Consider the following 72,089-nt stretch of genomic DNA (forward strand, 5'->3'; position numbering starts at 1 on the left):
TGCAAATCTCAGTCAGGCAGATTAAAGGGTAATTGTGATTATTGGAATAAATAATAAAAAGGAATAATAAAAGGGATAGAATACTTATGCAGATTCATTGGTGGGAATTTCAGATAAGCGGATGGAGATGCTGTAGAGCTCAAGGACGCCTGCTCTCCTACTGCTTCTACTCAATCCTTCTTACTCCTTTCCATGGCAAGCTTTGTTTAGGGGTTCACCATCAACTGTGGCTACTTTCAATCCTCTCGGGGAAATATCCTATGCGGCTGTCACTCGCACAGCTAACCAGTCTGGAGGCATCACCCATGGCTGATGGCTACATCCCATCCTCGCAGTGAAAACTAATGCTCACGCACTCTGTCACAGTACGGCTAATCACCGGTTGGTTCCCTCCCCTACTGGAATAGAATCCCTCTTTTGCGTCTGTCACTAACGCCCAGCAGGTTACAGGTTTGAAGCACGTCACAGTCATTCATTAACGGAATCCTACTCGGAATACCACAGACAAGGTTAGACTTTCCGGATTCCCAGGATCCTACTCGGAATACCACAGACAAGGTGAGACTTTCCGGATCCTCATAAATGCCGCCATCTATCTAGCTTATACCACGAAGATTCTGTTGGGGAATCTAAGAGATACACGTTCAAGCTCTGTTTCATGTAGAACGGAAGTGGTTGTCAATCACGCGCGTTCATAAGTGAGAATGATAATGAGGGTAATCTAACTCATTACATTCATCATGTTCTTGGGTACGAATGAATATCTTGGAATAAGAATAAGAGAGATTTGAATAAAAGATAATAGAATTTCATTAATACTTGAGGGTAATCTATGGTGTGCAGAAACTCCACTGTTGAAAACACATAAGCAAAAGGTTCAGGCATGGCCGAATGGCCAGCCCCCCTAACGTGATCACAGGATTCAAAATACAATCCAGGATGTCTAATACAATAGATAAATGTCCTATATATACTAGACTAGCTACTAGGGTTTACATGAGTAAGTAATTGATGCATAAATCCACTTCCGGGGCCCACTTGGTGTATGCTTGGGCTGAGCTTTGATCAATCCACGAGTAGAGGCATTTCTTGGCATCAAACTCCAGGTTATGACGTGTTTTGGGCGTTCAACTCCGGATCATGACGTTTTTCTGGCGTTTAACTCCAGACAGCAGCATGAACTTGGCGTTTAACGCCAAGTTACGTCGTCATTCTTCGAATAAAGTATGGACTATTATATATTGCTGGAAAGCCCTGGATGTCTACTTTCCAACGCCGTTGCGAGCGTGCCAATTGGAGTTCTGTAGCTCCAGAAAATCCATTTCGAGTGTAGGGAGGTCAGATTCCAACAGCATCAGCAGTCCTTTTGTCAGCCTTCTTCAGAGTTTTGCTCAAATCCCTCAATTTCAGTCAGAATTTACCTGAAATCACAGAAAAACACACAAACTCATAGTAAAGTCCAGAAATGTGAATTTATCATAAAAACTAATGAAAACATCCCTAAAAGTAGCTTAAACTTACTAAAAACTATATAAAAACAATGCCAAAAAGCGTATAAATTATCCGCTCATCACAACACCAAACTTAAATTGTTGCTTGTCCCCAAGCAACTGAAAATCAAATAGGATAAAAAGAAGAGAATATACTATAAAGTCCAAAATATCAATGAATATTAATTTAATTACATGAGCGGGACTTGTAGCTTTTTGTTTCTGAACAGTTTTGGCATCTCACTTTCTCCTTTGTAGTTTAGAGTGATTGGCATCTCTAGGAACTTAGAATTTTGGATAGTGTTATTGACTTTCCTAGTTAAGCATGTTGATTCTTGAACACAGCTACTTATGAGTCTTGGCTGTGGCCCTAAGCACTTTGTCTTCCAGTATTACCACCGAATACACAAATGCCACAGACACATAACTGGGTGAACCTTTTCAGATTGTGACTCAGCTTTGCTAAAGTCCCCAGTTAGTGGTGTCCAGAGCTCTTAAGCACACTCTTTTGCTTTGGATCATGACTTTAACCATTCAGTCTCAAGCTTTTCACTTGGACCTTCATGACACAAGCACATGGTTAGGGACAGCTTGATTTAGCCGCTTAGGCCTGGATTTTAATTTCCTTGGGCCCTCCTATCCATTAATGCTCAAAGCCTTGGATCCTTGCTTTAAAATTTTCGCCACTTTTTTTTTTCACTGCTTTTTCTTGCTTCAAGAATCAATTTCATGATGTTTTTCAGATCATCAATAACATTTCTCTTTGTTCATCATTCTTTCAAGCACCAACAATTTTAACACTCATAAACAACAAGATCAAAAATATGCACTGTTCAAGCATTCATTCAGAAAACAAAAATTATTGCCACCACATCAATATAATTAAATTAAATTCACTAATAATTTCGAAAATTATGTACTTCTTGTTCTTTTGAATTAAAACATTTTTCATTTAAGAGAGGTGAAAGACTAATGGATTTTATTCATAGCTTTAAGGCATGGTTACACACTAATGATCATGAAGTAGAGACACAAAACATAGATAAACATAATACTTAAAAACCGAAAACAGAAAGAAAATAAAGAACAAGGAATGAATCCACCTCTAGTGGCGTCTTCTTCTTGAAGGACCAATGATGTTCTTCAACTCTTCTATGTCCCTTCCTTGCCTTTGTTGCTCCTCCCTCATTGCTCTTTGATCTTCTCTTATTTCTTGGAGATTGAGGGCGTGTTCATGGTGTTCCACCCTTAGTTGTTCAACATTATGGCTCAAGTCTTCCAAAGAGGTACTAAGTTGCTCCCAATAGTTGTTGGGAGGAAAGTGCATTCCTTGAGGCATTTGTTGATGATGAACTTCCTCATGTTCTTCTTGAGGGCCGTGAGGAACTTCTCTTGTTTGCTCCATCCTTTTCTTGGTGATGGACTTGTCTTCTTCAATGGAGACATCTCCATCTATGATAACTCCGGCTGAATAACATAGATGGCATATGAGGTGGGGGAAGGCTAGCCGTGCCATGTATGAAGGCTTGTCAGCTATTTTGTAGAGTTCATTGGATATGACTTCATGAACTTCCACTTCCTCTCCAATCATGATGCTATGAATCATGATGGCCCGATCCACAGTAACTTCAGATCGGTTGCTTGTAGGGATGATGGATCTTTGGATGAACTCCAACCATCCTCTAGCTACAGGCTTGAGGTCCAGTCTTCTTAGTTGGACTGGTTTGCCTTTGGAGTCTACTCTCCATTGGGCGCCTTCCACACAAATGTCCATTAGGACTTGGTCCAACCTTTGATTAAAGTTGACCCTTCTTGTGTAGGGGCGTTCATCACCTTGCATCATGGGTAGATGGAATGCCAACCTCACATTTTCCAGACTGAAATCTAAATATTTCCCCCGAACCATTGTGATATAGTTCTTTGGATTCGGGTTCATACTTTGATCATGGTTCCTAGTGATCCATGCATTGGCATAGAACTCTTGAACCATCAATATTCCGACTTGTTGCATGGGGTTGGTTATGACTTCCCACCCTCTTCTTTGGATCTCATGTCGGATTTCCGGATACTCATTCTTTTTGAGCTTGAAAGGGACCTCGGGGATCACCTTCTTCTTTGCCACAACATCATAGAGGTGGTCTTGGTGGCTCTTGGAGATGAATCTCTCCTTCTCCCATGACTCGGAAGTAGAAGCTTTTGCCTTCCCTTTTCCTTTTCTTGAGGAAACTCCGGTCTTGGGTGCCATTGATGGTGAATGAAAAATAAAAAGCTTAGGCTTTTTACCACACCAAACTTAAAATTTGCTCGTCCTCGAGCAAAAAAAAGAGAAAAGAAGAGTAGAAGAAGAAGAAGAGAATTTTGGTAGAGAAGGAGAGGAGGGGGTTCGGCTATATGAGAGAAGAAGGGGTTGGTGTTGTGTGAAAATGAAGAAGAAAGGAGAGGTATTTATAGGGAGAGGGAGGGTGGGAGTTCGGCCATTTTGGGTGGGAAAGGGTGGGAAATTGAATTTGAATGTAATGGAGGTAGGTGAGATTTATGGGGAAGAGGAGGTTGATGTGAATGGTGCATGGGGTAATTGGGAAGAGGACTTGAGGTGATTGGTGAAGAATATTGGGAATTGTGACATGGGGTATTCAAATCACAAAAATAGGATTAAGAGGTAAGGTGGGAATATGGTAGGTGGGGATCCTGTGGGGTCCACAGATCCTGAGGTGGGGATCCTGTGGGGTCCACAGATCCTGAGGTGAAAAGAAATACCATTCCTTCACCCTATAGGCGTGTAAATTGCCTTCATGCACCATTCTGGCGTTCAAACGCCCATTGGTGCATGTTCTGGGCGTTAAACGCCCATGTAATGCATGTTTCTGGCGTTGAACGCCAGTTTCATGCTTGTTTCTGGCGTTCAGCGCCAGATTGTCCTCTGTGTGCACATCCTGGCGTTAAACGCCAGGTTGTTGCTTGTTTTGGGCGTTCAGCGCCAGAAATTGCTTGTTTTGGGCGTTCAGCGCCAGAAAGATGCTCTGTTCTGGCGTTGAACGCCAGCCAGATGCATCTTACTGGCGTTGAACGCCAGTCTGCGCTGCCTCCAGGGTGAAAAATTTTTTTCTTCTATTTTTGACTCTGTTTTTAATTTTTTTTTATTTTTTTCGTGATTCCTCATGATCATGTACCTAATTAAACACAAAAATAACAAAGAAACAAAATAAAATAAAATTAGATAAATAAAATTGGGTTGCCTCCCAACAAGCGCTTCTTTAATGTCAATAGCTTGACAGTGGCTCTCATGGAGCCACAAGGTGATCAGGTCAATATTGTATAGTTGCCAACACCAAACTTAGAGTTTGGATATGGGGTCTTAACACCAAACTTAGAGTTTGGTTGTGGCCTCACAACACCAAACTTAGAATTTGACTGTGTGGGCTCTTCTTGACTCTGAACTGTGAGAAGCTCTTCATGCTTACTCTCTTTTGTCACAGAGGGATGGCCATGTGCCTTAAACACAAGGTATTCCCCATTTAATTGAAGGACTAACTCTCCTCTATTGACATCTATCACAGCTTCTGCTGTGGCTAGGAAAGGTCTCCCTAGGATGATGCATTCATCATCTTCCTTCCTAGTGTCTAGGATTATGAAATCAGCAGGGATGTAAAGGCCTTCAACCTTTACTAGCACGTCCTCAACTATTCCATAAGCTTGTCTCACTGACTTGTTTGCCAATTGTAATGAGAACAATGCAGATTGTACCTCAATGATCCCTAGCTTCTCCATTACAGAGAGTGGCATCAGATTTATCCCTGACCCAAGATCACATAGAGCTTTTTCAAAGCTCATGGTGCCAATGGTGCAAGGTATTAAGAACTTGCCAGGATCTTGTTTCTTTTGAGGTAGAGTTTTCTGAATCCAAGTATCTAATTCACTAATGAGCAAGGGAGGTTCACTTTCCCAAGTCTCATTACCAAACAGCTTGGCATTCAGCTTCATGATAGCTCCTAAATATTGAGCAACTTGCTCTCCAGTGACATCTTCATTCTCTTCAGAGGATGAATATTCTTCAGAGCTCATGAATGGCAGAAGGAGGTTTAGAGGAATCTCTATGGTCTCTGTATGAGCCTCAGATTCCTCAGGATCCTTGATAGGAAACTCCTTCTTGCTTGAAGGATGTCCCAGGAGGTCTTCCTCACTAGGATTTTCGTCCTTCTCCTCCTTGATGCATTCGGCCATGTTGACTAAGTCAATGGCTTTGCACTCTCCTTTTGGATTCTCTTCTGTATTACTTGGGAGAATACTGGGAGGAGTTTCAATAACTTTCTTACTCAGCTGACCCACTTGTGCCTCCAAATTTCTAATGGAGGATCTGGTTTCATTCATGAAACTGAAAGTGGTCTTTGACAGATCAGAGACTATATTGGCTAAATTAGAATTATTTTGATCAGAGTTCTCTGTCTGTTGCTGAGAAGATGATGGATATGGCTTACTATTACTCAGCCTATTGCGTCCACCATTGTTAAAGCCTTGTTGAGGCTTTTGTTGATCCTTCCAGGAGAAATTTGGGTGATTTCTCCATGATGGGTTATAAGTGTTTCCATAAGGTTCACCCATGTAATTAACCTCTGCCATGGCAGGGTTTTCAGGATCATAAGCTTCTTCAGAAGCTGCCTCTCTAGTACTGTTTGATGCATGTTGCAATCCATTCAGATTTTGAGAGATTATGTTGACCTGTTGAGTCAACATTTTGTTCTGAGCCAATATGGCATTCAGAGCATCAATTTCAAGAACTCCTTTCTTCTGAGGGACCCCATTATTCACGGAATTCCTCTCAGAGGTGTACATGAACTGGTTGTTTGCAACCATGTCAATGAGTTCTTGAGCCTCTTCAGGCGTTTTCTTCAGGTGAATAGATCCACCTGCAGAATGGTCCAATGACATTTTCGAAAATTCAGAGAGACCATAATAGAATATATCTAATAGGGTCCATTCTGAAAACATGTCAGATGGACATCTTTTGGTCAACTGCTTGTATCTTTCCCAAGCTTCATAGAGGGATTCACCATCTTTTTGCTTGAAGGTTTGAACATCTACTCTCAGCTTGCTCAGCTTTTGAGGAGGAAAGAATTTATCTAAGAAAGCAGTGACCAGCTTATCCCAGGAGTCCAGGCTATCCTTAGGTTGCGAATCCAACCATATTCTAGCTCTGTCTCTTACAGCAAAAGGGAAAAGCATGAGTCTATAGACTTCAGGATCCACTCCATTCGTCTTTACAGTCTCACAGATCTGCAAGAACTCAGTTAAAAACTGATAAGGATCTTCAGATGGAAGTCCATAAAACTTGCAGTTTTGTTGCATTAAAGCAACTAGTTGAGGCTTAAGCTCAAAGTTATTGGCTCCAATGGCAGGAATGGAGATGCTTCTTCCATCAAACTTGGATGTTGGCTTTGTGAAGTCACCAAGCATTCTCCTTGCATTATTATTATTATTATTTTCGGCTGCCATCTCCTTCTCCTGTTCGAAAATTTCTGAAAGGTTATTTCTGGATTGTTGTAATTTAGCTTCTCTTAATTTTCTCTTCAGAGTCCTTTCAGGTTCTGGATCAACTTCAACAAGAGTGCCTTTTTCCCTGTTCCTGCTCATATGAAAGAGAAGAAAACAAGAAAAGAAAAAGGAATCCTCTATGTCACAGTATAGAGATTCCTTTATGTTAGTAGAAGAAGATAGGGGTATAAGAAAGAAGAGGGATGGATTCGGATTTTTAGATGAAGGGAGGTGAAGAGAAGTGTTAGTAATTAATTAATTAAATAGAATAAGAGAAGAGAAAGAAATTTTCGAAAATAATTTTGAAAAAGGGGTTAGTAATTTTCGAAAATTAGAGATGAGATAAGTTTAAAATTAAAATTTAAAAAAAAAGAATTTTTGAAAAAGAGAGGGAGAATTTTCGAAAATTAGAGAGGGAAAAGTAGTTAGGTGGTTTTGAAAAAGATAAGAAACAAACAAAAAGTTAGTTAGTTGATTGAAAAAGATTTGAAATCACATTTTGAAAAAGATAAGAAGATAAGACAAAGATAAGATATTTTGAAATCAAATTTTGAAAAAGATTTAATTTTAAAATTGACTTAACTAACAAGAAATTACAAGATAAGATTCTAGAACTTAAAGATTGAACCTTTCTTAACAAGAAAGTAACAAACTTCAAATTTTTGAACCAATCACATTAATTGTTAGCTAATTTTCGAAAATTAGATAAAAAGATAAAAAAAAGATTTTGAAAATATTTTGAAAAATAATTTTGAAATTTTCGAAAATTATATAAAAAAAATGAAAAATATATGATTTTTGAAAAAGATTTTGAAAAGATAAGATTTTTAAAATTGAAATTTTGACTTGACTTGTAAGAAACAACTAATTTTAAAAATTTTTGACCAAGTCAACCCAAAATTTCGAAAATTTGGAGGGAAATAAGGAAAAGATATTTTTTATTTTTAAATTTTTAAAGAAAAACACAAAAATGACCCAAAACATGAAAATTTTGGATCAAGACACAAGATGCATGCAAGAATGCTATGAATGTCAAGATGAACACCAAGAACACTATGAAGATCATGATGAACATCAAGAACATAATTTTGAAAAATTTTGATGCAAAGAAAACATGCAAGACACCAAACTTAGAAATCTTTAATGCATGAAAAATATGAATGCAAAAATGCACATGAAAAACAACAACCAACACAAAACAAGAAAACATCAAGATCAAACAAGAGGACTTGTCAAGAACAACTTGAAGATCATGAAGAACACTATGAATGCATGAGATTTTCGAAAAAAATGCAAGAAAAATGTTTAAAGCATGCAATTGACACCAAACTTAAAAATTAACACAAGACTCAAACAAGAAACACAAAATATTTTTGATTTTTATAGTTTTCTAATTTTTTTGTATTTTTATTAATTTTTTTCGAAAATATAGTTTGGAAAAACGAAAAATAAAAAGAAAAATTTTTGAAAAAGATTTTTGAAAAGAAAATTACCTAATCTGAGCAACAAGATGAACCGTCAGTTGTCCATACTCGAACAATCCCCGGCAACGGCGCCAAAAACTTGGTGGACGAAATTGTGATTCCTATTTTGTGCCTTTTGGTATCATTGTAAAATTATGGAATTTAAGAAATTGGCATGAGTGGACACAACTCCGTTCAACTAACCAGCAAGTGTACTGGGTCGTCCAAGTAATAAACCTTACGTGAGTAAAGGTCGATCCCACAGAGATTGTTGGTATGAAGCAAGCTATGGTCACCTTGCAAATCTCAGTCAGGCAGATTAAAGGGTAATTGTGATTATTGGAATAAATAATAAAAAGGAATAATAAAAGGGATAGAATACTTATGCAGATTCATTGGTGGGAATTTCAGATAAGCGGATGGAGATGCTGTAGAGCTCAAGGACGCCTGCTCTCCTACTGCTTCTACTCAATCCTTCTTACTCCTTTCCATGGCAAGCTTTGTTTAGGGGTTCACCATCAACTGTGGCTACTTTCAATCCTCTCGGGGAAATATCCTATGCGGCTGTCACTCGCACAGCTAACCAGTCTGGAGGCATCACCCATGGCTGATGGCTACATCCCATCCTCGCAGTGAAAACTAATGCTCACGCACTCTGTCACAGTACGGCTAATCACCGGTTGGTTCCCTCCCCTACTGGAATAGAATCCCTCTTTTGCGTCTGTCACTAACGCCCAGCAGGTTACAGGTTTGAAGCACGTCACAGTCATTCATTAACGGAATCCTACTCGGAATACCACAGACAAGGTTAGACTTTCCGGATTCCCAGGATCCTACTCGGAATACCACAGACAAGGTGAGACTTTCCGGATCCTCATAAATGCCTCCATCTATCTAGCTTATACCACGAAGATTCTGTTGGGGAATCTAAGAGATACACGTTCAAGCTCTGTTTCATGTAGAACGGAAGTGGTTGTCAATCACGCGCGTTCATAAGTGAGAATGATAATGAGGGTAATCTAACTCATTACATTCATCATGTTCTTGGGTACGAATGAATATCTTGGAATAAGAATAAGAGAGATTTGAATAAAAGATAATAGAATTTCATTAATACTTGAGGTACAGCAGAGCTCCACACCCTTAATCTATGGTGTGCAGAAACTCCACTGTTGAAAACACATAAGCAAAAGGTTCAGGCATGGCCGAATGGCCAGCCCCCCTAACGTGATCACAGGATTCAAAATACAATCCAGGATGTCTAATACAATAGATAAATGTCCTATATATACTAGACTAGCTACTAGGGTTTACATGAGTAAGTAATTGATGCATAAATCCACTTCCGGGGCCCACTTGGTGTATGCTTGGGCTGAGCTTTGATCAATCCACGAGTAGAGGCATTTCTTGGCGTCAAACTCCAGGTTATGACGTGTTTTGGGCGTTCAACTCCGGATCATGACGTTTTTCTGGCGTTTAACTCCAGACAGCAGCATGAACTTGGCGTTTAACGCCAAGTTACGTCGTCATTCTTCGAATAAAGTATGGACTATTATATATTGCTGGAAAGCCTTGGAAGTCTACTTTCCAACGCCGTTGAGAGCGCGCCAATTGGAGTTCTGTAGCTCCAGAAAATCCATTTCGAGTGCGGGGAGGTCAGATTCCAACAGCATCAGCAGTCCTTTTGTCAGCCTTCTTCAGAGTTTTGCTCAAATCCCTCAATTTCAGTCAGAATTTACCTGAAATCACAGAAAAACACACAAACTCATAGTAAAGTCCAGAAATGTGAATTTATCATAAAAACTAATGAAAACATCCCTAAAAGTAGCTTAAACTTACTAAAAACTATATAAAAACAATGCCAAAAAGCGTATAAATTATCCGCTCATCAGATGTCAACAGAGGTGAGTTAGTCCTTCAACTGAATGGGGACTACCTTGTGTTTAAGGCACATGGCCATCCCTCTGTGACAAAAGAGAGTAAGCATGAAGAGCTTCTCTCAGTTCAAGGTCAAGAAGAGCCCACACAGTCAAACTCTAAGTTTGGTGTTGTGAGGCCACAACCAAACTCTAAGTTTGGTGTTAAGACACCATATCCAAACTCTAAGTTTGGTGTTGGCAACTATACAACATTGACCTGATCACCTTGTGGCTCCATGAGGGCCACTGTCAAGCTATTGACATTAAAGAAGCGCTTGTTGGGAGGCAACCCAATTTTATTTATCTAATTTTATTTTATTTTGTTTTAGTGTTATTTTTGTGTTTAATTAGGTACATGATCATGAGAAGTCACGAAAAAAATCAAAGAAATTAAAAATAGAGTCAAAAACAGAAGAAAAAAATTTTTCACCCTGGAGGACGCACGGGCTGGCGTTCAACGCCAGTAAGATGCATCTGGCTGGCGTTCAACGCCAGAACAGAGCACCATTCTGGCGCTGAACGCCAGAAACAAGCAAAAACCTGGCGCTGAACGCCAGGAATGTGCACAGAGAGGACAAACTGGCGCTGAACGCCAGTAACAAGCATGAAACTGGCGTTCAACGCCAGAAACATGCTTTACATGGGCGTTGAACGCCCAGGACATGCACCAATGGGCGTTTGAATGCCAGAATGATGCACGAAGGCATGTTACATGCCTAATTGGTGAAGGAATGGTATTTCTTTATACCTCAGGATCTGTGGACCTCACAGGATCCCCACATACCTCGCCATCTCTCTTTCCATTCATGGTCATCCCTTCTGTTTTTCATTCACCACCTACATCTACCCACTCTCCCCCATACACCCCACCTACCTTTACAAATTCAACTTCTCTTTCCCACCCAATCCCACCCATATAGCCGAATCCATCTCCCCTCACTCACCTCCATTTTCTTCTTCTTCTTCTTCTTCTCTTCTTTCTTCTCTTGCTCGAGGGCGAGCAATATTTTAAGTTTGGTGTGGTAAAAGCATAGCTTTTTTGCTTTTCCATTACCATTAATGGCACCTAAGGCCAGAGAAACCTCAAAGGGAAGACAAAAGCTTCCACATCTGAGTCTTGGGAGATGGAAAGACTCATATAAGCCGTCATAGCTCAGTGGTATAACATGTGGCTGCAAATCAAGAGATCCCTGAGATACCGCAGGGGATAAGTTGTCCTCCACACAAATATTGGAAGCAACTAAGGGTAGAAACACCAAAATTACTAGGAATCATTCAACAGAAGCAAGGAAGAGACATAGAGGAGCTCAAAAAGCACCATTGGACCTTCAAGAAGGCGCCACCCTCACTCAGGTGGATTCATTCCTTGTTCTTTATTTCTCTCTGTTTTCGGTTTTTAATGTGGTGTTTATTTATGTTTTGTGTCTTTACTTCATGATCATTAGTATGTAACCATGCCTTAAAGCTATGAATAAATCCATTAGTCCTTCACCTCTCTTAAATGAAAAATGTTTTAATTCAAAAGAACAAGAAGTACATAAATTTCGAATTTATCATTGAATTTAATTTAATTATATTGATGTGGTGACAATACTTTTTATTTTCTGAATGAATGATTGAACAGTGCATATGTCTTTTGATATTGTTGTTTATGAGTGTTAAAATTGTTGGCTCTTGAAAGAATGATGAACAAAGAGAAATGTTATTGATGATCTGAAAAAAAAAATCATGGAATTGATTCTTGAAGCAAGAAAAAGCAGTGAAAAAGCAAAAAGCTTGTGAAAAAAAATGGCGAAAAAAAAAATAGAAAGAAAAAGAGAGAAGCAAGCAGAAAAAGCCAATAGCCCTTAAAACCAAAAGGCAAGGGTAGCAAGGATCCAAGGCTTTGAGCATCAATGGATAGGAGGGCCCAAGGAAATAAAATCCAGGCCTAAGCGGCTAAATCAAGCTGTCCCTAACCATGTGCTTGTGTCATGAAGGTCCAAGTGAAAAGCTTGAGACTGAGTGGTTAAAGTCGTGATCCAAAGCAAAAGAGTGTGCTTAAGAGCTCTGGACACCACTAACTGGGGACTCTAGCAAAGCTGAGTCACAATCTGAAAAGGTTCACCCAGTTATGTGTCTGTGGCATTTGTGTATCCGGTGGTAATACTGGAAAACAAAGTGCTTAGGGCCACGGCCAAGACTCATAAGTAGCTGTGTTCAAGAATCAACATGCTTAACTAGGAAAGTCAATAACACTATCCCAAATTCTAAGTTCCTAAGAGACGCCAATCACTCTAAACTACAAAGGAAAAAGTGAGATGCCAAAACTGTTCAGAAGCAAAAAGCTACAAGTCCCGCTCATCTAATTAAATTAATATTCATTGATATTTTAGAATTTATAGTATATTCTCTTCTTTTTATCCTAATTGATTTTCAGTTGCTTGGGGACAAGCAACAATTTAAGTTTGGTGTTGTGATGAGCGGATAATTTATACGCTTTTTGGCATTGTTTTTAGATAGTTTTTAGTAAGTTCAAGCTACTTTTAGGGATGTTTTCATTAGTTTTTATGTTAAATTCACATTTCTGGACTTTACTATGAGTTTGTGTGTTTTTCTGTGATTTCAGGTAAATTCTGGCTGAAATTGAGGGACTTGAGCAAAACTCTGAAAAAGGCTGACAAAAGGACTGCTGATGCTGTTGGAATCTGACCTCCCTGCACTCGAAATGGATTTTCTGGAGCCACAGAACTCCAATTGGTGCGCTCTCAATGGCGTTGGAAAGTAGACATCCAGAGCTTTCCAGCAATATATAATAGTCCATACTTTATTCGAAGAATGACGACGTAACATGGCGTTGAACGCCAAGTACATGCTGCTGTCTGGAGTTAAACGCCAGAAAAACGTCATGATCCGGAGTTGAACGCCCAAAACACGTCATAACTCAGAGTTCAACTCCAAGAGAAGCCTCAGCTCGTGAATTCATCAAGCTCAGCCCAAACATACACCAAGTGGGCCCCGAAAGTGGATTTATGCATCTATTACTTACTCATGTAAACCTTAGGAGCTAGTTTATTATAAATAGAACATTTAACTATTGTATTAAATATCCTGGATTGTATTTGGAATCCTGTGATCACGTTTTGGGGGGCTGGCCTCTCGGCCATGCCTGAACCTTTTACTTATGTATTTTCAACGGTGGAGTTTCTGCACACCATAGATTAAGGGTGTGGAGCTCTGCTGTACCTCAAGTACTAATGCAATTCTATTTTCTTTTATTCAAATCTCTCTTATTCTTATTCCAAGATATTCATTCGTACCCAAGAACATGATGAATGTGATGATAAGTAACCCTCATTATCATTCTCACTTATGAACGCACGTGATTGACAACCACTTCCGTTCTACATGCAACAGAGCTTGAATGCTTATCTCTTAGATTCCCCAACAGAATCTTCGTGGTATAAGCTAGATAGATGGCGGCATTTATGAGGATCCGGAAAGTCTCACCTTGTCTGTGGTATTCCGAGTAGGATCCTGGGAATCCGGAAAGTCTAACCTTGTTTGTGGTATTCTGAGTAGGATTCCGGTAATGAATGACTGTGACGTACTTCAAACTCGCAAGTGCTGGGCGTTAGTGACAGACGCAAAAGAATCAAGGGATTCTATTCCAGTAGGAGCGGGAACCAACCAGTGATTAGCCGTGCTGTGACAGAGTGCGTGAGCGTAGTTTTCACTGCGAGGATGGGATGTAGCCATCAACCATGGGTGATGCCTCCAGACGATTAGCCATGCGAGTGACAGCCGCATAGGATCATTTTCCCGAGAGGATTGAAAGTAGCCACCGCTGATGGTGAACCCCTATACACAGCTTGCCATGGAAAGGAGTAAGAAGGATTGAGTTGAAGCAGTAGGAGAGCAGGCGTCCTTGAGCCATACAGTATCTCCATTCGCTTATCTGAAATTCCCACCAATGAATCTGCATAAGTATTCTATCCCTTTTATTATTTCTATTTTCTTATTTCTATTTTCAAAAACCCATAAACCAATTTAATATGCCTAACTGAGATTTACAAGGTGACCATAGCTTGTTTCATACCAACAATCTCTGTGGGATCGACCCTTACTCACGTAAGGTTTATTACTTGGACGACCCAGTACACTTGCTGGTTAGTTGAACGGAGTTGTGTCCACTCGTGCCAATTTCGAATTCCATAATTTTACAATTACGTGCAACTACAGCACCAAGTTGATGAATGCAACTCAAAGAATAGTGATCACAATTTCGTCCACCACTAAGTCAGAGTGGCTCTGCTTAGAATTCTCTGTCTGTTGCTGAGAAGATGATGGAAAAGGCTTGCCATTGCTAAACCTATTTCTTCCACCATTATTGTTGTTGAAACCTTGTTGAGGTCTCTGTTGATCCTTCCATGAGAGATTTGGATGATTTCTCCATGAAGGATTATAGGTGTTTCCATAGGGTTCTCCCATGTAATTCACCTCTTCCATTGATGGGTTCTCAGGATCATAAGCTTCTTCTTCAGATGAAGCGTCCTTAGTACTGCCTGGTGCAGCTTGCATTCCAGACAGGCTTTGAGAAATCATATTGACTTCCTGAGTCAATATTTTATTCTGAGCCAGTATGGCATTCAGAATATCAATCTCAAGAACTCCTTTCTTCTGATTCGTCCCATTGTTCACAGGATTCCTTTCTGAAGTGTACATGAATTGGTTATTTGTAACCATTTCAATGAGTTCCTGAGCTTCTGCAGGTGTCTTCTTCAGATGAAGAGATCGTCCAGCAGAGCTATCCAATGACATCTTGGACAGTTCAGACAGACCATCATAGAAGATACCTATGATGCTCCATTCAGAAATCATGTCAGAAGGACACTTTCTGATCAATTGTTTGTATCTTTCCCAAGCTTCATAGAGGGATTCACCTTCCTTCTGTCTGAAGGTTTGGACTTCCACTCTAAGCTTACTCAATTTTTGAGGTGGAAAGAACTTTACCAAGAAGGCATTGACTAGCTTTTCCCAAGAGTTCAGGCTTTCTTTAAGTTGTGAGTCCAACCATATCCTAGCTCTATCTCTTACAACAAAAGGGAATAGCATAAGTCTGTAGATTTCAGGGTCAACCCCATTGGTCTTAACAGTGTCACAGATTTGCAAGAATTCAGCCAAAAACTGATGAGGATCTTCCAATGGAAGTCCATGGAACTTGCAATTCTGTTGCATTAGAGAAACTAATTGAGGTTTAAACTCAAAGTTGTTTGCTCCAATGGTAGGGATAGAGATGCTTCTCCCATAGAAGTCGGGAGTAGGTGCAGTAAAGTCACCCAGCACCTTCCTTGCATTGTTGGCATTGTTGTTGTTTTCGGCTGCCATGTCTTCTTCTTGTTTGAAGATTTTTGTTAGGTCCTCTACAGAGAGTAGTGCTTTAGCTTCTCTTAGCTTTCGCTTCAAGGTCCTTTCAGGTTTAGGGTCAGCCTCAACAAGAATGCTTTTGTCTTTGCTCCTGCTCATATGAAAGAGAAGAAAGCAAGAAAATATGAAATCCTCTTTGTCACAGTATAGAGATTCCTTGAGGTGTCAGAGGAAAAGAAAAATAGAAGGAAGAGGTAGAAGAATTCGAACTTAGAAAGATAAAGTTCGAATTATGCATTGAGGAGGAGTGTTAGTCCATAAATAGAAGGATGTGATAAGTAGGGAAGAAATTTTCGAAAATAAATTAAAAAGATTTTAAAAACATTTTGAAAAATTGAAGAATGATTTTCGAAAAATATGATTGAGAAAGCAATAAAGTGATTTTTGAAAAATATTTTGAAATTAGAAATCAAAAAGATATGATTGAAAACTATTTTGAAAAAGATGTGATTAAAAAGATATGATTGAAAAGTTATGGTCTTAAAAAGATTTGATTGAAAAGATATGATTGAAAAATAATTTAAAAAGATTTGATTTTTAAAATCAATGACTTGGATAACAAGAAAAGATATGATTCAAACATTAAACCTTTCTCAACAGAAAAGACAACATACTTGAAATGTTGAATCAAATCATTAATTGTTAGCAAGTATTTTTGAAAAATGGAAAGAAATTGATTTTGAAAATATATGATTGAAAAGATATGATTTTGAAAAATTTTGAAAACTTGAAAAAAAATTTGCATTAAAAATAAAATCTTCCCTCTTGTGCCATCCTGGCGTTAAACGCCCAGAATGGTATCCATTCTGGCGTTTAACGCCCAAAATGCTACCCTTTTGGGCGTTAAACGCCAGTTTTCCTTCCTCACTGGGCATTTTGAACGCCCAGCTTTTTCTGTGTAATTCCTCTGCTGTATGTTCTGAATCTTCAATTCTCTATATTATTGACTTGAAAAGACACAAATTAAATTTTTTTTGGATTTTTAATGATGAGGAATAATCAAAATGCAACTAAAATCAAATAAACAATGCATGCAAGACACCAAACTTAGAAGTTTGTATACTACTGACACTAACAAATTGAGAATCCATATGAGAAACAACAAAACACACAAGACAAGAGAATTTAAAGATCAGAGCAAGTAAATCATCAAGAACAACTTGAAGATCAATGAAGACACATGAAAAATGCAAGAAGAACAGAAACATGCAATTGACACCAAACTTAAAATGAGACACTAGACTCAAACAAGAAACATAAAATATTTTTTTGATTTTTATGACTTTGTAATTTTTTTGGATTTTTTTTCGAAAATTATATGGAGAAGAAAATAAAAAGATTCAAAATTTTTAATAAGAATTCCAGGAATCATGCAATGCTAGTCTAAAGCTTCAGTCTAAAGAAATTAGACATGGCTAGCCAAGCTTCAGCAAGACATTGCATTCAAGAGCTAAATTTATGAGAATCAATCAGCTTTGGTGATGATGAAAACATCACCTTGAAACACTAGAATTCATTCTTAAAAATTCTGAAAAATACCTAATCTAAGCAACAAGATGAACCGTCAGTTGTCCAAACTCAAACAATCCCCGGCAACGGTGCCGAGAGCTTGGTGCACGAAATTGTGATCATCAATGGCGCCATCAACATGGTACGCTCAATTGCAATCTCAACTCTTTATCACAACTTCGCACAACTAACCAGCAAGTGCACTGGGTCGTCCAAGTAATAAACCTTACGCGAGTAAGGGTCGATCCCACGGAGATTGTTAGTATGAAGCAAGCTATGGTCATCTTGTAAATCTCAGTCAGGCAGATTCAAATGGTTATGGATGATTTATGAATAAAGCATAAAATAAAGATAGAGATACTTATGTAATTCATTGGTGAGAATTTCAGATAAGCGTATGGAGATGCTTTTTCCCTTCTGTCTCTCTGCTTTCCTACTGTCTTCATCCAATCCTTCTTACTCCTTTCCATGGCAAGCTGTATGTTGGGCATCACCATTTTCAATGGCTACAGTCCCGTCCTCTCAGTGAAAATGTTCAACGCGCTCTGTCACAGCACGACTATTCAGCTGTCGGTTCTCGATCATGTCAGAATAGAATCCAGTGATTCTTTTGCGTCTGTCACTAACGCCTCACAATCGCGAGTTTGAAGCTTGTCACAGTCATTCAATCCTTGAATCCTACTCAGAATACCACAGACAAGGTTTAGACCTTCCGGATTCTCTTGAATGCCGCCATCAATTCTAGCTTATACCACGAAGATTCCGATTAAGGGATCCAAGAGATATCCACTCAATCTAAGGTAGAACGGAGGTGGTTGTCAGGCACACGTTCATACGTGAGAATGATGATGAGTGTCACGGATCATCACATTCATCAAGTTGAGGAACAAGTGATATCTTAGAACAAGAATAAGCTGAATTGAATAGAAGAACAATAGTAATTGCATTAATACTCGAGTTTCTATGGTGTGTAGAAACTCCACCGTTGAAAATACATAAGAACAAGGTCTAGGCATGGCCGAGAGGCCAGCCCCCATGATCTAAGAACTAGACGTCCAAAGATGATCTAAAGATCTAAAGTGATTAAAAGATGAAAATACAATAGCAAAAGGTCCTATTTGTAGAGAACTAGTAGCTTAGGGTTTACAAAGATGAGTAAATGACATAAAAATCCACTTCTGGGCTCACTTGGTGTGTGCTTGGGCTGAGCATTGAAGCTTTCATGTGTAGAGACTTTTCTTGGAGTTAAACGCCAGCTTTTGTGCCAGTTTGGGCTTTTAACTCCCATACTTGTGCCAGTTCCGGCGTTTAACGCTGGGCAGTCTTGAGCTGATTTAGAATGCCGGTTTGGGCCATCAAATCTCGGGCAAAGTATGGACTATTATATATTGCTGGAAAGCCCAGAATGTCTACTTTCTAACGCAGTTAAGAGCGTGCCAATTGGGCTTCTGTAGCTCCAGAAAATCCACTTCAAGTGCAGGGAGGTCAGAATCCAACAGCATCTGCAGTCCTTTTCAGCCTCTAAATCAGATTTTTGCTCAGGTCCCTCAATTTCAGCCAGAAAATACCTGAAATCATAGAAAAACACACAAACTCATAGTAAAGTCCAGAAAAGTGAATTTTAACTAAAAACTAATAGAAATATAATAAAAACTAACTAAAATATACTAAAAACATACTAAAAACAATGCCAAAAAGCGTATAAATTATCCGCTCATCAAGCGTTGTGCTTTTAAGTTTGCGATTTTGTTTTACCTATCCTTTAAGGCTCCTCAAATATTATATTCTTTCAAGTATTATACGTATATGTATTTTATTTTAGAGGTCGTATTACCACATCACTTCTTCTTTACAACTTAATCGTAAAGCTCTGTGTGGTAGGGTGTTACATTATGGTATCAAAGGAGTTTGTTCCTATAGAGCCTAAGGGATGGACTGACTATGCTTCTTTGCATTCTTAGTGTGTGTATCTATGTGCCATTAGGATATCTAACTGATATATATGGCATAAATGTTCATGAGCATGCATTTGGGACTTTAAGCACTAGACTTGCGATATTGAGACTGATCAACTTGGTATAACTTGTTTGGTGTGTATAGGAAACAAATGGTGCCTCGTGGATACGGTTGCGGGCAAGGCAGAGGTAGATTAGGCAATACAAGACATGAACAGCAGGGAACAACCCTGTAGACTTTATGGCTTCCCTGGGAAACATGGCCACAACTATGCAGGTCGTAGCAGAGGCGTTGGGAAATCAGATGAACAACAGGAATAATGGGAACAATGGTGAAGAGGGGCCAATGACGCTTGCCTCTTTTCTAAAGGTGCACCCTCCGACCTTCAGGGGCACCACAAACCCCACTAAAGCAGATAATTAGCTTCAGGCGATGGAACGGGCTTTGTAGGCTCAGCAGGTTCCCAAGGAACAGTGGGGCGAATTCGGGACCTATCAGTTATACGGTGAAGCGCAGTACTGGTGGCAGGGAACACGATGTATCCTGCAGCTTGCTTGTGTTGTGATACCTTAGGAGGTGTTTTGAATGGAGTTTTACAGGAAGTACTTTTCCAGTTCGGTTAGAAACGCAAAGGTGCTTGAGTTACTGTAGTTAAAACAAGGTCAGATGACTCTTACTGAGTACATGAACAAGTTTGAAGAACTGTGCCAGTTTTTCCAAATTTGTCAAGGTGCCCCAGAGGATTTTTCTGAATGAAAGTGCATAAAGTATGAGGGAGGACTCCAAACTGATATTCTGAGCTTCGTTGGGTCGATGGAAATTAAAGTATTTTCCGAACTTGTAAACAAAATCCTGGTGGCTAAGGAGTGTCTGAGGAAGGCAGTAGTGGAGAAAGGAAGTCAGATGACTCAAGAAAGGAACTTTGCACCGAGGGGTAAAAACTTTAAGCATAGAGGTTTTGTTCCACAGAACAATCAGGGTCAAAGCAACTTCAGAAGACCGAATAACAATGCTAATCAAGGAAGAAGGTATGGAAAGCAGCCACAGACTGATTTAAGTTGTCAGAAGTGTAGAAAGTATCATCCTTGACACCTGGCCTGAGAAGTATGAGACCAGTAGAGTACAATAATCGAGAAGAGTGTTCATGACTTCTGCAGGAGGTGCCGAGGGATCTGAGACATTGATTAGAGGCTACTGTGAAGTAGCTGGTAAACTTTTAAATGCTTTGTTTGATTTGGGAGCAACATATTTATTTATAGTATTTGACAAGGCTAGTGAACTAGGATTGAAAATTGTGGTCTTAGGGTTATGATCTGAAGGTGCATAATGCCACTTCTGAAGCCGTTGAGACTAGGTTAGGCTGTCCAGTGTCCATAAGTGTCATTCCGAGTTAAACAACGTGATTTTCTTTATGAATTAATTTGTCTGCCGATGACTAGCCTTGATCTCATCTTGGGATTGGACTGGTTGTCTAAGAACCACGTGTTGTTAAATTGTTCTGAAAGGACATTGCACTTTATGATGGAAGGGTCGGAAGGGCCGGTTGTGGTGAAGGATTATTATCTGAACTCTGTAGTTGTGAACTGCAGTAGGTGTGAATGCGAGAGTGTTGTTTTGTTGGCGGCAAATGTGACAGGTGAGGAACAAAGCTTAGAGCAAATTCCAGTTGTATGTGAATTTCCTGAAGTATTTAAGGACGACATTCCTAAATTCCCTCTTGCTCGAGAGATCGAGTTTGTGATTAAGTTGGTACCTGGAGTCGGGCCAATCTCAATTGCTCCTTATCGAATGTCACCATTAGAATTGACTGAACTCAAATCTCAGTTAAAAGAACTAATGAGTAATATTTTCATCCGGATGAGTGTTTCTCCGTGGGGAGCGCCAGTGCTACTGGTAAAGAAGAAAGATGGGAGTATGTGTCTGTGTGTGGATTACCGGAAACTAAACAAAGTCACTGTGAAGAATAAATATTCGTTATTAAGGATTGACGATCTAATGGACCAACTACAGGGAGCCATAGTATTTTCCAAGATTGACTAGCGATCCAGTTAATGGTGTAGGATTTTGAATTCCCACAACTTAACTGGCAAGTGCACCAAGTCATCCAAGTAATACCTCAGGTAAGTGAGGGTCGATTCAACGAGGATTGTTGGATTAAGAAACAATGGTTATCCAATTGGCTTAGTTAGGCGAACAAAAAAGGGGTTTTGATGGTTAAAAATGCATAAGACAATAAATATGAGAGTAAGAAAGCAATTAAATGGTTTAGTGCAAACAGTGAAAAAAAAAACAGTTAAGGCTTTGGAGATGTTTATTTTTTTGGACTAAAAGTTCTTACCAACTATTTTAACAATGCATGATTCATCTCATGGCAAACTGTAAATGACTAAACCCTAATATCTTAGTGATTCAGTCTCCTCTAACCTTCATTAACCTCCATTCTCATGGTCACTTAATTCCGATCAGAGGGTTAATTTCAAAAACTAGTTTATGGCCACGAAAACCCTAATTACCCAAAGCTAATAGGATTATATGTCACATATCCCAATTAGTTCATGTAAATAGCAATTTAGGAGAAATTTGTTTTCAAGCTGTTGTTCAAGCGAGATAACTCTCTCGATAATCACAAGAACTCAAGTAGAATAAGGGTCATAGTCTCGTTCCACAAAGATTCATAAGATTAAGAATAAAAACAATCCTTGAAATTGAATCAGTACATTAAATAAAATAGAAAAGCAATTGTTCAAATCCAAAGAAATAAACAGAGCTCTGAACCTTAACCAAGAGGTTTAATTGCTCATAATATACAAAGAAACTAAGGTTCTAGTAAATGTTCAGCAGTCTGATCCCCCAGAAAGGGTGGATCTTATTCCTTTTATACTAACCTAATTTAATTTGGAAATAAAAATAAAAAAATAAATCTTAAGACTAAAAGATATTGTTTGTAAATAAAAATTACAAAAAGAAAATAAAATATAACTAATAGGTGCTAAATCCATTTGGAAATCCTAAAGAGAGGGAATCCGGGCCAAGCTTGTTAGCGCTAAACACTGGCTAGGCATTTAGCGCCCTAGAGGGTGCAGTGGCATTGTTGTATTGTGTCCCTTGCTGGCATTAAATGCCAGTTGTACCAGCTTTTCCTTTTCAGCTCAAAAGTCTGCCATATTGCTCTAAATTTTACCGAAAATCATAAAAGCACCAAAACAACTCAAAGCAGCATCCAAAGGGGATTTTTTGCAGTAAAATCAAATAAAAATAAATGGAATCTGGCTAAAAACAATTAGAAAATGATAAGAAAAAGGGTACATGATTCTCACATATCACAACGCCAAACTTAAGCTATTGCTTGTCCTCAAGTAACCAAAAATAGTGTAGGACCAAGAAGAGACAATGTCTTAGACTTGAGTTGTCAATTAATCACAGGTCTAGTTACTGAATGGGGCTAATAACACTTTAATTCTAAATAGTTTTGGCATCTCACTATTTGTTGAAGCTCAAGAATATTAGTATCCTTCAGAACTAGAACTCGGATGATATTATAGATTCTCTTCTTTAGTCTCTAATTTATTCTTGAACACAGCTTTTTCTTTTCTTTTCTTGGTGCTTTGCACCTTGAGATTAGCCGTGACTTTAAGTGTTTTGCCTTCAAGCTTAACTTGAAACAAGAACACCATAAGCACTTAACTGGGGAACTCCTTGAGTTCTAATTTTTTTCATTTTACTTTTCCTAGACAGTCGTGCTCAGAGCTTTAGGCATACTCTATAACAATAATGGGTCACAACTTTAGGTGTTCAGTTTCAAGGGTTACTTGACACTCTCACACCACAAGCACAAGGTTAGTGAAAACCACTTTTTTGAGCTTTTAGGTCGATCTTTGACCTTCCTAACCATTGATGCTCAAAGCCTTAGACTGTTTCCTTTGATTTTATTTATTTATTTTTGCTGTTTGTTTTGCTTCAAGAATCAATATTTTTCTTATTTTAGAGAATCAATAATACTTCTCTAAGTTCCTGTTCCTCAAGAATCAGTATTCTTAGCTCCAATATCAAACATGCACAGTTAATTCATACATTCAAAAATAGAGATAGTACCACAACATCAAAGTAAATAGAATAAATCATAATATATATAACTCAAAGCTTATGCATTTTACTACTTTTTTTTTTCTTTTGATTTTTCTTTAAGATTCGTGAGCAATATATGAGACTTCTTTCAAAATAAACATAAAATAACAAAATAAGAAACTAAACTAGAAAGCAAGGAAATCCTATTGATGATCATGCAACTCAGAATAGAAAATAGAAAATAGAATGAAATACTGAAAACAGAAATAAGATAAAGGAAGGGAGACTGAAACTCAACCACCTTAGTCATGGTGGCTGCTGCTCCAATCGGGAAATCCTCTTTGGCACTTCAGCTCTTCTATGTTGTGCCTCTGTCTCCTCTACTCCTCCATCACCTGGTGGAAGAGGGTAGAGTGATCCTGATGGTCTATCCTCAACTAATCAACAAATGATATCAGCTCCCCTATGGATATAGTCAACTGATCCTAGTAGTCACGGAAGGGAAATAAATTCCATGAGGCATCTTCGGAAAACCCTGTGAAGGCAGTGGAACTGGTTCCTGTTGTTGTTCATGCCCGAGCTCTCTAGCATGAACGTGCTCCATACCCTTCTTTGTGATCGGTCTCTCATCGTCGATCAGGGTATCTCCATCAATATGAGCTTCAGCTGCTACACATAGGCAGTAAATGAGGTGAGGGAAATCCAGTCTCGTAGTGGTGGAGAACTTGTCAGCTATCATGTAAAACTCCTAAGGGATCACCTCATGTACCTCCACCTCATTGTCGAGCATGATATAGTGAATCATCACTGCTTGCTCGACCGTAACCTTAGAACGGTTACTCTTAGGGATGATGGAGCGTTGGTTGAATTCCTACCATCCTCAAACAACTGGCTTGAGGTCATGCCTACCCAGTTGGTACGACTGACCTCTAGAATTCCTCCTCCACTAAGCTCCGATGAGGTAAATGTCAGCAAGAATCTGATTTAACCTCTAGTCAGTGTTGACCTTTCGAGTGTATGAATGATGGTTCTCTTCGAATGGTGGTAACTGCAGTGCCACCCTCACACTCTCCAGGCTGAAATCCATGATATGTCCTTTGACCATGGTATACCAATTCATTGGCTCCGGGTTCATGCCTTTGACATGCTTGTATATGACCCAAGCATTGGCGTAGAACTCCCGCACCATCAATGCTCCAAACTCAGCTACGGAGTTGGTCAGAACTTCCCAACCCCATCTCAGAATCCGGTACTGGATCTTCGGGTACTCATCCAGCTTTAGATCGAAGCGGATCTCGGAAATCACCTTCTTCTTATGAACTACCTCAAAAAATGCTCTTCATGTGTCTTAGAGGAGAACTGGGTGAAGTCCCATGGATCGAAAATAAGAGCCTTCTCTTTCCTCTTTCTTGAGGAGGATTCTCTGGTCTTGGGTGCATGGAGATAGTAAAATAAAGAGAAAGTGGAATGCCCAACACCAAACTTAAAAGGTTTGCTCATCCTTGAGCAAAGTAAGAAACAAAAATAATGAAAGGAAAATAAAATAGAAATAAAAGAGATAGAGGGGAGTGGAGAAGGGGGCTTCAACCTTGGTTAGGATAGAAGAGGAGAAGGAGAATTGGGAGTGTGTAAAGGGGAAGAGTAAAGAAGGAAGGAGAAAGTAGTGTGAGGTATGGTGAAAGTGAAAGAGGAGTGTAGTATTTATAGGTGGGGACAGGGAGGTGATGACAAGTCATCATATACCCATTTTTTCAAGCTAATTTCACTTGTTTTATTAGTCTTTATGCACTTTCTTGCATCCTAAGTAAGTGATTTGGAGTGAAAATGCATAACTTCTTTAAATCAAACAACCACCATGAAATTAATGGTAAATCCATGAGGTTTAAGCTAATTTTAATTGAATTTTAATTGATTTATAAGCCTCTTGAATTTAGTGATACTTTGAGTGGTTGTTTTGGTTTATTGTAGGTGAAGAAAAGGAAAAAAGGAAAAAGCGTAGCCTAAGGAAGTGTGGCCCAAGGAAAAGAAAGTGTGGTCAAAGAGAGAAGAAGTGTGGCGCACAACATGAGGAGAGGCAAACATTGCCCTCCACAAGGGCACACTGCCCTCTATGAGGGCAACATAAGAGAACCAAGCATGAAAGGCAACTCTGCCCTGCCCACTACAAGGGCAGAGCACAAATCTGTGCCTTGGAATCAAGAGGAACAAAACCTTGCCCTGCCCTCCACAAGGGCAGTATCGGGCTCACCAAGGGAGAAATTCAAAGAAAATTGTCTCCAAATGCTTGCCACAAGAGTTGAACACGGGACCATGAGGAAGCTAGGCACTAAGGTCCACTACCGTGCCAAGAAACCAAGGAAAATGAATGAGCGTGTGCTTCGGCCAAGATTCGAACCTGGGACATCAAAGTGAAAACACTGCCCTGCCCTCCGCGAGGGCAGGGCAGCATTTTGTTGGTGCATGGATCTGGCGCACCAAGGCTCAAATCTGGCGCACCAAGGCTCAATTCTGGCGCACCATCACAATCCTGGCAGCACCAATTTTTCCTGCCCTGCCCTCCGCGAGGGCAGGGCAGCATTCTGCGCACCAAGGCACGTTCCTGGCAGCACCAGCGCGCACCACACTCGTTCCTGGCAGCACCAATTTTTCCTACCCTGCCCTCGGCGCGGGCAGGGCAGCGTTTTGCGCACCAAGCCGCACCAACATGCACCAAAGTCGCACCAACATGCACCAAATCCTGCCCTGCCCTCCACAAGGGCAGGGCAGCCTCCTGGGAGCTACCATTTTAGGCCAAAAAATTCAATTAAAATTCCAATTAAATTCTTTTCTTCACCAAATCAAAAGCCCATCCAAATCCCAAAATCCAAGAATAGAAAGTGTATAAATAGGAGCTAGTTTGATGTAATTAGGACTTTTTACCACTTACCTTAGCTTGACTTTTGAATTTTACACTTTCCTTGAGTTTTGAATTTCTTGCAATTGTTCTTGAGAGACTTGACCGAGAGTTCTGGGGATTAAGGGAGAATTGATTGATCTCCTTCCTCGTGTTTGCTCGGGCAATTTCACTCTTATTTTTCTGAGTTTTGGGTGTGTGAAATTGAGGAAATTCTGTTTCAATTCCCATCTAAGATCTCTTTAAATCCTTTTATGCACAATTGAATTTTAATTCTGTTCTTTACTGCTTCTTCTTCAATCCCTTGTCAATTGCTTTGTGAACTTGGATCTAGGAAGGCAAATAGAGATCTAGGCTCTGCTACCTAGTCTCTTGAGACCTGAGACCCCAATTTACTTTTGGTTCTTCTGTGAACCCTGCTGCACTTTAATTTCATTTTCTGTTGCATTTCAGTTTATACCAATTCATCTTCTACTTTTATTGATTGTTGCATTTTACTTTCTCTTTGTTTAGATTCTGCAATCCCAGTCCTCAATTCCCTTTTATATTCAAGCAATTTACATTCCTTGCCATTTAAGTTACTGCAATTTACATTTCTTGCACTTTAAGTTTCAGTCATTTAATTTCTTGTTCTTTAAGATTCAGTCTATTTTACTTTCATGTTCTTTAATTTACTGCAATTTCCCTTCTCCCTTTACATTTCAAGCAATTTAGCTTCTGTTAAATACAACCCACTCAACCAAAACTTGATTCGCTTGACTAAATCAACCACTAAACTAAAATTGCTCAATCCTTCAATCCCTGTGGGATCGACCTCACTCATGTGAGTTATTATTACTTGATGCGACCCGGTACACTTGCCGGTTGGATATGTGTGTTGGAAATTCATTTTTCCACAAAAACACCCTCAGGAGGTTCGTTAATGGATGATAGGATGGATGAATGTGGATGGAAAAGTGGATAAGAAAGAGAGAGAATGGATAAGTTTGAATGGATAAAGTGGTTAGGAGTTGGGGTTTATCCAATGACCAAAACCTCCCCTTGAAAATGCTGGTTCTAACATTTAGCGCCAGCAGAGGATCAAACCCTCTTTTTAAAAAAAAATTGAGACGAGCATCCCTGGCGCTAAATGCCAGGGCTGGCAGTTACTTCCCCAAAAGGGGCTAAAAATTGTGAAAAACGCCCATCGTTGCTCCCTCCCTGGCGTTTAGCACCCCTAGCTTATTTTCTCCAGGGCATTCAACTCTTCTGTCTATGTCTTCCTGTCCATGTTCTAAGCATTGTGCATGATCACAAATATTAGAAAACCTAGGAAAACTATGAAAACAACGATTGAAAACCAAATGAAATTAAAACTGAAATTAAAGCAGAAATAAAACAGAAATACTAAAGGATACTTATGGTTGGATTGCCTCCCAACAAGAGCTTCTTTACCATCACTGGCTTAACGGTCAGCTCCTTTAAGAAGGAGGGTCATAGGGACTCAGATATTCACCCTGCATTTTGAACTTCTTTCCTGTTCTCTCATGAGTCAACTCAACATACTCTAGAGACAGGATTCTATTCACAGTATGTGGTTTGACTGGACTTCTAGTAAACACCACCTTCATGCCAGGTGAGAAGTCCTAAGTAGGAATCTTCATGTTCCTCCAGCCTTTAGGTACTTTCTTCTTGGGGCTTCCCTCCTTGGTGGACAAAAAACACCCAACACCAAACTTAGGTTTAATGTTAGAGGGAACTGTATGGCTTTCCACCAAGTGAGAATGCTTAAGCATTGATCTCTGTATGTAGGTACCTCTTTTGTCAGAGAGTGGTGGAGGCTTGAAAACCTTGAAAACTATCCAATCCTCATGTAATCTCAGCACCAATTCACCTCTTTCTACATCAATTAGGGCTCTTTCAGTAGTTAGGAATGGCCTTCATAGGATGATAGAGTCATCTGTATCCTCTCCCATGTCAAGTATCACAAAGTCTGCCGGGAGGAATAGCTCTCCAACCTTGACCAATACATTCTCCACTAGCCCATATGCTTGCCTCAGAGACTTGTCAGCCATTTGCAGGGTTATGCTTGTTATCTGTGCTTCTTAGATGTCCATCTTCTTCATTACGGATAGAAGCATCAAATTTATGCTTGAACCAAGGTTACATAGTGCTTTCTCAAAAGTAATATTCCCAATGGTATAGGGAATTAGGAAGCTTCCTGGATCAGGCATCTTCTTGGGAAACTTCCTCTGAATCAGTGCACTGCACTCCTTGGTCAAGATCATAGTTTCACCTCCCTTCAAAGCTTTCTTCTCAAAGAGTAGGATTTTCATGAAGGCCATATAGGGAGGCATCTTCTCCAACACCTCAGTAAAAGAAATATTGATGTGCAACTTTTTAAAGATTTCCAAGAATTGAGTAAATTTCTTATCCTTGGTCTCCTCTTGCAGCTTCTGAGGGTGTGGTGCCTCAGGCTTTTGTGCCACCAATGGAGCGTGTAACAATATGCTTCTAGTCTATCCTCGAGCCTTATCTTCCTTCAATTCCTCAGCAGCATGCACCTCTTTAGGCTCGGTCTCCTTGGCCATGGCAAGGGCCTTACACTCTTCTCCTGGATTTACCTCTGTGTTACTGGAAAGAGTGTTAGGAGGTCTCTCAGGTATCCTCTTACTCAACTGACCCACTTGTACTTCCAAGTTCCGAATTGAAGCTGTTGTCTCTTGCATAAAGCTGTGAGTGGTCTTGGAAAGTTCAGCAACTAGTGTGGGTAAGTCAAGAGTGTCTTGGCTCTAAGAGGGTCCTTGTTGCTGCTGAGTGGGGTGGAACTGTCGGTTGTTGAACCTGTTCTGATTTGATCCACCCTAGTTATTGTTGAAGCTTTGTTGGGGCTTTTGTGGCTTCTCTCTCCACCCAAAGTTAGGGCGATTCCTCCATCCCTAATTAAAACAATTCGAATACAGATCATTATTGGGATTTCTAGAGGAGTTGCTCATGTAATTAACTTGCTCAGTAGTGGATTGAGCATAGCCACAAGCGTCCCCTTGGTTGTAGCTCCCATTCATGTCATATGATGCATCTTGAGTATTGACAACAGACACTTGTATCCCCGTTAAGTGCTAAGAGATCATATTGATCTGCTAGGACATGATCTTGGTCTGAGCCAAGACGGCATCCAGTGTGTCTACCTCCATGACTCCTTTCTTCTGAGTAGTCCCAGTGTTCAGAGGGTTCCTCTTAGAAGTGTATAGATACTGGTTGTTGGAAACCATCTCAATAGGCTCATTCGCCTCTTCATGCATCTTCTTTTTGTGCAAGGAACCACCTGCAGAGTTGTCCAGTGACATCTTGGTCATCTCAGAGAGGTCATCATAAAAGATCTATAATCTGGTCCATTCAAAAAACATATCAGGAGGACACCTCCTTATCATCAGCTTGTATCTCTCCCAGGCCTCATAGAGGGACTCTCTATCTTTCTGTCTGAAGGTTTGGACATCCACCCTAAGCTTAGTCAGCTTCTGAGATGGAAAAAATTTGCTTAGAAATTTAGTGGCCACCGTGTCCCACGTGTCTAGGCTCTCCTTGGGCTGAGAATCAAGCCACTGCTTTGCTCTATCCCTCACAACAAATGGGAAGAGCATGAGCTTATAGACCTCAAGATTCACTCCATTTATCTTCACAGTGTCACAAATCTACAGGAAGTTAGAGATGAATAAGTTTTGATCTTCCTGCGGGAGTCCATGAAACTAGCAATTCTGCTGCACCATAGTGATCAGTTGAGGCTTAAGCTCAAAATTATTTGCAGCAATGGCAGGTACAGCTATACTGAGCCCATAGAAGTCAGGAGTGGGTGCAGTGTATGAGCCAAGCGTCCTCCTTGCATGCTCAGGTTTCCACCATTAGCATCCATGGTGAGCTCTTCAACTTCCTTCTCAAAAGTTTCCTTGCGATTCTCTCTGGCTTTGTAAGCTCTAGCTTGTTGCAAACGCCGCCTCAAGGTCCTCTCATGTTCAGAATCAAACTTAAGAAGGGTTTTTTTATCCCTATTGCTGCTCATAAACAAAAAAGAGACAAAGAAAAGTGGGAGTTGATGAACCACTATTTTATGACTTAATTTATATCGAATCGAGTGGATTTTGTCAACTATCCTCACACTTATTCATGTAAATTGCATATTTTTAAGATTCTTTCCTAATTTTGTGCTATGATTGAATACATGCTTCCTAGGCCTAAAAATTACTAATTTTTTATTCTCTCTTGTTACCATTCAATGCCGTGATGTGTTTGTTAAGTCATTACAGGATTTATAGAGCAGGAAGGGCATAGAGGATGAAGAGAAGCATGTTAAAGTGGAAGAAACATAAGAAATTGAAGATTTGAGAAGCTGGTGATGAGGTGGAAATTTTCACAACACAAATTCCTTCGGCAAGTGTACCGAGTTGCCAAGTAATAACTCACTATTGTGTGAGGTCAATCCCACAGGGATTGATGGATCAAGAAACTTTAGCTAGGTGATTTATCTAGTCAAGCAAATATTTAATGGTTTTGTGTAATTGAGTGAACAATATTGTGATTTGCAGAGAAAGTAAATGTGCGGGAAGTAAATTGCTGGAAATTAAAGTGCTGAAGGTAAATTGTGAAGGTAAATTGCAGAAACTTAGATGACAAAAAATTTAAATAACTGAAACTTAAAGAGCAAGAAAGTAAATGCAAGAATATAAATGACAATGAAAAGTAAATTGCATGAAATGTAAATGGGTCTTGGGTACTGGAAATCGAAGAAAACAAGAAACCAAAGCAATTAAGTGAAAGAAAGATAATGGGTATGATTTATTAGGGATTGGATATATCATAATCCATCATAAATCAATAGGTCTCAACTTCATTCTCAATCATATGAAGGAGATCTACATCGAATTGTAATTAATTAAGTCCTAATTTCTTGGCAAACCAATTTCTCTTAACACAACCAATTGCCAATTCCTTGATCTAACTATTCATGAGAAGAGTTTAAGTTCAATTCTCTTATCCATAAGCCACACAAGTTCTCAGGATCTCAATTCAAACCAGGAATTTATTGATCAAGAGAGTTGTGAGAGAAAGAGCTTCAAACTAATTTCTATGATTCCCCTTCCGAGGCTCACATAGAAATTCAAATAGATCTAAATCCCCTTCCGGTAGTGAATAGATCTATTAAGCACAGAAGTTATCCCTTAGCTACAACAAGCAGATTGAGAAGAAGGAGAATTTCATTCATTCATTTGAATTACAATAGAGCTCCTCCCCCTAATGATGTGGGGTTTACTTCATCATTTCTTTGAAAACTCAAAGAAAAGAAAAGTACATGAAAATTAAAACTAAGTGCAAAAAGAAAATCCTAATTTGGATCTTCTTGTCAGAGTCCTCCTTCTAAGTTCAAAATTTTTTATTCTTGAACACAGCTTTTTAGAGTCTTGGCCGTGACTCTAAGCACTTTGTTTTTCTAGTATTACCACCGGATACATAAATGCCACAGACACTTAACTGGGTGAACCCTTTCGGATTGTGATCCAGCTTTGCTAGAATCCCTAGATAGAGGTGTCCAGAGTTCTTAAGCACACTTTTTGGATCTTTAGATCCTTGCTCTTGCTTTTTGGTTTAAAGAGCTATTGGCTTTTTGCTCTTGCCTTTTCTATTTATATTTTTTTCACCATTTTTTCGCATGCATTTTTTCTTTTATTGCAACATGCTTTTTCTTTTTCATTTTGCTGCTTTTTCTTGCTTAAAAAATCAATTTTCGCATTTTTCAGATTACCAATAATACTTTTCCTTTTTCATCATTCTTTCAGGAGCCAACATTCTTAATTTCAATTTCAAATATGTAGTGTTTATTCATACATTTAGAAAACAAAAGTAATGCCACCACATCAAAATAATTGACTATTCTTATTATAAACTTGAAATTCATGTATCTCTAAATTATTTTCAAATAAAATTTTCTTTTAAGTAAGATGAGAGATATATAGAACATTTTATAACTTTAAGATATAGATAGAAATGATCATGCAATAAGAATACAAGAACAGACAATAAAACATAACAGAATATAGAAAAATAACAAAAGAAAAGGGAACTAAGAGAACGAATCCACCTTAGTGATGGCGGCTATTACTCCTCCTTTAGGATCTAATGTAGTGCTTGATCTCTTCAATGACATTCCCTTGTCTTTGTTGTTCTTCCCTCATGGTCCTTTGATCTTCTCTATTTCATGGAAGATGGTGGAGTGCTCTTGATGTTCCAACCTCAGTTGCTCCACGTTTGAGCTCTACTCTCCGAGAGAGGTATTCAGTTGATCCTAATTTTTTTCCTTTTTTGGGGAGAAAAATACATTCCTTGAGGTATCTCTGGTATTTCTATTGAGGCGGCTCCACATGCTCTAGCTATGGTCCATGTGCGGGCTCTCTAACATGCTCCATCCTTCTTTTAGTGATGGGCTTTTCCTCTTCTATGACAATTCTAGCTGAATTGTATAGGTGACAAATGAGGTGAGGGATGTGGGGGCAAGTGCCTTTCTCTTCCTCTTCCTTGAGGTTTTTCCAATCATTGGTGCCATACTTAGGAGTGGTAGAAGTCAAAAGCAAAGCTTTTGCAACACCATACTTAAGATTTTTGCTCATCCTCGAGCAAATATGAACAATAGGGAAGAATAGGGTAGAAGAAGGTCGGGTAGGCGGAGACTTTGTAGGACCTACTGGTCTTGTGAGGCTAGGGAATTCAAATTCTCTACCCTCTGTATGGGCGTTCAACGCCAGGTCTTCTACCTTTTTGGGCGTTGAACGCCCAGCATGGCTCCCTGGCTGGCATTCAACCCCAGCTTGCTGCTCCTCAGAGGGCGTTGAACGCCCACTGATGTTAGGTGATTGCCAATGGCTAAAAGCTCTTTTTCGATGGTAGTGTAATTCGACTGAGCTGAATCCAAAGTTTTTGATGCATATGCTATAGTGTAAGGAGTGTTACCATCGCACTGTGCTAGCGTGGCACCTACGGCGTGATTTGAGGCATCACACATGATCTCAAAAGGTTGATTCCAATTTGGGCCTCGCACAATAGGGGCTGTGGTTAGCGCTTCCTTCAACTTGTCAAAAGCCTTTTTGCAATCTTCATCGAAACGAAATTCTACGTCCTTTTGCAGTAGGCGGGAGAGAGGTAAGGTGACTTTGCTAAAATCCTTGATAAACCGACGATAAAAGCCTGCATGACCAAGGAAGGAACGGATCTTCCTCACCGAGGAGGGGTAAGGTAAACTCGAAATGACATTGATCTTAGTCGGGTCGACGGAGATTTCGTCTTTAGAAACAATATGACCCAATACTATACCTTACTTCACCATGAAGTAGCACTTTTCAAAATTCAAAACAAGGTTAATATTGGTGCATCGCTCTAGTACCATAGCTAAGTTCCCTAAACAAGCATCAAAGGAGCTACCATACACACTGAAATCATCCATGAAGACTTCCATGCAATCCTCCAAAAGATATGAGAAAACACTTGTCATGCACCTTTGTAACGTTGCCGGTGCGTTGCATAAGCCGAACGTCATTCTCTTATACGCAAACATTCCAAAGGGACAAGTAAAAGTAGTTTTCTCCTGATCCTCAGGAGCTGTGTGAATATGAAAGTACCCTGTGTATCCATCTAAAAAGCAGTAATGGGATTTACCTGCCAAGAGATCCAACATTTGGTCAATAAATGGCAATGGGTAATGGTCCTTCTGCATTGCTTGATTCAGCCGGTGGTAATCAATGCACACTCGCCAAGTATTCTGGACTCGGGTGGCCACAAGCTCTCCACTCTCCATCTTCACCATTGTTACTCCAGACTTCTTCGGCACTACTTGGATCGGACTTACCCATTCACTGTCTGAAATAGGGTAAATGATGTCCGCTTCCAAGAGATGAGTTACTTCCTTCTTGTCTACGTCAAGGATTGTGGGATTTAGCCGTCTTTACGGTTGTCAGACCAGCTTGGCGCCTTCTTCCAAGAAAATCCTATGGAGGCACACTTGAGGGCTTATCCCCAAAATGTCACTTAGGCTCCATCCGATCGCCTTCTTATACTTCTGGATAACCTCAAGGAGTTGTTGCTCTTCTTGATCGGAGAGATCGGTTGCCACTATCACCGGGAATCTATGTTCCTCATCAAGGAACACATATTAAACATGGGGTGGTAATGGTTTCAAATTTTCCCTTGCTTCTTGGCGAGGTAACTTATCCTTTTAGTTGTGGGGACTTGGTATGGCACTTTCATCTTCTTCATCCTCAAGGCCCACCTATTGTGAACTTTCTTCATCACTTAGACCTCTTTGAAGCTCATGGTTGATACCTACCTCAAGTTCCTCCTCTTTCCCATCTTCATCGAAATTCTCACCCCATCAATAGATTCCTCCTTCGGAAGAGTGGGTTGAGAGTGAATCTCATCAAGCGGCTCACTTCCTTCCGGAGTTATAGCATCAATGCTAGACGTTGGAATTGATGGGTGTGACAAGGGTGGAAGAGCAAGGTTGCTAGGGGTGGAGTGAGAGGGAGCTTTTCGTGACAAATCCTTGGCAAGAGTTTCCATGCAATTCTCTTGCTTCCTTTGAAATTCCCTCTGCTCTTGGATGAGGACTTGAAAGCTAAGCTCCCCATAAGGGTAGTTAATGGGGGATAAGATGGTGGTGAAAACTAGGTTGTCCCAACTGTGGCGGTAGGTAGGTGGGTGGAGAGAAAATTGGTGGTGGAAAAGATAAAGGGGCTTCAGGGTATGATGGTTGTGTCTCATATTGAGGGCATGTAGCATGAACATAGGGATAGACAAAATTGTAATGAGGACGTGTTCCACTAGGTGTGAGAGGTTGATAGACATTAAGGTCATGGGGCCCTCACAACGGTCCTTGTTGCCAAGAATTGATTGCTTGTGACCCTTCTTCGAGTCGACCTCCTATACCTTGTGGTGAGCCCACGTTGGAATTGCTACCCCATACAACATGAGTACAACTAGACTCCAAGCCAAAAGGATGATAATTCATGATGAATAGGAAAAATAAAACGCAGTGATATCAACAAAGGCAATAAACCAATGAGTATATATATTCCAACTATATCTACTTACCTAGGACTAGATAAACAAAAAGTGTTAGTTGCTATCAATACTAAGATAAAGGCGCCTCCTATCAATTAGTGCCAAGTAGCACACCAAAAATTAAATATTCACACTATTCACATATTTACACAACCAAAATCATAGCACTCATTGCACTTAAAGTGAATTTCTTGGCAACAGCGCCAAAATTTGATGCTAGGTGATTGCCAATTGCTTGGGTTTGGATTTTCACACTAAAAGAGGATTAACGTTGTAAGCATAGACCAAACCCAACAATCGGTCACCGATCAAATTGGAAATTCAAAAGATGTGTCACAACTTAAAACCAATTTAAAACTGAGAGTATTTTACTCCCGAGTCGTATCCCAAGGCATCACTTGAGGGCAATGAGTGTGCAAATTCTAGTTGTAGTGATCAAGGGGTTATCAATGAAGAAATGAACATATAAAGCAATAAAAGAACATGCAAAATTGTAATAATTGAACTAATAAAGAAATTAAAGAACCGACTATGTAATATAAACAAGTAAAGTATAAAAGAGATTAACATAGCAATGTATGAAAGATTGAAAGCATAAAAAGGGGTCTTGGCTTAAAGTGATCTAAGGGTCCTTTCCTTGTTGGAACCACAACTATGACAATTATGATGGATTAGTCTCACTTGATCAACCCTCACATCGGAAGGTAAGTTAAATGAGCATAAGTGTTCTTAACCCACAAATCCTAAATTGCTTGCTAATTGCCTTAGCAACAAATTAGCGTTAGTGGGAACAAAAACAATTAACAATCCAAGAATTGACACTAAATGTTGGACATTCTAACTCTAGGAACCTAATTGCTCACTTTACCCAAGCCAAGAGACAAAAATTTAGCCTAAAACCATGTTTGACATTTTGTCAAACACTGTGGGCAAAAAGCTTAAACATGAGAAAAATAAGTAAAGACTTGAAATTAAAAGCAACAGTTGATCTCAATCAACAAGAATAACATAAGAAAGCATAGAACAAACATCAAACACCAAAATTCATCAACAAGAAATTAAAATTACAAAAGAGAAGTAAAATTGAACTATAACTTGAATTAAAAGAAAGAGTAATGACAATGTAACGATAAAGAGTAATAACAAGAGAATACTTACAATGAAAGTAGCAAAATCCAAGATAAAAAATGGAAATGGCACTTTGAATGTAAAACCCTAATAGAAACCCTAGTAGAGATGATGAAAAACTTAGAGAAAACTAAACTAAAAATCTTCTACAACTACTCCTAAACTATACTAATGATATGCTATGTTATGTCCTTCATTCCCCTTCCAATATGAGCTAAAAGACTTCAGAAATGGACCTCCAAAGCCCTCAAATTGTGAGTCATGTGCCTTTTTAATGAAGTCATGCACGGACACCAGTGCGGACGCACAAGCGTGTGCGTTCGCACACTTTTTGAAAATCCCATCCTGTGGTTACGCACAAGTACTTGTGTGCACACACACTAGGCGATGCTTGGCTAGACGAGCAAGGCGCGATGCGCGACGCGCTCGAAATGATCCACGCACTCTTCTTGGGCTCCTGTGCGTACGCACAAGAGGCTGTGCGCATGCACACGTCTCTGAACTCATCTCCTTTGATTCTTCATATTTCCTCCACTTTGCATGCTCTTCTTCCATTTTCTCCAACCCATTCCTACCTTATACACTTGGAATCACTCACAAACACATCAAGGCATCGAATGGAAGGCAAATGGAATAAAATAGATCAAATTAAGCACAAAAGAGCATATTTTTATAATCAAGTACAATTTGGGAGGAAAGTTCAAAAGCATGCTATTCAAGGGAATAAGTGCAAGTTTATGTGATGAAATCCATTCAATTCTAACAAAAAATAATCATCAAATATGGATTCATCACCCACTCTAGCTCCTTGTCTGGCGTTCAATTCCAGCAAGGTTTCTGCTCCAGGGTGTTCTATTTTCAGCTCTGATTGTTTTTATTTCTGTTTTGACTACTGCACATGATCACAAACATTAAAAAGCAAGGGAAAACTCTAAAAATAAACTAAAATAAACTCAAATGAAAATAAATGAAAGAAATAAAAATAGAGGAATAAATCATACTCCTTACTGGGAGCGTCCTTCCTGTGCTCTCATGGATTAGCGTAAGACGCTCAAGAGATAGGATCTTGTTCACTGCATGAGGTAGGGTTGGGCTTGCAGCAATATGCTGGTGTCCCTTCTTGCCACTTCCCTCTTCTATGGTGAATACCATGATGAGATAAGTGAATACTACCATCTTCCATGGTGAAAATCCTTCAGTAGGGATATTTTTATTTTTCCAGCCCCCAGACATCTTCCTTTTGGGGCCTTCCTCCTTTGTGGATAGTGTACATCCAACACCAAAGATATGTTTGGTCTTAGGAGGGATTGAATTGGTTTCATCCAAGGAAGGAGGCTTGAATGCTGAATCCTTTATGCAAGTGCCTCCCTTGTCAGGGGGTAATGGAGTGTCAAGAACCTTGAACAACATCCAGTCCTTATGCAAGGTAATCCTTATTTCTTGTGCCTATTGGATTCCCAATTTCTCCATCACAGATGAAGGTATCAGATTTAAAATTAAGCCAAGATTGTCAAAAGTGAGCTTTCTAGTAGTCCATAGGATCTGAAAGCTCCCTGGAACTGGCATCTTCCTTGGCAGCTCATTCTGAATTAGTGTGCTGTACTTCTCAATAAGTACCGCTATTTCATCTTCCCTTAGGTCTTTCTTTTCAAATACCTCTGTAAAAGAGATATTGACTTGCAGTTTCTTGAATACTGCTTGGAAATGAGCCAGTTGCTCATCTTCTGGTTCTGTTTGCACGCCTACGAAAGGTAGCTCTTGAGACTCTTTCACCTCTACAAGGGCGTGCTTTGTGGGAGTCACAGGCTCATCTTGCATGCCTAGAGAAGAATCAACTTGTGGTCCCTTCTCCTCTGTTGGGGCATGCTCATTGGCATTCTCAGGATCCTCTTGGATCTTAATTGCCTTCACTCCCTCAGTAGCATACTCCTGAGGTTCGGCCTCCTTGGTAAAGACTACTGTCTCACTTTCTTTTAAGGTCTCCATCTCTAGAACTTCTGTCGTAGCTAGGGTCTCCTCATAGGAGTATAAGTGCTGGTTATTGGCAGCTATCTCAATGAGCTTATCTGCCTCTTCATATTTCTCTATAAAGTACTGAGGACCATTTCCAAAGTGATCTACTGTCTTTCTGGCTATCTCAGAGATTGCTTCATAGAAGATCATTGTCTTGCCCCATCCTGAGAACATGTAGGGAGGGTAATTCCTGAACATCAGCTTGTACCTTTCTCAAGCATCATGGAGAGACTCGCTCTCCTTCTTCCTGAAGGTCTGAACATCTGTCACTAGCTTAGTTAATCTTTGTGAGGGTGAGAACCTGTTCAGAAATTTGTTAACAACCTTATCCCAGGTGTTCACAATTCCTCTAAGTTCCATATGCCACCATTCATTTGCTTGATGACTCAGAGTAAATGGGAAGAGTTATAGCCTGGAGACTTTAGGGTTCACTCCATTGGCCTCTACAGTGTCACAGAACTGTAGGAAGTCAGAGATGAACTTACTAAAGTCTTCCTGTGGGTGTCCATGAAACTAGTATTTTTGCCGTAATAACAAGACCTGGTCTAGGTTGACCTTAAAGTCATCTGAGTCAATAGGAGTGTCAAATGTATAGGATCCCAGAGGTCTCCCAATTTGTGCATTCCCCTTTGGATCCATAGTGACTCAAGTGTTTCTGTATACATAAATAAGAGACAAAGAAAAATGGGAGTCTCTATGTCAGAGTATAGAGAACTCCCTGTGAGATGTGAAGAAGAAGAATGAAAATGGAGAGAAGAGAAGAAGAATTCGAATAGAAGAAAGGAAGAATTTGAAAGTTTAGAAGCAAAATTAGAAACTAGAATTAAAATATTTTTGTTTTTATTTTATTTATTAATTGAATTAAAAAGTTTTGAGAATTAAAGTATGAAATTCGAAAAAGAAGAGAGAGAAATAAGTGGAGAATTTTTGAAAATAGAAGAGAGAAGAATTAGTTGGGAAGTTTTGAAAAAGAAGAAAGATTTGAAAACAAGATAAGATAGAAGATTAGAAAAGATTTGATTTTGAAAATATTTGAAAAAGTCAACAAGATAAGATAAAAACTGAAAAGATTTGAATAGATTTTAAAATTAAAATCTAAAAGAAGATAAAATAGAAAATGTTTTGAATTAAAAAGAAGATAAGTTAGGCAAGAAAGAGAAGATAAGGAAGTTAAGAAAAGATACGTTTTAATTCAAAAATATTTGAAATCAAAATAAAAAAGACAGTTTCTAATTTAAAAAGATTTGAATTTTAAATTTTAAAAGAAAGATAAGATAAGAAACAATTAAATTTTAAAAGAAATGATTTGAAAAGAGGTTGAAGAAGATAAGATTTGAAATTTTAAATTTTGAAATTGAATTTTAAATTTTGAATTTTTAATTTGACACAAGATAAGATAAAGATTTGAAAAAGATTTGGTTTTTAAAATTTAAAACTAAGATAAGATAAGATTTGAAATTTGATTTTTGAAAAATATTTAAATTTGAAATTTGAATTTTGAATTTTGAAATTTTGAAATTGAGATTTTAAAATTTGAATTTGAAATAAGATAAGATAAGATTTTTGAATTTTAAAGAAAAATAAAAAGATAAGATAGTGATTTGAAAAAGATATGATTTTTGAAAAGATTTGAAATTAAGATAAGATAAGACAGTGATTTTGAAATTAAAATTTGAAACTTTCTTTGTAATTTTCAAAAATATTTTTAAAATAAAGATAGAAAATATATTTTGTATTTTTTGAATGAATGAAGAAAGAGAAAAACAACCAAAAGACACCAAACTTAAAAATTTTTAGATCTAAGACACTAAATTTTCAAAAATTGAAAGGAAAAACAATAAAAGACACTAAACTTAAATCTTTTAAGATCAAAACAAAAAGAAAAATAGGAACACTTTGAAGATCAAGAAGAACACTGATGAGCGGATAATTTATATGCTTTTTGGCATTATTTTTAGTAGTTTTTAGTATGTTTTAGTTACTTTTTATTATATTTTTATTAGTTTTTATGCAAAAATCACATTTCTGGACTTTACTAGGAGTTTGTGTGTTTTTCTATAATTTCAGGTATTTTCTGGTTGAAATTGAGGGACCTGAGCAAAAATCTGATTCAGAGGCTAAGAAAGGACAGCAGATGTTGTTGGATTCTGACATCCCTGCACTCAAATGCGTTTTTCTGGAGCTACAGAAGTCCAATTGGCGCGTTTTAAATTGGGCTTGAAAGATAACATCTTGGCCTTTCCAGCAATGTATAACAGACCATACTTTGTTCGAGATTTGATGGCCCAAACTGGCGTTAAATGCCAGCCAGAGACCATTTTCTGGCATAAAACGCTAGAACTTGTACCAAAACTAGAGTTGAACGCCCAAACTAGCACCCAAGCTGACGTTTAACTCCAGGAGTAGCCTATGCACGTGAAAGCTTCAAAGCTCAGCCCAAACTCTCACCAAGTGGGCTCCGAAAGTAGATTCCTGCACTATCTGTACTTAGTTACTCATTTTCTCTAAACCTAAGTTACGAGTTTAGTATAAAAACTACTTTTAGAGATTCATTTTAGGAGGACATTTTTTTATATATCTCATATTGTATCTTCTACAGCATGAGTCTCTAAAACCCCTAGGTGGGGGTGAGGAGCTCTGCTGTGTTTCAATGGATTAATGCAATTACTATTGTTTTCTATTCAATCATGCTTGCTTCTGTTCTAAGATACTCACTCGTACTTCAATATGAAGAATGTGATGATCCGTGACACTCATCATCATTCTCAAATTTATGAACGCATGCTTGACAACCACTTCTATTCTATCCGAGCTTAACGTAGTCATTGGGCGACAGCTTGAGTGCGTATCTCTTGGGTTTCTAATCCACGAGTTTGACTTGCATCTCCTGACAACAGAACATTCAAACTCGTGAGATCAGAACCTTCGTGGTAGAGGCTAGAACCAATTGGCAGCATTCCTAAGATCCGAAAAGTCTAAACCTTGTCTGTGGTATTCCGAGTAGGATCTGGGACGGGATGACTGTGATGAGCTTCAAACTCACGAATGTTGGGCGCAGTGACAGTGTGCAAAAGGATAGAGAGATCCTATTCTGACACAAGTGAGAACCGACAGATGATTAGCCGTGTGATAGCTGTGCCTGGTATTTTTCATCCAAGACGAGAGATCCGACAGTTGATTAGCCATACAGAAACCGTACCTGGACCATTTTCACTGAGAGGACGGATGGTAGCCATTGACAATGGTAATCCACCAACATACAGCTTGCCATGGAACGAAGCCATGCATGTTTGGGGAAGAAGACAATAGGAAAGAAGAGATTCAGAAGACAGAGCATCTTTGAAACCTCAACCTGTTCTCCATTACTGAATAACAAGTATCATTCATTTCATGCTCTTTTACTTTTTACAAATGAAATCATTTTTATCAATAATCTCTTGACTAAGAGTTACAGGATAAACATAGCTTGCTTCAAGCCTGCAATCTCTGTGGGATCGACCCTTACTTGCGTAAGGAATTATTATTTGGACGACGCAGTGCACTTGCTGGTTAGTTGTGCGGAGTTGAAAAGGTGTGATTGCAATTCCGTGCACCAAGTTTTTAGCGCCGTTGTTGGGAATTGTTCGAGTTTGGACACCTAACGGTTCATCTTGTTGCTTAGATTAGGACAAATTTATCTTTTTTTGGTTTAGAGTCACTAAATTTGAGTCCTTTATTTTCTTTTCAAAAAAAAAAGTTTTCAAAAATCTTTCAAAAATTTGTTCTTAGTTCTTTCTTGATCTTCAAATTGTTCTTGATAATTTTTTTTATTTGATCTTTAAATTTTCTTGTTTGGTTTCTTTTGTTGTTTATCTTATACATTTTCGAATTATTAGTGTCCAAAGTATAAAAAGTTTTTAAGTTTGGTGTTTTTTGTGTCCTTATTCCTTAAAAATTTTCAAAATTTGTTCTTGGTGTTCATCTTGATCTACAAAGTGTTCTTGGTGTTCATCTGGATATTCAAAGTTTTCTTGTTTATTTTCTTTGTTTTGATCTAAAAATTTTAAGTTTGGTGTCATTTTATCGTTTTTCTCTTTCCTCATTAAATTCAAAAAATATCTTTTCCTTTATTTACTCATCATTTTTGAATTTCTTAGGTTGACTTAGTCAAAAATTTTAAAATTTGGTAGTTTCTTGTTAGTCAAGTAAAAATTTCAATTTTAAAAATTTATCTTTTTTAAATCTTTTTCAAAACAAATTCTTTTTCAATTTTCTTTTTATATTTTTCGAAAATCTTTTATAAAATTTTTCAAAATCTTTTTCTTTTTTATTTATAATTTTTGAATTACTTGTCCTATTTTATTATTTTGATTGAAAAATTTTAAGTTTGGTATTTTCTTGTAAAAACATTTCAATCTTTAAAATTTTAAAATCTTATCTTTTTCAAATCTTTTCTTTTATTTATTTTCTTACAAGTATCTCTAATTTTAAGACATATCTTTTTCAAAACTTACCACTTTCTCTCTCTTCATTTTTCAAAAATCCACACAAAAAATTTTCAATTTTTTTAGTTAATTAATTAATTTAGTTTTCTAATTTCTTTTATTCCTTTCTCTTTTCTTAATTTTCGAAACTTGCATCAATTTTTTTATTTACTTTATTTTAATTTCTTTAATTTCAAAAAAAAGGGGGGATAAAATTTTTATTTATAATCCACATCATCATCCTTTCTCCATCATGGACCTAAGTGGAAATGAACAGTCTAGAAGGATTCTGGGATCATATGCTAACCCCACTACTGCTTCATATGGGAGTTGAATCTGTATACCCTCCATCAGAGCCAGCAACTTTGAGCTGAACCCTCAGCTTATTATCACAGTACAGCAAAATTGCTAGTATTCCGGTCTTCCACAAGAAGAACCTACTGAGTTTCTGGCACAGTTCTTACAAATTGCTGACACAGTACGTGATAAGGAAGTAGATCAGGATGTCTACAGATTATTACTATTTTCATTTGCTGTAAAAGATCAAGCTAAGAGGTGGTTAAATAACCAACCCACAGCAAGCATAAGAACATGGAAACAGTTATCAGACAAATTCCTGAATCAATATTTTCCTCTAAAAAGGATGACACAGCTAAGGCTGGACATCCAAGGCTTTAAACAAGAGGATAATGAATCTCTTTATAATGCCTGGGAGAGGTACAGAGAAATGCTAAGGAAATGCCCATCTGAAATATTTTTAGAATGGGTGCAGTTAGACATCTTTTACTATGGGCTTACAGAAAAGGCTCAGATGTCTCTAGACCACTCAGCTGGTAGATCTAACCAGAATATGGAAAAATAATTGAATCAGACAAGACAATAGTTATCTAAATAGATAACAGAAGGATGCCAAACTATTCATTTAAGGAGTGGAAAGACATTGTATGTCTCAACTCAAAGCAGCAGGAAGCCAAGAAAGGAACATCTGACAGAGGATGATCAAACCACTGCCCAAAATCCCTCTGAGGACAGTAAGAGCCCAGAGAGGAATGATTCTGGCGTTTAAACACCAAAAAAGGGTCAGAAGTTGGCGTTGAACACCCAGTGGATGGCCAATTCTGGCATTCAAACGCTAGAAAAGGGTGGCAATCTAGCGTTGAACACCTAAAAAGCACCCAGTTCTGGCGTTCAAATGCCAATGAGGAATTAGACACCTGCAAGTGCTAATAACAACCCCCTTAAGCAAACATCTCCAATTACTTCTGTAGGAAATAAACCTGGAGCAACTAAGGTTGAAGAATATAAAGCCAAGATGCTTATCCTCAGAAACTCTGCTAAGCGGAACAGAATAAACAATTTGCGCACTTTGCAGACTATCTCAGGACTCTTGAAATAAAGATTCTGTTTGCAGAGGCACTTGAGGAAATACCCTCTTATGCTAAGTTCATGAAAGAGATCTTAAGTCATAAGAAGGATTGGAAAGAGACTAAAAAAGTTTTCTCACTGAAGAATGCAGTGCAGTCATTTTAAAAAGCTTACCAGAGAAGCATAAAGATCCTGAAAGCTTTATGATACCATGCACATTAGAGGATGCTTGCACCAAGACAGCTTTATGTGATCTTGGGGCAAGTATCAACCTGATACCTGCATCCACTATCAGAAAGCTTGGTTTGACTGAAGAAATCAAACCAACCCGAATATGTCTCCAACTTGCTGATGGCTCCATTAAAATTCTATCAGGCATAATTGAGGACATGATTGTCAAGGTTGGGCCATTTGCCTTTCCCACTGACTTTGTAGTGCTGGAAATAGAGGAGCATAAGAGTGAAACTCTCATTTTAGGAAGACCTTTCCTAGCAACTGGACGAACCCTCATTGACGTCCAAAAAGGGGAGGTAACCTCGAGAGTCAATAAGAATGAGTTTAAGTTGAATGCTATAAAAGCTATGTAGCATCCAGACACAAAAGACTGCATGAGCATTGATATTATTGACTCCCTGGTGGAAGAGGTCAATATGACTGAGAGTCTCGAATCAGAGCTAGAGGACATTTTTAAAGATGTTCAGCCTGATCTGGAGGAACTAGAGAAAATAGAAGAACCTCTAAAAACTCCTCAGGAAGAGGAGAAGCCTTCTAAACCCGAGCTCAAACCACTACCACTATCCTTGAAATATGCATTTCTGGGAGAAGATAAAACTTTTTCGGTAATCATAAGCTCTGCTTTAGAGCCACAGGAAGAGAAAGCACTAATTCAGGTGCTAAGGACACACAAGACTACTCTTGGGTGGTCCATAAGTAATCTTAAGGGCATTAGCCCAGCCAGATGCATGCTCAAGATCCTATTGGAGGATGATGATAAGCTAGTGGTTTAACCACAGAGGCAGCTGAATCCAGCCATGAAGGAGGTGGTGCAGAAAGAGTTCACTAAGTTACTAGAGGCTAGGATTATTTATCCTATTTCTGATAGCCCCTGGGTGAGCCCTGTCCAAGTTGTCCCCAAGAAGGGAGGCATGACAGTGGTTCATAATAAAAAGAATGAACTGGTTCCTACAAGAACAGTTACAGGGTGGCGTATGGGTATTGACTACAAAAAGCTCAATACAGCCACCAGAAAGGATCATTTTTCTTTACCATTCATAGACCAGATGCTAGAGAGACTAGCAGGTCATGAATACTATTGCTTTTTGGATGGATATTCAGGTTACAACCAAATTGAAGTAGATCCTCAGGACCAAGAGAAAACAGCATTCACATGTCTATTTGGAGTATTTGACTATAGAAGGATGCCATTTGGTCTGTGCAATGCATTTGTAACCTTTCAGAGGTGCATGCTCTCTATCTTCTCTGATATGGTAGAGAAATTTCTGGAAGTCTTCATGAATGACTTCTCAGTATTTGGAGACTCATTCAGCTCCTGTCTTGACCATCTAGCACTTGTTCTGAAAAGGTGCCAAGAGACTAACCTAGTTTTAATCTGGGAGGAATGTCACTTTATGGTGACTGAAGGAATTGTTCTTGGACACACAATTTCGAACAAGGGAATAGAGGTGGATTAAGCTAAGGTAGAGGTAATTGAAAAATTACCACCACCTGCCAATGTTAAGGCAATCAGAAGCTTTCTGGGGCATGTAGGATTCTATAGGAGGTTTATAAAGGATTTTTCAAAAATTGCAAAACCTCTGAGCAATCTGCTAGCCGCTGATACACCATTTGTCTTTGACACAGTGTGTCTGCAGGCCTTTGAGACTCTGAAAGCTAAGCTGGTCAGAGCACCAGTCATTTCTACACCAGATTGGACATTACCATTCAAACTAATATGTGATGCCAGTGACCATGCCATTGGTGTAGTATTAGGACAAAGGCATGACAAGCTTCTGCATGTCATTTATTATGCTAGCCATGTTTTAAATGCCGCGTAGAAGAATTACACAACCACAGAAAAGGAGTTGCTTGTAGTGGTTTATGCCATTGACAAGTTTAGATCTTATTTAGTAGGATCAAAAGTGATTGTGTACACTGACCATGCTGCTCTAAAATATCTGCTCACAAAGCAGGATTCAAAACCCAGACTCATAAGCTGGGTGTTGCTTCTGCAAGAGTTTGATATAGAAATAAGAGACAGAAAAGGGACAGAGAACCAAGTAGCTGATCACCTGTCCCGGATAGAACCAGTAGCAGGAGCGTCCCTCCCTCCTACTGAGATCTCTGAAACCTTTCTGGATGAGCAATGATAAACCATTATTTTATGATTTATATTGTGTTTAATTGATTGGTTTTATCAAGTCTTCACCCACTTATTCATATAATTTGCATGCATTTACAATTCCTTCCTGAAAATGTTCCATGATTAAAAATTTGCTTCCTAAAGACCTTTTAATTGTATATTTTTTATTATTTTTCTTCGTACCATTCGATGCCGTGATCTATGTGTTAAGTGTTTCAGGCTTCATAAGGTATGAATGGCGTAAAGAATGGAGAGGAAGCTTGCAAAAATGGAAGGAACACAAAGAATTGAGGAGATGACCAGCGAGAAGTGACGCGGGCGCATAGCTCACGCGACTGCGCGAAATGGAAGAAATCACAGTGACGCGCTCGCGTGTCTCACGCAACCGCACGGATTGGAAGCTGCACAAACAGCGTGAGTGCGTGGACGACGCGTACGCGTGGTACAAAAAATACTGAGTGACGCGAACGCGTGGACGACGCGATCGCGTGACGTGCACGATCTGTAGAATTACAGAAGTCGCTGGCATAGAGATTGGGCTGTGTTTCAACCCAGTTTTTGGCCCAAAAATACAGATTAGAGCCAGGGAACATGCAGAGACAAAGGCAACAATTCATTACGCATATTTTCTAGTTTTTAGATCTGATTTTACTCCTCCCCTAGGTTTCTCTTTTTGACATTCATAAATTAGGATTTGAAGATTTTTGGCTTTGGCTTTTGAGAAGAGTCTACCTCCGGAATTGGCCATTATAGTTTGTTATTTACTTTTCATTTACTCTTCCATATTCTTAATTTGTCCAGAGTTGATATTGGATTATTTTCAGAGTTTATTAATACAAAACTATTTTTTACTTTTAATTAATCTCTTTCATTATTATTTATTATATCTCTTTTTATTTTCCCCATTGATTTTGTGATTTCTACATTTATGATGATGGAGTAGTTCCCCAACTTGAGTGGGAGTTGATTAAAAGGAGAACCTTGAGTTGTTATACTCAAGAGTTCAATTGTAATTGGTTCATTGTTGGTTGGCTTGTTAGTCACTAACTCTAATCCTTCCCAAGGGAGAGGATTAGGACTTGTGAATAGAAGTTGACTTTTAATTTGACTTTCTTTCATTCGTTGAGGGTTAACTAAATGGAAACAATGACTAATTATTAATTGATCTTGACAAAATTCAACAAGGATAGAACTTCCAATTAATCTTCTCCCAGTCAAGATTTTATTTAAATCATATAAATTCTATAATTTAATTTTCTGTTTATCAAACTCAAAAACCCATTTGAAAAACCCCTGATTGATAAAATAGCACATTTTCCTGCAACTCGTTGGGAGACGACCTGAGACTCATACTCCAGTATTTTATTTCTAAACTTTGTGACAACTCTTTTCTAAATTGATAAGTGGATTTTCACCGGTTAAGAACTGTACTTGCAACGCCATTTTTCTAATTAATTCTTAATCTACCAATTTCTGCTTACGTCAATATTTGGCGCCGTTGCCGAGGAAGTTACAATAGTGTGCTAATTTATTGATTGGAATTTATTTAATTGTATTTTTCTTTTTAGTTTGCTACTATGAGCTGCATGTTTCTTTCATTGAATGACGCGTTCACTTCCTGATCCAAGCTTGCCAGTATTTGACCCTGAGATTGAAAGAACTATTTCACGTATAAGGCAAGCTCGGCGTCGGTTAGTCCTCTCCAAGGACAAATCTGAAACGTCATTTAAGGAAGAAACAAGCTCCCTTTCTACTGACTTAGTTGATTTACGTGCAGGTGACATGGTAGCACCTAGGAGAGTCACTATCCAGGAGGCTGGAGCCCCTGATTTTACACTGCAACCGTACCAGGTGCACCACCCAGCGGTGGCTGTGGACTTTGAAATAAAGACTGCACTACTCAACTTGATGCCTAAGTTTCATGGTTTACTTGCTCAAGAGCCTATCAAGCACCTTATGGATTTTCAGACAGCTTGTTCTACTGTTAAGCGTGATGGTACTGATGAAACTTCTATTCTGTTAAAAGCCTTCCCATTCTCTCTTGAGGGAAAGGCAAGAGAGTGGTACTACACTCAACCCGGAGCAACTGTTTCTAACTGGGATACACTTAGAAGAGAATTTTTGGAGAAATTTTTTCCAGCTGAGGTTACCGATAAACTGAGCTGTTGAGGCATGGCAATTGATCAACGAATTAGCTGAATCTACTAGGAATCACAGGCAGAAACAAAGTCGGTCAAGAGCTGTTGCAGAGTTATCCTCTAGCAAAGAGACTGCTGCTCTAACTCAGAGCTTATGTAAAATGACCAACTTACTGAAGCAGATGCAATTGAGTCAACAACAAGCTTAGCAAGCTCAGCCTTCTCCACCACAACAAAGCCAACAGTTGGTTCCCCAAAGAGTATGCAGGATCTGTGCTGGTGCACGAAATTGCAATCACACTTTTGCAATTCCACACAACTAACCAGCAAGTGCACTGGGTCGTCCAAGTAATACCTTACGTGAGTAAGGGTCGATCCCACGGAGATTGTCGGCTTGAAGCAAGCTATGGTTATCTTGTAAATCTTAGTTAGGATATCAATAATTATCAGGGTTGATTGTGAAAAGTAAAAGAACATGAAATAAGTACTTGTTTTGCAGTAATGGAGAACAGGTTGAGGTTTTGGAGATGCTTCATCTTCTGAATCTCTGCTTTCCTACTGTCTTCTTCTTCAAGCACGCAAGGCTCCTTCCATGGCAAGCTGTATGCAAGGGTTTCACCGTTGTCAGTGGCTACCTCCCATCATCTCAGTGGAAATGTTCAACGCACCCTGTCACGGCACAGCTATCCATCTGTCGGTTCTCAATCAGGTTGGAATAGAATCCAGTGATTCTTTTGCGTCTGTAACTAACGCCCAGCCCTCAGGAGTTTGAAGCTCGTCACAGTCATTCAATCATTGAATCCTACTCAGAATACCACAGACAAGGTTTAGACCTTCCGGATTCTCTTGAATGCCGCCATCAGTTCTAGCTTATACCACGAAGATTCTGATTGAGGAATCCAAGAGATATCTACTTAATCTAAGGTAGAACGGAGGTGGTTGTCAGGCACACGTTCATAGTTGAGAATGATGATGAGTGTCACGGATCATCACATTCATCTGGTTTAAGAACAAGTGATATCTTAGAATGGAAGCAAGCATGATTGAATGAAAAACAGTAATAATTGCATTAATCCATCAAGACACAGCAGAGCTCCTCACCCCCAACCATGGGGTTTAGAGACTCATGCCGTAGAAGGTACACAAAGAAATGTGTAAAGTGTCATGAGGTACAGATACAATGTCAAAAGATCCTATTAATAGTAAGCTAGTAACCTAGGGTATACAGAAATGAGTAAATGACGTAAAAATCCACTTCTGGGTCTACTTAGTGTGTGCTTGGGCTGAGCATTGAAGCTTTCATGTGTAGAGACTTTTTCTGGAGTTAAACGCCAGCTTTCATGCCAGTTTGGGCGTTTAACTCCAATTTTTATGCCAGTTCCAGCGTTAAACGCTGGGAATTCTGAGGCTGATTTGAAACGCCGGTTTGGGCCATCAAATCTAGGGCAAAGTATGGACTATTATACATTGCTGGAAAGCCCAGGATGTCTACTTTCCAAAGCCGTTGAGATCGCGCCAATTGGGCTTCTGTAGCGCCAGAAAATCCACTTCGAGTGCAGGGAGGTCAGAATCCAACAGCATCTGCAGTCCTTTTCAGTCTCTGAATCAGATTTTTGCTCAGGACCCTCAATTTCAGCCAGAAAATACCTGAAATCACAGAAAAACACACAAACTCATAGTAAAGTCCAGAAAAGTGAATTTTAACTAAAAACTAATGAAAATATACTAAAAACTAACTAGATCATACTAAAAACATACTAAAAACAATGCCAAAAAGCGTATAAATTATCCGCTCATCACAACACCAAACTTAAATTGTTGCTTGTCCCCAAGCAACTGAAAATCAAAGTAGGATGAAAAGAAGAGAATATACTATAGACTCCAAAATATCAAGGGAAACTTAGCTCCAATTAGATAAGCGGGACTAGTAGCTTTTTGCTTCCGAACAGTTTTGGCATCTCACTTTATCCTTTGAAGTTCAGAATGATTGGCATCTATAGGAACTCAGAACTCAGATAGTGTTATTGATTCTCCTAGTTAAGTATAATGATTCTTGAACATAGCTAGTGTATGAGTCTTGGCTGTGGCCCAAAGCACTCTGTCTTCCAGTATTACCACCGGATACATACATGCCACAGACACATACTTGGGTGAACCTTTTCAGATTGTGAACCAGCTTTGCTAGAGTCCCCAATTAGAGGTTTCCAGGGTTCTTAAGCACACTCTTTTTGTCTTGGATCACAACTTTATTTCTTTCTTTTTCTCTCTCTTTTTTTCTTTTTCTCTTTCTTTTTCTTTCTTCTCTCTTTTTTTCGATTTTTTTTTGAATTCACTGCTTTTTCTTGCTTCAAGAATCAATCTGATGATTTTTCAGATCCTCAATAACAGTTCTCTTTTTCCCTCATTCTTTCAAGAGCCAACAATTTTAACATTCTCAAAACAACAAATTCAAAAGACATATGCACTGTTCAAGCATTCATTCGGAAAACAAAAAGTATTGTCACCACATCAAACTAATTCAACTAGTTTCAAGGATAAATTCGAAATCCTGTACTTCTTGTTCTTTTGTGATTAAAGCATTTTTCATTTGAGAGGTGTTGGATTCATAGGACATTCATAGCTTTAAGACATGAATTTTAAATTTTATTAATTATGAATTAAGAACAAGACTCAAAAATAGATATAAGATGAGACAAAAAAATAGAAAACAAAAAATTTAAATAGGCTCCTAATGATAGAGGTTTTCACAGAGTTAGGACTCAACAACCTTGATTTTGAGAAGTGGATGCTCCCTCAAATTGAGGGGAGAACTTTTGGCGTTTCAGTTCTTGAAGTTCACACCCCTGCTTCTCTTGTTCCTTCAGCAATTTGCAGAGCATGCAGTTCTGATTCTGCTGTTCTTCCTTAAGTTGCTCCATAGTTTCTTGCAACTTGGTGATAGAGGCTTCTAGGCTGGCCCAGTAGCCAATTTCAGGAAATTCAGGGAGGAACTCCTGCGCCCTCCTTTTGATAGAGTTGTCTTGCATTTGTCCTTTCATTGACTTCTTGGTGATTGGATGTTCAATGGGTATGAATTCATCTACTCCCATCTTTACCCCAGCCTCTTTACAGAGCAAGGAGATCAAGCTTGGGTAAGCCAGTTTGGCCTCAGTGGAATTCTTATTTGAAATTGTGTAGATCTCACAAGCAATCAGATGATGAACCTCCACTTCTTTTCCAAGCATAATGCAATGAATCATCACTGCTCTCTTGATAGTGACCTCAGAACGGTTGCTAGTGGGCAATATGGAACGCCCAATAAAGTCTAGCCAACCTCTTGCAATTGATTTGAGGTCTCCCCTCTTGAGTTGGTTTGGGACACCCTTTGAATTGGTTATCCACTTAGTTCCAGGGAGGCATATGTCATCTAGAACTTGATCCAACCCTTTATCTGCTCTCACCATTCTCCTATTAAAGGATTCAGGATCATCCTACAGTTGAGGCAATTTGAAGATTTCTCTTATTTTGTCCAGATGGAAGTAGATAACTTTCCCTCTGACCATGGTTCTGTAAGTATGGTAAGCAGTTCCAGTTATTCTCTGCTTATCTGTTAGCCACAGATTTGAGTAGAATTCCTGAACCATATTTCATCCAACCTTTATCTCAGGATTGGTTAGAACTTCCCATCCTCTGTTTTGAATTTGCTCTTGGATCTCTGGATATTCATCTTCTTTCAGATCAAATTTAACTTCCGGGATCACTGACCTCAGACCCATTATTTTGTGATAATGGTCTTCATGTTCTTTGGTTAAGAACTTCTCTTGATTCCAAAGATTCTTTGGATTATTCTCTTTCTTTCCTCTTAAATTGGTTTGTTTTCCCTTAGGAGCCATGATCTTGATGAATCTTGACTCAGTGATCACGGAAAAGCACACCAAACTTAGAGGTTTGCTTGTCCTCAAGCAAAAGAAAGGAAAGAAGAGAGAGAAGAGAAGAGCAAATTCGAATGGTGTGGGGGAATAGGGAGGCCGATCGTGTATAAATAAGGGGGGAGGAGAAATTTCAAAAATTTGGAAGGAGATTTGAGAAGATATGGAAAGAAATTGAGAGAAAGTTGAGTTTTTGAACAAGATTTGGGAAGGATTTGAAAGAGATTTGAAGAATGATTTTGATTTTTTTGAAGATTTGAAGATGAATGATGAAAGTTTGAAATGTGTTTGTGTAGAAAAGTATGGTTCAAAAAAAAGGAAAGTTTGAAAAATTTTTATCAGAAAGCAAAATCTCTGTCCCCACCTTTCTGGCGTTAAACGCCCAGAATGGTATCCATTCTGGCGTTTAACGCCCATTTGCTAGCCAATGTGGGCGTTTAACGCCCAGCCAGGTGCCCTGGCTGGCGTTAAATGCCAGAATTCCCTTTGTCACTGGGCGTTTTGCTAAACCCCCAGGATGCTGCACACCTGGCGTTAAACGCCCAGAATGGTGCCCATTCTGGCGTTTAACGCCCAAAATGGCACCCTTACTGGCGTTAAACGCCCAGAATGGTGCCAATTCTGGCGTTTAACGCCCAAAATGCCCCTTACTGGCGGTTTTTTGCCAGTAAGCTCTTTTTCTCTGCTTTTTGCACTGAATCCTTCTGTAACTCTGTGAATTCCTTCAATTTTGATAATTGCCTCTGTAGAAATAAAACATATAACCTGCTAAAGACTGGGTTGCCTCCCAGCAAGCGCTTCTTTATTGTCTTTAGCTGGACCTTTACTGAGGATCATTCCAGCCTCAGTTTTGAGCATTCCTGCTCAAAATTGCTTTCAAGATAATGCTTGATTCTCTGTCCATTAACAATAAACTTTTTGTCAGAATCAATATCCTGAAGCTCAACATATCCATATGGTGACACTCCTGTAATCACATACGGACCCCTCCATCGGGATTTAAGTTTTCCTGGGAACAATCTGAGCCTAGAGTTGAAGAGCAGAACTTTTTGTCCTGGCTCAAAGACTCTGGATGACAACTTCTTGTCATGCCACTTCTTTGCCTTTTCCTTATAAATCTTTGCATTTTCAAAGGCACTGAGTCTAAATTCATCTAGCTCATTTAGCTGGAGTAATCTCTTTTCACCAGCTAACTTAGCATCCAAGTTTAGGAATCTGGTTGCCCAGTAGGCTTTATGTTCCAGTTCCACGGGCAGATGACAGGCCTTGCCATACACAAGTTGGTATGGTGAGGTTCCTATTGGGGTCTTAAATGCTGTTCTGTATGCCCACAGAGCATCATTCAAGCTCCTTGCCCAATCCTTTCTTCGGGCCATCACAGTCCGTTCTAAGATTCTTTTTAGTTCTCTGTTAGAGACTTCAGCTTGCCCATTTGTTTGTGGATGATACGGGGTAGCCACTTTGTGGCTAATTCCGTATCGGACCATAGCAGAGTACAGCTGTTTATTGCAGAAATGAGTGCCCCATCACTGATTATGACTCTGGGAACACCAAATCTGCTAAAGATGTGTTTCTAGAGGAATTTCAGCACGGTCTTAGTATCATTAGTGGGTGTGGCAATTGCTTCCACCCACTTAGATACATAGTCCACTGCCACCAGAATGTAAGTGTTTGAGTATGATGGTGGGAATGGACCCATAAAGTCAATTCCCCATACATCAAACAACTCAATCTCTAAGATCCCTTGTTGAAGCATGGCGTATCCATGAGGTAAGTTACCAGCTCTTTGGCAGCTGTCACAGTTACGCACAAACTCTCGGGCATCTCTATAGAGAGTAGGCCAGTAGAAGCCACATTGGAGGACCTTAGTGGCTGTTCGCTCACTTCCAAAATGTCCCCATACTGTGATCCATGGCAATGCCATAGGATCCTCTGTGCTTCTTCTCTGGGTACACATCTGCGGATCATTCCGTCTGCACATCTCTTAAAGAGATATGGTTCATCCCATAGGTAGTACTTGGCATCTGAAATTAATTTCTTTCTTTGCACTCTGCTGTACTCCTGTGGTATAAACCTCACAGCTTTATAATTTGCAATATCTGCAAACCATGGAGCTTCCTGGATGGCAAAGAGTTGCTCATCTGGGAAAGTCTCAGAAATCTCAGTAGAAGGGAGGGACGCCCCAGCTACTGGTTCTATTCGGGATAGATGATCAGCTACCTGATTCTCTGTCCCTTTTTTGTCTCTTATTTCTATATCAAACTCTTGCAGAAGCAACACCCATCTTATTAGCCTGGGTTTTGAATCCTGCTTTGTGAGTAAGTATTTAAGAGCAGCATGGTCAGTGTACACAACCACTTTGGATCCCACTAGATAGGATCTAAACTTGTCAATGGCATAGACCACTGCAAGTAACTCTTTTTCTGTGGTTGTGTAATTCTTTTGTGCATCATTTAGAACACGGCTGGCATAATAAATAACGTGCAGAAGTTTGTTATGCCTCTGTCCCAACACTGCACCAATGGCATGGTCACTGGCATCACACATTAGTTCAAATGGCAATGTCCAATCTGGTGCAGAGATGACTGGTGCTGTGACCAGCTTAGCTTTCAGGGTCTCAAATGCCTGCAGACACTGTGTGTCAAACACAAATGGTGTGTCAGCAGCTAGCAGGTTACTCAAAGGTTTTGCAATTTTTGAAAAATCCTTTATGAACCTTCTGTAGAATCCTGCATGCCCCAGAAAGCTTCTGATTGCCTTAACATTGGCAGGTGGTGGTAATCTTTCAATTACCTCTACCTTTGCCTTATCCACCTCTATTCCCCTGCTTGAAATTTTGTGTCCAAGGACAATTCCTTCAGTCACCATAAAGTGACATTTCTCCCAATTTAAAACCAGGTTAGTCTCTTGGCACCTTTTCAGGACAAGTGCTAGGTGGTTAAGACAGGAGTTGAATGAGTCTCCATATACTGAGAAGTCATCCATGAAGACTTCCAGGAATTTCTCCACCATGTCAGAGAAGATGGATAGCATGCATCTCTGAAAGGTTGCAGGAGCATTACACAGACCAAAAGGCATCCTCCTGTAGGCAAACACGCCAGAAGGGCAAGTAAATGCTGTTTTCTCTTGGTCCTGAGGATCTACTGCAATTTGGTTGTAACCTGAATAGCCATCCAAAAAGCAGTAATAATCATGACCAGCTAGTCTTTCCAGCATTTGGTCTATGAATGATAAAGGAAAATGATCTTTTCTGGTGGCTGTATTGAGCCTTCTGTAGTCAATACACATACGCCACCCTGTGACTGTTCTTGTAGGAACCAATTCATTTTTTTCATTATGAACCACTGTCATGCCTCCCTTTTTGGGGACAACTTGGACAGGGCTCACCCAGGGGCTATCAGAAATAGGATAAATAATCCCAGCCTCTAGTAATTTAGTGACCTCTTTCTGCACCACCTCCTTCATGGCTGGATTTAGCCTCCTTTGTGGTTGGACCACTGGTTTGGCATTATCCTCCAACAGGATTTTGTGCATGCATCTAGCTGGGCTAATGCCCTTAAGATCACTTATGGACCACCCAAGAGCTGTCTTGTGTGTCCTTAGCACTTGAATCAGTGCTTCCTCTTCCTGTGGATTTAAAGCAGAGCTTATAATCACTGGAAAAGTGTCACCTTCTCCCAGAAATGCATACTTCAGGGATGGTGGTAGTGGTTTGAGTTCAGGTTTGGGAGGCTTATCCTCCTCTTGAGGAATTTTCGAAAATTCCTTTGTTTCTTCTGGTTCTTCTTGATCAGGTTGAGCATCCTTGAAGATGTCCTCAAGCTCTGATTCTAGGCTTTCAGTCATATTGATCTCTTCTACCAGAGAGTCAATAATGTCAACGCCCATGCAGTCATTTGGTGTGTCTGGATGCTGCATAGCTTTTACAGCATTCAACTTGAACTCATCCTCATTGACTCTCAGGGTTACTTCCCCTTTTTGTACATCAATAAGAGTTCGTCCAGTTGCTAGAAAAGGTCTCCCTAGAATGAGAGTTGCACTCTTGTGCTCCTCCATTTCCAGCACCACAAAGTCAGTTGGAAAGGCGAATGGCCCAACCTTGACAATCATGTCCTCTATTATGCCTGATGGATGTTTAATGGAGCCATCAGCAAGTTGGAGGCATATCCGGGTTGGTTTGACTTCTTCAGTTAACCCAAGCTTTCTGATAGTGGATGCAGGTATTAGATTGATACTTGCTCCAAGATCACATAGGGCTGTCTTGGTGCAAGCGCCTTCTAATGTGCATGGTATCATAAAGCTTCCTGGATCTTGAAGCTTTTCTGGTAAGCTTTTCAGGATGACTGCACTGCATTCTTCAGTGAGAAATATTTTTTCAGTTTCTCTCCAATCCTTCTTATGACTTAAGATCTCTTTCATGAACTTAGCATAAGAAGGTATTTGCTCAAGTGCCTTTGCAAACGGAATCTTTATTTCAAGAGTCCTTAGATAGTCTGCAAAGCGGGCGAATTGCTTATCCTGCTCCGCTTGGCGGAGTTTCTGAGGATAAGGCATCTTGGCTTTATATTCTTCAACCTTAGTTGCTGCAGGCTTATTCCTTACACAAGTGGTTGAAGAAGCCTTTTTAGAGGGATTACTGTCAGCACTCTCAGGTGTCTGATCCTCCCTTGGCGTCTGAACGCCAGGAATAGGTGAAGATTGGGCGTTTAACACCAACTTCTCTCCCTTTTCTGGCGTTTGAACGCCAGAACTGGGCAGGGAATGGGCGTTTAACGCCAGCTTTCCTTCCCTTTCTGGCATTTGAACGCCAAAAGTATTCCTCTGTTCGCTCTTACTGTCCTCAGAGGGATTTTGGACAGTGGTTTGGTTATCCTCTGTCAATTGTTCCTTATTTGGCTTTTTGCTCTTTTGAGCAGTGTTATTCAATGTCTTCCCACTCCTCAGTTGAACTGCTTGACATTCTTCTGTTATCTGTTTAGATATCTGCTGTTTTGCTTGATTCAACTGCAGTTCTATGTTCTTGTTAGCAACTTTAGTTTCATGGAGCATCTCTTTAAATTCTGCTAACTGTTTTGTCATCAGGATCAATTGTTGATTAAGCTCAATCATCTGTTCTCGAGGATTAGGATTAGTGGCTAGTGCCATGACTTCCTCTTTTGGGGAGAACTCATTGCGAGAGTACAAATATTGATTTCTAGCAACAGTGTCTATGAGCTCTTGAGCCTCTTCAATTGTCTTCCTCATGTGTATAGATCCACCAGCTGAGTGGTCTAAAGACATCTGAGCTTTTTCTGTAAGCCCATAGTAGAAGATGTCTAACTGTACCCACTCTGAAAACATTTCAGAGGGGCATTTTCTTAGCATACCTCTATACCTCTCCCAGGCATTATAAAGGGATTCATTATCCTCTTGTTTAAAGCCTTGGATGTCCAGCCTTAGCTGTGTCATCCTCTTTGGAGGGTAAAAGTAATTCAGGAATTTGTCTGATAACTGTTTCTATGTCTTTATGCTTGCTGTAGGTTGGTTATTCAACCACCTCTTAGCTTGATCTTTTACAGCAAATGGAAACAGTAATAGTCTGTAGACATCCTGATCCACCTCTTTATCACGTACTGTGTCAGCAATTTGTAAGAACTGTGCCAGAAACTCAGTAGGCTCTTCCTGTGGAAGACCGGAATACTGGCAATTTTGCTGCACTATGATAATGAGTTGAGGATTTAGCTCAAAGCTGCTTGCTTTGATGGGAGGTGTACAGATGCTACTCCCATATGCAGCTGTAATGGGGTTAGCATATGACCCCAGAGTCCTTCTGGACTGTTCAATCCCACTTAGGTCCGTGATGGATAAAGGGAAATCATATGGATTGCAAGTAGATAAATTTTTTTTGAATTAACCGAAAAAAATAAAATAAAACAAAAGGAAAATAAAATAAAAATTCGAAAATTAAAAGAAAATAAGATCAAAGCAAATTGAAAACTGAATCAATTAGTTAATTAAAAAGATTTTGAGATTAGCAATTAAAAAGATATGATTGAAAAATTTTATGAAAAAGATTTGATTTTTGAAAAGAGGAAAGAGAAAAACAACAAAATGACACCAAACTTAAAATTTTTAGAAAATCAAACACTAATTTTCGAAAATTTTAAGGGAAAAACACAAAGAGGACACCAAACTTAGAATTTTTACGGATCAAAAGGGACTAAAGACATGCAAATTCGAAAATTAAAAGAAAAACAAAAGCATGCAATTGACACCAAACTTAAAATATGAAACTAGACTCAACTAAAAGACTCTAAACCAACAAAAATAAAACAGTCCTAATCTAAGCAACAAGATAAGCCGTCAGTTGTCCAAACTCGAACAATCCCCGGCAATGGTGCCAAAAACTTGGTGCACGAAATTGCAATCACACTTTTGCAATTCCGCACAACTAACCAGCAAGTGCACTGGGTCGTCCAAGTAATACCTTACGTGAGTAAGGGTCGATCCCACGGAGATTGTCGGCTTGAAGCCAGCTATGGTTATCTTGTAAATCTTAGTCAGGATATCAATAATTATCAGGGTTGATTGTGAAAAGTAAAAGAACATGAAATAAGTACTTGTTTTGCAGTAATGGAGAACAGGTTGAGGTTTTGGAGATGCTTCATCTTCTGAATCTCTGATTTCCTACTGTCTTCTTCTTCAAGCACGCAAGGCTCCTTCCATGGCAAGCTGTATGCAAGGGTTTCACCGTTGTCAGTGGCTACCTCCCATCCTCTCAGTGGAAATGTTCAATGCACCCTGTCACGGCACGGCTATCCATCTGTCGGTTCTCAATCAGGTTGGAATAGAATCCAGTGATTCTTTTGCGTCTGTCACTAACGCCCAGCCCTCAGGAGTTTGAAGCTCGTCACAGTCATTCAATCATTGAATCCTACTCAGAATACCACAGACAAGGTTTAGACCTTCCGGATTCTCTTGAATGCCGCCATCAATTTTAGCTTATACCACGAAGATTCTGATTGAGGAATCCAAGAGATATCTACTTAATCTAAGGTAGAATGGAGGTGGTTGTCAGGCACACGTTCATAGTTGAGAATGATGATGAGTGTCACGGATCATCACATTCATCTGGTTTAAGAACAAGTGATATCTTAGAATGGAAGCAAGCATGATTGAATGAAAAACAGTAGTAATTGCATTAATCCATCAAGACACAGCAGAGCTCCTCACCCCCAACCATGGGGTTTAGAGACTTATGCCGTAGAAAGTACACAAAGAAACGTGTAAAGTGTCATGAGGTACAGATACAATGTCAAAAGATCCTATTAATAGTAAGCTAGTAACCTAGGGTATACAGAAATGAGTAAATGACGTAAAAATCCACTTCTGGGTCCACTTAGTGTGTGCTTGGGCTGAGCATTGAAGCTTTCATGTGTAGAGACTTTTTCTGGAGTTAAACGCCAGCTTTCATGCCAGTTTGGGCGTTTAACTCCAATTTTTATGCCAGTTCCGGCGTTAAACGCTGGGAATTCTGAGGCTGATTTGCAACGCCGGTTTGGGCCATCAAATCTCGGGCAAAGTATAGACTATTATACATTGCTGGAAAGCCCAGGATGTCTACTTTCCAACGCCGTTGAGAGCGCGCCAATTGGGCTTCTGTAGCTCCAGAAAATTTACTTCGAGTGCAGGGAGGTCAGAATCCAACAGAATCTGCAGTCCTTTTCAGTCTCTGAATCAGATTTTTGCTCAGGACCCTCAATTTCAGCCAGAAAATACCTGAAATCACAGAAAAACACACAAACTCATAGTAAAGTCCAGAAAAGTGAATTTTAACTAAAAACTAATGAAAATATACTAAAAACTAACTAGATCATACTAAAAACATACTAAAAACAGTGCCAAAAAGCGTATAAATTATCCGCTCATCATGTGCCGATTACAGTCATTATACTGATGAATGTCTGCAACTCTAACAGGAAGACTACACTGTGGTAGCCACTCATAACTTCTATGACCGCCCCAATCAAGGGTACATTCAAGGTGGCAGCTACAACCATGGATGGAAGGATAACCCCAACTAAGGTTGGAGAGATAATTCTAACCAGGGTTGGAGGGACAATCATAACAGTAGAGGCAGAGATAACAATAGAAATCAGAGGTGGAATAACAATAACAACTTCAGGCAGCAGAATCAGAATCAGGCCTACAGAGCACCTCATCTAAGGCAGCCTCAAGCATATCAACAGACCCCTCAGATCACTTATCCCTCTTCATCTTCTAATGATGAGTTACTATAATCCATTGATTAGAAACAGCAGGCCATGGAAAACAACCTCACTTCTACTCTAAATAGTCTGAACTCTACCTTGCAAGCCCTTGTCTCACAGATTGGATCACTGAATAACTCTAACAACCAATCTTTAAGCTCTGGTGGACTCCCCTCTCAACCATTACCCAACCCCAAGGGTGGCATCAATGCCATTACCCTAAGATCTGGAACCACACTGCAAGAGAGGAATTCTGAGGGACCAAGCCTGCCAGAACACACCCCAGCTGCAGACACAGTTAAGGTAGAGGATGTTGAAGAAGAAGATGAAGCATAAGGCATGGCTGAAGCAGAAGTAGCCCAACCAAGGAATGCAGAACCCCAGCAAGCTGAAGCTATAAAAGATGCCACTCCTATTCCATTTCCACACCTTGCTAAAAAGCCCAGAAAGCAGATGGAACTTGATCCCAAAATGGTAGAGATCTTCAAAAAGGTTGAGGTAACTGTTTCCCTTTTTTATGTTATTCAGCAAGTACCTAAATACGCAAAGTTTCTAAAAGAATTGTGCATACATAAAGATAAAATTAATGAATTAGAAACTATTCTTTTAGGTAGTTCTATATATGCTTTAATGGGAAATATACCTAAAAAATGTAGTGACCCAGGCCCATGCATGGTTAACTGTACCATTGGAGGTGTGATATTTTCTTACTGTATGTGTGATTTAGGAGCATGCGTGAGTATTATGCCTTTGTCTATATATAATGCTTTAAGGCTCCCTCCCTTAAAGAGGTTGGCAACTCGTTTTGTGTTAGCAGATAAAAGCATTATCACAGTGGTTGGAATTGTTGAAGATGTGTTAGTGAGTATTAAGGGACTCACATTTTCCATTGACTTCTATATCCTGGAGATGCCCCAAAATGACTCAGGAAGACCTTCGTCAATCCTGCTTGGAAGACCATTTTTGAAGACTTTGAAATTCAAGCTGGATGCCTTTTTGGGAACCTATTCCTTTGAGGTAGATGGCAGAACAGTGAGCTTCAATCTGGATGAAGCTATGAAGCATCCCCCAGAAGATCACTCCATATTCTAATGCGACATCATTGACGAAATCATAGCAGCAACTCACCAGGAAGACATGGAAGAGAATCACATGGAGCAAGACCCAAGTGTGGGGACACCCTCTGAACATACTGAAGATTCATTGCCATTTTCACCAGCCCCAGAGAATCCAGAACCAAATCATGAGCGGAAAATGAAATTAAAGCCCCTTCCTCCACACCTCAAGTATGTATACCTTGAGGATAAGCAGAGGTTTCCAGTTATCATTGCAAGGGAGCTCACTTCCCAACAAGAAGAACAACTGCTTAGTGTATTGAGGATGCATAAGAAAGCAATTGGATGGAGCTTGGCGGATATAGTAGGCATCAGCCCTCAAGTTTGTGAACATATAATATTCTTAGAAGAAGGAGCAAAGCCTGTCCGCCAACCTCAGAGAAGATTAAATCCCACCATCTTAGAAGTTGTCAAGAAGGAAGTAACCAGACTACTTGAAGCAGATATCATTTACCCCATTTCAGATAGAGAATGGGTCAGTCCAGTACAAGTGGTGCCCAAGAAGTCTGGAGTCACAACAATAAGGAATGAGCAAGGAGAACTTCTGACAACCAGAGTGCAGAACGCATGGAGAATTTGCATTGACTACAGGCGTCTCAACTAAGCCACTTGCAAGGATCATTATCCCTTGCCATTCATTGATCAGATGCTTGTTCGCCTGTCAGGTAAATCTCACTACTGCTTTCTAGATGGTTATACAGGTTATTTTCAAATCCATATAGCTCCTGAAGATCAGGAAAAGACTACTTTTACATGTCTTTTTGGAACTTATGCTTATAAAAGAATGCCCTTTCGCTTATGCAATGCACCAGCTACTTTCCAAAGGTGTATGATGAGTCTTTTCTCTGATCTCATTGAGACCTGTATGGAAGTTTTTTTATGGATGACTTTAGCATTTATGGTGATTCATTTAACCTTTGCTTGGATAGTTTATCTAAAGTATTGGACAGGTGTGTTAGCTCAAACCTTGTTTTAAATTTTGAAAAGTGTCATTTTATGGTAAAACAAGGTATTGTTCTAGGACATGTTGTTTCTAATACTGGTATCTCTGTAGACCCAGCAAAGGTGGATGTTATTTCTAGTTTACCTTACCCCTCCTCTGTGAGGGAAGTCCGTTCATTCCTTGGCCATGCAGGTTTTTACAGGAGATTCATTAAGGACTTCAGTAAGGTAGTACTACCCTTATCCAGACTACTGCAGAAAGACATTGAGTTTGAATTCAGTGAGGATTGCAAACAAGCGTTTGATAAGCTAAAGACCACCTTGACTCGAGCTCCGATTGTGAGGGGACAAGACTGGAGCCAACCATTTGAAATCATGTGTGACGCCTCCAATCATGTAGTAGGAGCAGCACTGGCTCAACATGAAGGTAACGATCCTTTTGTAATTTCTTATGCATCTAAGACTTTAGATGCTGCTCAATCTAATTACACTACTACTGAAAAAGAGCTTCTAGCTATTGTTTTTGGTCTGGGTAAATTCCGAGCCTATTTACTTGGTACTAAGGTAGTAGTGTACTCAGACCATGCAGCTCTAAAATATTTATTAGCTAAAAAGGAGTCTAAACCAAGTCTAATACGTTGGATGCTACTGCTGCAAGAATTTGATCTGGAAATTAAAGATAGGAGTGGTAACCAAAATTTAGTGGTTGACCACTTGAGTCACCTTGAGCACATTAAAGATGACTCTATTCCTATCAATGATAATTTCCCATTTGATATCTTACATGCAGTATCTGATGTAGTTCCTTGGTATGCACCTGTAGCTAATTATCTAGTTAGCCATACTTTTCCTCCCGATTTCACTAAGCATCAGAGAGACAAGCTGAAAAGCGAGTCCAAATACTATGTATGGGATGACCCATATCTATGGAGGTGTGGTGCTGACCAGGTAATTAGACGGTGTGTACCTCAATCAGAATTCCAGTCTATTTTAGAGGCCTGCCACTCATATGAGAATGAAGAACATTTTGGCCCTCAACGAACTGCTAGAAAAGTTTTAGAATGTGGATTTTGGTGGCCTACTCTTTTTAAAGATGCTGCTGACCTTTGTAAATTTTGTCCTCCATGCCAAAGATTTGGCAATATATCCCAGAGGGATGAAATGCCTCAACAAATAATGCTTTTTTGTGAAATTTTTTATGTTTGGGGCATTGACTTCATGGGTCCATTTTCAAATTCTAATGGCCACCTTTATATACTGTTAGCTGTAGATTATGTTTTTAAATGGGTGGAAGAAAATCCTACCCGTACTGATGATGCTAACACTGTTGTTTCCTTTGTTAGAAACCATATTATTTGTCGCTTTGGATTACCACGAGCAATCGTGAGCGATCAAGGCACTCACTTTTGTAACAGGAGACTAACAGGTTTACTAAAGAGGCATGGGATAATTCATAAAGTACCAATAGCCTATCACCCCCAGACTAATGGGCAAGCAGAGGTGTCTAACAGAGAGATAAAGTGCATACTACAAAAGATTGTCAGGCCTCATAGAAAGGACTTGAGCACCAGGCTCCAAGACGCGCTTTGGGCATATCAGACAGCATATAAGACGCCAATTGGGATGAGTCCTTTCTGCTTGGTTTATGGAAAGGCCTGTCATCTCCCAGTTGAGTTGGAACACAAAGCCTTCTGGGCGGTAAAGGAATGTAACATGGACTATGAGAGAGCCGGAGCTGAACAGAAGTTGCAACTGCAAGAATTAAAGAGCCTCCACCTAGAAACTTATGAAAACTCCAGGCTGTATAAAGAGAAAGTGAAGGCTGTGCATGATAAGAATATCAAGAGAAGAGAATTCCAACCTGGGGACTTAGTCCTACTTTACAACTCCAGAATGTTGCTCATGCCAGGCAAGCTGAGATCCAGATGGGATGGTCCCTATCGAGTAGAGAGGGTGGAACCATACGGAGTCTTTCACTTGAGCCATCCTTCAAGCTCTGAACTTATCAAAGTCAATGGACATCGCTTGAAGTTATTCCATGGTAAAAAGATGGCGAAAAACCAGGAACTAGAGATCTTCCTCTTGGAAGATCCACCCACAGCAGAAGACTGAGCTAGTGGAGCGTCCAACTTAAGGACGTTAAAGCAAAGTGCTGGGTGGGAGACAACCCACCATGGAATGATCGTTCCTTCCCATCTCCTTACTTTCCTTTGTCAATAACGCTTCTCAGTACTAATGCCTATATTTTACATCTCATCCGCATATTGCATATTGCATCTATAAAAAAAAGAGGGTTAAGGCATGTGACGCGCCAGCGTCGTTGACGCGCTCGCGTCACAGTGCCTTCGCAACATTGAAGAAAAGAAACAGAGAGTTATGTAGGAGTGTGGCTGAAGGCATGTCCCTGACACCATTTGACCCACGCGATCGCGTGGATGACACAATCGCGTCATTTGTAAAATGGCCTCCCCACGCATCCGCGTCAACCACGCAAATGCGTGGCTCTGCAATTCGACGTAAAAGCGTGTATGGCAGTGAGTTGCGCTGGAGCTGGGCTGAACCTGTGCTAGCCGCACAAGCCCTGCCGTGCAAACGCGTGCCCCACGCGTCCACACCGTTTTCTTAATTTGGCCATCCACGCGATCGCATCAACCACACGACTGCGTCACCCAAAAATTTGGCAAAACATTTTTCACACAGAGAGTTGTGCGAGCGCGAAGTTGTCCTCACGCCACTAGCACAAATCATGTCACGCCTCTGTGTGGCAGACGCGTCCGCGTCATTTCCTTCAAGGGCCCTCCGCGCGACCACATGCCCCACGTGTCCATATCGCTTGCGCCGCCCAACTCATTCAAATCTGCCATATTATCTTATTTTTTCTTACCCCAATCCTATTTTTTCCCCCTTCTTCTTTCTCCCTTCTTCCTCCCTTCTACTCCCTCTTTCTCACCACCATTATCAAGGTTTTTCTTCTCTTCTTCCCTCCCTACTTTTTTATTCTTCTTCTTATTTTCATGTTTTCTTTTTCTTCCTCTTCTACTTTCCATATCCATGTTTTCTTTTTCTTTCTTTGTTTTCCCTATTGGTGTTGGAGATTTATTTGGGTCATTATTTTTATATGTTCCTTGTGGATTGTTTAGGACTTGTTTAACAGTTATATATTATTTTTATAGGGTTACTTGCATGTTCAAGTTAATATTTTCCATACCTTATTTAACATGCATGCTATGTGTTTGTGAAAATGCCCATATGGCATTGTGCACTATTTTTAGGTTTCTTTTAATCTACTACTCTAAATGCTTGCTTTTCACAAAACTCTTTTTCTATTTTATTAATTTTTATATAATTGTTATTACAAGCATATTGTTTGTTTGAAAGACGTGGTAATCTAACTTGGACATTGAATGCTTGATCTATGCTACTCATGCCCTTGCCGGCATGCCAATAAGCACCTTGCATTTAACTGTCATCACATGCACTTGCTATATTTCCATTGTTGATTTGTCACATGTAGTCATGACCATGTGTTCACGTCATTATCCCTTCCTGTGCATTGATTACCACCTTTCCCATTCTTTTCCTTGCTATAACCCTTGAAATGTTCATGTCTTTACTTGTTCCCTTTCAGGATGGCCACCAAGAAAGGCAAGGAGAAAACTACTCCCAAAATCTACAGCAAGGAGAGGAACAAAAAGAGCATTAGTGGCAGAGCCATCTTCAACTGCAGTTAAGCACTCAACAAAAAGAATTAAAAGGATTATAAAGGTCGATGAAAAGGAGAAAGCATTCCTAGCAAAGGACATTGCACGATTTTCCAATCGCTACTGTGAGTAGATGTTCCCCATTCTGGCAGCTCGAAATTACAACAACGAACACCTTCTTATCCTTCTGCCTCGTATTGCCAAATTTGTTGAGCCATGACTTGCACAAAGACACTGGGGATTCCTACAGAGACAGCCACAGCAGGTTAATCTTTCTTGGGTAGTTGAGTTCTACTCCAATTTCCACCTGCCGACCCTACAGTCTGTTTATATCCATCAGAAGCACGTCCCCATTACAGAAGAGGCCATTCAGCGAGCCTTAGATCTCCCCCCTGCTCCAGAAGGACTAGACGTATTTTAAGAAGTCGCCCTCAAGCGCCAGGTGTACACATTTGACTAGGACGCTGTTCTCAGAGTTATCGCACAACCTGGCAGCAGATGAATTTTTGGATACCATTGTTCCCGTCCTAAGGGAATATCGGCTTCTGCATTCACCTTGGAAGCTCACGTATAGGCACAGATTATGTCCCATTACGTCTTTTCGAGCACTCATGAGTCCTTCTTCACTGCAGATATGGCCGTTCTACTATGGTGTATCCTCACAGACTAGCCTCTAAATCTACCAAGACACATCCGAAATGCTATGGGACACGTGCAAATTGCGGGCAACCTACCTTTCCTCACCTTGGTCTCAGATCTTGTCTCAGTAACTGGAGTCTCCTACAGAGCTGGGGACACCAAAGCCATACTTCCACGGGATGATCAATACGTCCTTAACGGGAGATATCTCAGGCCACCACCAGCCACTACCAGCCAGTCCGCAGAATGTGCTACAGACATTCCACCTTCTACTAGTTAGATGCTGCATCAAATACTAGAGGGGTTGGACCGGCAAGACGAGGAAGCGAAGCTATGAGAGCGCCGCAATCACCGCCGATTCAAATATCTCAAGGAGCTACTCACAGGTAACCACAGACCTGACGAGGACCCAGACACTCTGGACTCCACTTCCTTTACCAGCACAGGGAGCCATGACGGTCCCAACTGTGGAGATACTGCCACCAGCCCACCCTTGTTCCTGACAGATGGCACCAAGGACAGTGCAAAGCCTTAAGTGTGGGGAGGTCGGTCAGTACCTGACTTCCGGAGGTAATTCTTTCCCATAACACCAACTTCTTTTTCTTTAGAATAGGATAGATTGCATAATAGTAGGTTAATTGCATGCATGTTCTACCTGATTGAGAAGATAATAAGTTCCTTTTAAGACCATATTTTTTTTGAAAATTTCACTAGTTTAAATCAAAACAATTACGTTAAATTTGTTTGAAGTTGAAATTGGAATAGGATTTTTGAGCTAAAAGAACACATAACCCGTGAAACTTTGAGCCTTAACACATGGTTACACTATTTAACCATAAACATTTATTTATTTATTTATTTTCTTGTGTGTTTACTTCTCTTTGATTGTAATCTAAATTTTGTTTTATCCTATATGTCCAATGTTAATGTGTTATATGCATGCATATGATTGAGGCCATTGCTTGTTTAGCTCACTTACCCCAAATAAGCCTACCCTTTTTATTACCTTTGTTAACCACTTTGAGCCGTTTTTAATCCCATTTGTTCTACATTTTACCATATTACTAGCCTTAAGCAGAAAAACAATTGAGAATCCCAATTGAATCTTTGGTTAGCTTGAGACAGAGCTTGTGTGTTAACTGAGTATGGGAAATGTGTGGGAATAAAGGATAATAGGGGAATATGTCATGATAAAATAAAGAGAATTTGGGTACCTATTCATGTGAAACCATAAAAGAAAAATTACAAATCTATGTGCATTGATAAGCTTAAAAAATCTTTATTTTGGTGAATAAGGGGACAAAATCACCCCAATGATAAGTCAGAGTTCAATAATCAATGCAAATGTGATAAAATTAAAATAAAGGTTGATGCATGAGTATGGAATGTGAAAAGGAAATTTTGGATAGCTAAGTATGAATGTTGAAATTATATAGAGTATATGTATGTTAGGTGAGAGCTTAGGTTAATTAAAGATTCAATGTATAAGCTCACTTAGCCATATATAGACCCTCACCCTTACCTTAGCCCCATTACAACCGTGAAAAGACCTCATGATGTTTGCATTGGCACTTTAAAATTGTTGATTGGTTAGGTAAAAAACAAAATTTTTGAAAGCATGATTAAAGAAATATAGAGTGATTACCCCATATACTAGAGAGGATTAGAGTGTACACACACCAACAGTAAGGGTTCAATGCTCGATCCTGTGTTCCCTGCTTTCACGAGCTATCTTTTTACAAATTTACCTGCTTTTACTGTATGATTTGAATTAGTGGAATCTGCCCCATATTTTGTCTTAGAGAACTTATCTATTTTTAATCATATAGACAAAATCATATAGTTGCATTCATATGTATATAGGTTGCATTGCATTGCATGAGTCTCACATGTCCTTATTCATTTAGATTTATCCTCTTCAACTAAGCATGAGGACATGCTAATGTTTAAGTGTGGGTATTTTAAATTCACATTTCTGGAATTTACTATGAGTTTGTGTGTTTTTCTATGATTTCAGGTAATTTCTGGCTGAAATTGAGGGACTTGAGCAAAAGTCTGAAAAAGGCTGACAAAAGGACTGCTGATGCTGTTGGAATCTGACCTCCCTGCACTCGAAATGAATTTTCTAGAGCTACAGAACTCCAAATGGCGTGCTCTCAACGGCGTTGGAAAGTAGACATCCAGAGCTTTCCAGCAATATATAATAGTCCATACTTTATTCGGAAATTGACGACGTAACTTGGCGTTGAACGCCAAGTACATGCTGTTGTCTGGAGTTAAATGCCAGAAACACGTCATGATCCGGAGTTGAACGCCCAAAACACGTTATAACTTGGAGTTCAACTCCTAGAAAAGCCTCAGCTCGTGGATAGATCAAGCTCAGCCCAAACATACACCAAGTGGGCCCCGGAAGTGAATTTATGCATCAAATACTTACTCATGTACACCCTAGTAGCTAGTATAGTATAAATAAGATAATTTACTATTGTATTAGACATCTTTGGTCTCAGTTTTGTTTTATTCTTCATCTTAGGAGGCTATTGATCACATTCAGGGGGCTGGCCATTCGGCCATGCCTGAACCTTTCACTTATGTATTTTCAACGGTGGAGTTTCTACACACCATAGATTAAGGGTGTGGAGCTCTGCTGTACCTCAAGTTTCAATACAATTACTATTACTTTCTATTCAATTCTCTTTTATTCTTATTCCAAGATATACGTTGCACTTCAACTTGATGAATGTGATTATCCGTGACACTCATCATCATTCTCACCTATGAACGCGCGTGATTGACAACCACTTCCGTTCTACTCTAGGCCGGGCGCATATCTCTTAGATTCCCCAACAGAATCTTCGTGGTATAAGTTAGATAGATGGCGGCATTCATGAGGATCCGGAAATTCTAAACCTTGTCTATGGAATTCCGAGTAGGATTCTGGGATTGAATGATTGTGACGAGCTTCAAACTCCTGAAGGCTGGGCATGATGACAAACGCAAAAGAATCAAGGGATTCTATTCCAACCTGATTGAGAACCGACAGATGATTAGCCGTGCTGTGACAGAGCATAGGAACGTTTTCACTGAGAGGATGGGATGTAGCCATTGACAACGGTGATGCCCTACATACAGCTTGCCATGGAAAGGAGTAAGAAGGATCAGATGAATGTAATAAGAAAGTAGAAATTTGAGAGGAGCACAGCATCTCCATATGCCTATCTGAAATTTCCACCATTAATTTACATAAGTATTTCTATCTTAGTTTATTTATCTTTATTTTCTATTTATTCCATTAGTCAAATTTAAACCAATAATCCAATTATACTTGAATCCACCTGACTGAGATTTACAAGGTGACCATAGCTTGCTTCATACCAACAATCTCTGTGGGATCGACCCTTACTCACGTAAGGTATTACTTGGACGACCCAGTACACTTGCTGGTTAGTTGAACGGAGTTGTGTCCACACATAAGTGCCATAATAATGATTCCATACAACAACAAAGAATACTACATTGATGTGATCACAATTTCGTCCACCACCTCATGCTAAGGTTAAGAGAAACTATAAAGATGAAGAGGAATGATAGAGAGTATGCAATGCAACCTATGAATAACTACATGCTACGATGTTTCTACCTACTTGGTTAAAAATAAACAAATCTTTCAAGAACAAATATGAACTAGATTTCACTAATTCAAATCATAAAAATGAAGCACAAATAGACTTGTAGAAGAAAATAGCTTATAAAAGCAGGGAACAAGGAATTGAGCATCGAACCCTCACTGGTAGTGTATACACTCTAATCACTCAAGTTTTTAAGGTTCGATTCTCTCAATTCTCCACTATCCTTGCTTTCTAAGGCTTGCTCTTCATCTAACAATCAACATAAATTTAATTCACAAATACACAAATCAAGAGGTCTTTTAAGGGTTGTAATGGGGTTAGGGTCAAGGTGGGATTGTATTTGGTCAAGTGGACTAAAATCTGAATCCTTAATTAACTTAAACTTTCCACCTAACTTTAGACAATCCATGTAATCACAATACAAACCTAACTGTCCATTAACTATGTTTTCCACATATTCATACATTCTAATTTCAAGTACAACTCATATGCATTGCTTTCACCACTTACTTTGGGGCATTTTGTCCCCTTTCACTTATTTTGCTCTTTATATATATATATATATATTTTTTTTTCTCGATGCATATGATTAATTTATTGAATGCATGAACATGTCCTAAACATTTCTTTCACATTTTCAGAAAATTCTAACATACTTAATTCTCAAACCAGATGTTTCCAAACCCACTCTTTCCTACACTTAATTCATAAGCATTCTCACTAACCTAAGCTAACCAAGGATTCAAATTAAGGACATTATTGTTTTTTGCTTAGAGTTAATGATGTGCTAAAGTAAAGAATAAAGGGGTAAAATAGGCTCAAATTGGTTTGCAAAGGATAATGAAAGGTAAGGCCATGTGGGTATGTAAGCTAAGTGAAACAAAGGCCTCAATCATATAAGTGCATGCATACATCAAATTATGGAAATATAGAATTAAGCAAGATAAAGATCACAATTTTAGAGAGAAAAATACACACTAAAACAAAATTTTTTTTTTTGTTGATAAAATGCAACCAATTCAAATAGGCTCAAAAATCTCACAGGTTTTGTGTGTTCGAGTTCTAAACCATGTTCCAGTATAATATCTCTTCAAACAAGTGTAACATTAAATTTTATTCAAATTAGTGAAAT

The 72,089-nt window shown here is 39.4% G+C and overlaps 2 non-coding genes across 2 annotated transcripts; both read left to right on the top strand.

The window, feature by feature from the left end:
* Window positions 1–6,474: 6,474 nt before the first annotated feature.
* On the top strand, window positions 6,475–6,578 carry LOC112763592 (small nucleolar RNA R71). The gene has a single exon (XR_003182902.1). It is a non-coding gene; the product is annotated as a small nucleolar RNA R71 (small nucleolar RNA).
* Window positions 6,579–15,254: 8,676 nt separating this feature from the next.
* Window positions 15,255–15,363, top strand: LOC112764049 (small nucleolar RNA R71). The gene has a single exon (XR_003182988.1). It is a non-coding gene; the product is annotated as a small nucleolar RNA R71 (small nucleolar RNA).
* Window positions 15,364–72,089: the final 56,726 nt, after the last annotated feature.

This window comes from Arachis hypogaea, chromosome 2 (assembly GCF_003086295.3).
Source record: "Arachis hypogaea cultivar Tifrunner chromosome 2, arahy.Tifrunner.gnm2.J5K5, whole genome shotgun sequence".
In the NCBI taxonomy this organism is placed as follows: domain Eukaryota; kingdom Viridiplantae; phylum Streptophyta; class Magnoliopsida; order Fabales; family Fabaceae; genus Arachis; species Arachis hypogaea.